General features: G+C 37.3%; 3 protein-coding genes and 1 long non-coding RNA gene across 4 annotated transcripts in view; 3 read left to right on the plus strand and 1 right to left on the minus strand.

Annotated features, from left to right (window-relative positions):
• Window positions 1-8,581: 8,581 nt before the first annotated feature.
• Window positions 8,582-25,359, plus strand: LOC115213079 (peroxisomal membrane protein PEX14). The gene is made up of 3 exons (XM_029781998.2): window positions 8,582-8,781; window positions 11,665-11,759; window positions 24,538-25,359. Exons 1-3 carry the CDS (start codon window positions 8,656-8,658, stop codon window positions 24,851-24,853), a joined length of 537 nt encoding a protein of 178 aa, XP_029637858.2. The 5' UTR covers window positions 8,582-8,655; the 3' UTR covers window positions 24,854-25,359.
• Window positions 25,360-38,318: 12,959 nt separating this feature from the next.
• LOC115213341 lies at window positions 38,319-39,155 on the plus strand. The gene has a single exon (XM_029782275.1). It carries the CDS (start codon window positions 38,319-38,321, stop codon window positions 39,153-39,155), a length of 837 nt encoding a protein of 278 aa, XP_029638135.1.
• A 7,451-nt stretch (window positions 39,156-46,606) lies between these two features.
• On the minus strand, window positions 46,607-59,002 carry LOC115213478. Its single transcript, XM_029782470.2, has 3 exons — window positions 58,283-59,002; window positions 47,423-48,013; window positions 46,607-46,831 (listed from the first exon to the last, which is right to left on the minus strand). Exons 1-3 carry the CDS (start codon window positions 58,335-58,337, stop codon window positions 46,623-46,625), a joined length of 855 nt encoding a protein of 284 aa, XP_029638330.1. The 5' UTR covers window positions 58,338-59,002; the 3' UTR covers window positions 46,607-46,622.
• Window positions 59,003-72,089, plus strand: part of LOC118764033 — a 43,706-nt gene continuing 30,619 nt past the window's right edge. Inside the window, exon 1 of the long non-coding RNA XR_004999818.1 lies at window positions 59,003-59,301. This is a non-coding gene — a long non-coding RNA (uncharacterized LOC118764033). The remainder of the gene's footprint in view (window positions 59,302-72,089) is intronic.

A 72,089-nucleotide genomic window follows, 5' to 3' on the forward strand; every position in this document is an offset into this window, starting at 1 on the left:
ATAATATATATACCATATAATTGCATATAGTATATATATATACATATATATATTTATAGAGGGTGAAAAATCGATATTAATTTAATAATACATTAATTTACACCGAGTTCTTAGCACAAAAAACTACGGAGAAAATACAAATTTATACATAAATTATTAGAGAGTTAACCACTATGTGGATAATTTATGTATATGGATATGGATAATTTATGTAATAATTTATGTGTATATAATATATATATATATATATATATGAGAGCAGCTCACAAAGGACTTGGTGAGTGATGCCAAAACACCCTCAGCCTTCTTGGCAATTTTAGCGATGTGTTTTGTCCAACGCAAATCACTGTCAACAATAACACCCAGGTCACGTTCACATGAAGACTTTTTGAGACTAGTGTTGTGGAGGGAGTAAGTAGACGCTGGGTTTCTCCTCCCAAAATGCACTTGTCCACAGCCAGCTTGAGTTGCCACTCCATGATCCACTGCTGCATTGTGTCCAGGTCTGCTTGCAATAGAGATCTATAGTGTACAGGATCTGTCCTCTTTATTTCGAGGTACAACTTGATGTCATCTGCATATCTCAGTACTGTGGCTTTCTTTAAGTTGGCATCTATGTCATTAACATATGCAACAAATAAAAGGGGGCCAAGAACAGATCCCTGTGGTACACCAGATGTCATCTCATAGGGCGAAGAGTGCTGTCCTAGAACTGTGACAACCTCTTTTCGGACGATAATGAAGGACTTCAACCAGTTATAGAGATCATCTCTTACACCCATTGCAGAGAGTTTCACCATAAGTCTTTTGTGTGGAACAGAATTAAAAGCCTTTGCAAAGTCTAGGTAAACAACATCCACCCAGGATCCGCGATCAGTGATTCGGGTAATGTCCTCAAGAAACACGATGAGTTGATTATTGCAGCTGGAGTTAGGAATAAATCCAAATTGTGATGGGTGGATGTCACTGTGAGACTTCCAGAAGTTCCAGAGGGTTTCTCTGACACAGGGTTCCATCAGTTTGGCGATGCAGCTAGTAAGACTAATGGGGCGATAGTTGACAGGCGATGTTTGTTTAGATATCTCCCTAAGAGAAGGAAACTTTGTATCCAATGATGTAGACTACTTCTTTTGGGGCAAATGCATACATTACTTAGAGAATGGGATATATACATGCACACATACACACTCTCATACGCACATTTGTATGCATGCATGTGTATATATGTATGTATATGTGTACACACACACACACACACACACACATTCACACACACACACACACGTTGTGGAACCAGGTTTCCAGGTGATTTCTGTAAGGCTTGAGTAATTGTATAGTTTCTGGAGAATGGTGAAAGAATGAATGAGATTTATGAGGCTGTCTGTATGTTTTGTGGAAGTGTGGTAAGGTCATGTAGACATAGGTTGGAAAATGTGGGTGTGGACTTTATTCTGGCAATTGCCATTTCTGAAGTGTAATTCTTATCCATTACAAAGGTCTGGGAATCTGATGGATAGTTTGATAGTCAGCATTTTGTGTTATTTTTTGTATGAGTGGATAGCAAGGAATGGAATTGAAACTATCGTTGCTGATGTCAATAATAGTTACAGTAACATATGTGGGACTTGTTGTTTTGTTACTGGAGTCATCATGTAATTTCTGTGATAGGTTTGTGGTCGTATGGTGGTCAAATGAAACCACGTTATGAAATGGAGTACAAGATATATGGGATAGAAATGTCAAGGTTTAGTCTTTGAATTTTTGAATGTGTGTGCATAGGAGGCTGATGGGTCTGCATCATGTTAATTCACTTACACTTTTGTTTACCTTTTGTATTTTTGTAGTTTTATTCAGTTTCCAGATTCTGGGAATTTGACAATTTTACTTCTAGTAGTTGTAGATGATGAATGCATTGATTTCCTTAAGCCTAAAGTGTTTAGGTATTTCTCTTTGATTTTGTTTGGTTTTAAAGCTTTTGAATTTTTAGATATCCCTTTTGCTAATTTTGGGTGGCTTATGGAAGAAAGGGGGCAAAATTATATCTCTATAGTGTTTTAATACAAGTTTTTGGTTATAATATATATATATATATTGGTGTCCTGTACACATATATGCGTGTATATGTACATGTAGAGGTAGGTACGTACATATATGTTTATATATATGCATATGTTCTATTTTATTAACATATATATATATATATATATATATATATATATATATCTCATCATCATAATGAGTAAGATGATTTGACTGGAGTTGGCCATGTAGAAGACTGCACCAGCCTTCTGTGTCTGTTTTGGCTGGTTTTTACAGCTGGATGCCCTTCCTAACACCATCCACCATACAGAATAGACTACATATATATATAGGCACAGGTATGGCTTTGTGGTTAAGAAACATCCTTTGCAACAACATGGTTTGGGGTTCAGTCCCACTGCACAGCACCTTGGGCAAGTGTCTTCTACCATAGCACTGGGTTAACTGATACTTTGTGAGTGGATCTGGCAGATGGAAATTCTGTGAAAGCCTGTCATAGATATGCATATCTTTTGTATATTTGTGTTTGTCCCCATAACTTATAAATTTGGCAAAAGGGTCTGCTAGAATAAGTATCAAAATTTAAAAAAATAAATGCTGGAGTTGGTCCGTTTGACTAAAACTCTTCAAGGCAGTGCTCCTGCATGGCCAGAGTCCAGTGATTGAAACAAGTGAAAGATGCATGTTTATATGGCATTCCGTTAGTTACGACAGGGGTTCCAGTTGATCTGATCAATAAAACAGCATGCTTGCGAAATTAATGTGCAAGTAGCTGAGCGCTCCACAGACTTGTGTACTCTGAACATAGTTTTCAGGGAGATTCAGCGTGACACAGAATGTGACAATGTTGGCCCTTTGAATGACAGGTACTACTCATTTTTCCAGCTAAGTGGACTGGCACCATATGAAATAAAGTATCTTGCTCAAGGACACAACGCATTGCTAGGAATTGAACTCATGACCTTACAATAGTAAGCCAAATACCCTAACCACTAAGCCATGCGCCTTCACAAGATACATGTATACATAAATAATTTATAAAAGGAGAGTAGATTGGTAATAATTTAGTGATAAAATTGCAGCTGTTGTTTATGGTAACCAAGTTAAACAGAAAAGGAGTTGAAAAATGTTGATAGAAAATGCTTAGATGGAAGTATGTGTGAAAGCGGGGGGGGGGGGGTAGAGTGTATGCTTGTGTGTGGGGAGAAAGAAAGAACAAATATGCATTGTGTGTGTCTGATCTTGTGTATGGCTGTGTATGTGTTTATGAAAGAATGTGTGTGTGTGTGCATGAGGAAGAAAGGATGTGTGAGGTATTTTGTGAGTATGTATGTTTGTATTTACTAATGCTCTTTAGTCTTCAGTCAGTTGCAATTCTGTTTTGGTCTTGTGATATAACATTTCTGCATTGGGGTTGAAGGAAACCAGCTTATCATGTCTCATAGAAATTGTGCAAGTCTAGGCATGTGGATGATGATTGCGTGGGAAGTTCAGGGTGGTATCATTTGTATCAATAGAAGTACATCATTGGTATAGAGAATGAAACTTGTAGCAGACATAAAACTGGACTTAGGTGAACATAACAGTTGATAGAAATGAGGTGGAGTGAACACCTTTGATATATTCTGCAATGCAATTGTTTGGCAGGGAATTTCATCTTCAAGAAAGAAGAAACAAATGTAGACCAACAGATGTAGCCCCTAACAAATGTAGACCAACTTAGATAAAATTTTTTCGTACCAGGTAGAGTTGAAGGTTTTATTCGTGTCAAAATCAGCAATATTGGAATTGCTGTAATTCTCAATAGAGAAATACCTTTGGTGAGTGAAGTAAGACAACAAATTTTTAGTTGATATGTTACTTTGGAAACTTAAAGTCACTGAAGATGATGGAGGAGGGTATATTTTGTTGCTATTTCTAGCTCAAACAAATACTGCCCTGTTAGTCTTCTGTCAGTTGTTAGCAAGCTCTTTGAATGGCTCATCAACAACAGGTTAATTAAGTTTCGTGAAAGCTCAGGACCCTTTGTTGATGTTCAGTATGGCTTTCTTTGCTCTCATTTCTACTGTTGATCTTCTGACTGTTTCTACAGACTGTATCAACTAATTCATGGATAAATTAGAAGAGGGCTCTGCTCTAGTTCTTGATATATTCAAAGGCTTTGATAGAGTTTGGCATGCTGGTTTACTCTAAATCTCTCTACTTATAGTGTATGTGGAAGAGTCTTTGACATTATTAGGTCATTCCTTTCTGGTAGTTGTGTATATGTGACTCTGAACAGTATAATTTCTTCTGAGTATTCTATCAATGTTGGTGTTCCTCAAGACTCTATTCTTGGTCCAACTCTATTTCTCCTCTACATCAATGATCTTCCTGCCAATGTTCTTCACTTCATCAATATTTATGCTGATGACATTACTCTTTATTTTGGTTTTCCCAGCAATCCCTCTCTCTTGAAATGGTTGAAACTTACCAGTAGTCCTCAGGTGTATTTACAGGTTGTTAAGAAATGAGGCAAGAAGTGATTAGTAGCTTTCAACCGTGACAAGACCAAACTCATGTTTATCAGTGGAAAGTGGGATTCTTACCTTCCTTGTATTTATATGAGTTATAGGTCTGAGGTGAGAGAGTCAAACTACTTGAGGAAAGATCTCATTTGAAATTGCTTGGTCTTACTTTTTCACCTTATCTTTCTTGGGGTCTAATGTACAATCAATTGGTAGGTCTACTTCCCATAAGACTAGGTCATTGTATAAATCAAAGGACTACCTCACATCTGAGGCCATTTTATATCTTTACAAGTCCAGAATTCATCCTAGTATGGAATACTGTTGTCGTATTTGGGTAGATGCACCATCTTGTTTCTTGGATCTCATTGACTGGGTTTAGAAGTGAGTCTCTAATTTGACTCTTTTCTCTCTTGCTTCAACTCTGTAATCCATGTCAACATAACATCACCAGTCTTAGTCTTTTCTATTGTTGATACAAAAGGTGGTGTCCTGATGAATATTCTCTTTTAATTCCAGATCACTTTATACCATCTCACCTGACTTGAAACTCACAGCATCTTTTTGTCCAAATGCTATTGTGTTTCCATGGAATCTTTCTACTCTCATAGCCTCTTTCCTTGAACAACCAGACTTTGGAACTCTCTTCCACCTCATTGTTTTCCTCTTATGATCTGAACTCTTTCGAGTCTAAACTAAATTCATTCCTTATGTCTTAACTTCTTGTTCATAGTCCTTTACACTAAATGGCTTGTTGCCTTATTTAGGACTAAGAAGTATTAAAAAAAATTTCACATCTCTTTTCACTGTCACTGATGGAAAGACAACCACTGTAGTTCCAGACACCTCCTCAATGATTCATACAGATGCACTGCTTTCCAATTTAGAATACTCCATACCTCTACCTCATGCTGAAGAACATTATCAAATCTATATTCAGCTTCTTTCTTAGTTAAATATACCCTGTTATCATTTCTTGCTATCTGTATTCTGCTACTTCCAGGTCTTTCACCATTTATAATTCTACTTTATTTATTCCACAACTATGTGTCACCTGTTGTTTATCTGAGATCCTGTTCCACCCACAGAATTGGTCAATGTCTTGAAACTGAGTGTTTACCAGGAATTTCATCTGTTCTCTGTATTATAGTTCGCTATTACCCCAACCCTCTACTGTAGTAGATGGCATCTTGTGCATTTTGCAAGTTTCTCTTAACATAGATATCTTTTAACTTCCATCCCTTCCTTCTTTCTTGCTTCCAATTCTTCTGAAGGTTACTAAGTTGACAATATAATAGATTGGTACAAACTATCAATCTATATTAATGACCCTTAAATAGCAGACATCATCAGTTGGTGCTTCAAAAGTTTTACATGTATAAGACCATCATCCATTGATGCCCATGTGTTTACTTCATCAAACACACCCAAGTGTAAGTGGCCTTTATTGCTAGAAGAAATCTCTTATTATAAAAGGCAGATTTTATCTGCCTCCCTTTGTCAGTTATAGAAATCTACAATATAGGATTTCTTCAATTACAATTTACCTAGCATTTTTAAGAGTAGAATGCATCGGATTTTGCCAGGTCCAGTTTTTAAAATTTAAACTCCAATTAAGCAAAATTTACAGAAAACTCACATTCTGGTGTGTATGTCAAATGCTTTTCTTAGTCTGGTTTACAGCACACGCAAACGCACACACACAGTGTGCAACGAATAAAGTGAAACTAGATGTAATATTTGTTTCTGTCTATCACGCTGATAGATACATGAGTAAAATGTATGGCAAGCTAACAGATAAGAGTGAGTGAAAATGTTCTTGGAAGAGAGTAAATAGCGACAGAGTGATTTGAGGAAGACTAAACTGAAAGTATGAAACAGTGTTTATGTATAAACAGACGACACTTATATAAACCCTTTCGTTACCAAACCGCCCGAATTTACCTATTCATATTTAAATGAGAATATCAGAGTAAATCTCTTTAGTACATTCGTGAAAACACGTATTATACTTCGTAAACACTTCAAATACAGTTTTGTACAAAAATCGAAGTGTAATTTTAATTCCGTGAATTATGGGAGATTTTTTTCCGAAATTTGTTCCTATTGTGTTTTCAAAATTTGTAATTCTGACAAAAAATGGATACGAATTTCATTATATCAAGCAGCGAGTCAGAATTCGAAGGATTTTCTACTGAAGACCTTCATAAATCTAACTCTATGACTGAAAAAAAAAAGCATCTTTATAAAGAGTGAAGTTGTGTGTCTGTCTCCTACGATTTAGATTCGTAACTACTCCCACATTTTGCGGTGCAGTTTAACCAAAAGCAGGTATCTTATAGTCGTGATTCATATCGAGCCCTTCTGGGTATTAGCGCGCGTCTACGATGAGTCTATGATTTAAAAAAAATTTACCATCATATTTTTCCATTTTAATGCATTTTTTTCGCTTTTATATAAGGGAAGTAACTCTCTAAAAATATCTACGATGTGTCAACGATTTTAAAAAAAAATTTACCTTAATTTTTTTTCAATTTTTAATGCATTTTTTTGCTATTTTTTGGCTATAACTCTCTAAAAATGCTTATATAGTTATTTCCCTTACAACCCGAGCAACGCCGGGCGATACTGCTAGTCTCTCTATATATAAACAGCAAAATGTCTGCGTGTGCGTGCGTGTCCTTTATACAAATCCACAATTTTTCAGTTAGAGGGCTCACACTTTCTATGGTCATTCAAAACCGTCCAAGGGTGGTTGTGCACATCTTTACATTTCCCCAGTCACCCCGTAAAGCCATTAAAAAATCAATAGAAGTGACTTTTTTGTGAATTTTCTATCCAAAACCCAATCAAAATGCCTGAAATTTGATACGCCAATTGAATGCCAGCTAGCTGTATGTGATTAGTCGAAGATTTGGACAGTACTCGCACGTATGTGCGCACGCACGCAGCTGTATATGCTTGCATTAGCACTATGACCCAGCGTTGCCGGGTCATAGTGCTAGTCAAGTCTTAAATGGAAGATTTATACAGCAATGAAGAAGTTTTTCCTTACTGTTGTTGTCGTCGTTGCCACCACCATCACTGGATGATGATGATGATGTTGTTGTTGTAGATAGCATAGAACAACATTGTGTTCCAACTAGTTCTTGATCAAAAAGGTGCACTGATTTTTCTCAAGTTACATTCATTTGACAAAAACAATGCACGAATCTCAAATGAATTTATGTTCATGCTGAATAATTTAGGGTACTTTTCGATAAGGAAATTGTAAATTACTATACTTTCTGTACTTATTTAAAGTGAATTTATAAAGATATAAAAATTACCCTTAAGATAAACAGATATTTGTTTGTTGCCTTTTTGACACCTTGATGTAATTTTTTCCTGTTGTTTAAAGGTTAAAAATGTTCAGTCTATTTCTCATCTGTTTTTCTGTCTTGCCAATTTAGTAGTTTCTTATGGATGTTGATCTGTTCTGTGTGCCGTAAATCTTCAAGTATAATCTGCACTTTTTTCCCAAAATTTAAAGGTCAAAATCCCTAGTGCGTACTATATACGAGGTTAAAAATGGAAAATATTTTCTAAGCAATGTCCGAGTCTCTATTTGCTGTCCGGCAATGTTTATTCAGACGCATTTTGTGATGTTGGGCATGAAAATACCTTAAGCTAGCCTGAAAGCAATGAAGAATCATCTATAACTTGCAGTAAGCAACATTTATTAAAATAAAAGTATTCAGAACACAGAATAACATGTAACAAAAGCAATTTGCAAACATATTTACATTCCCATATAACAGTTAAGAACATCATTATTGTATTACACATGCACGGAAGTGTTTGTTTGACTAGGTGCTGCTGGTTTAATTACGCACAATTCAAGTTAGAGAAGGGGTGCGTATTATACACAAGGTTTAGGTTTTTCAGAGGTACAACCGCCTAAAAATCCCCTGCATATTATACTCAAGGGCGGACTATACTCGAGGATTTACGGTAATCTGATGTTCTTAGTTTTGTCTTTAGAAGTAATAATTTGTATCATTTGTATTTTGTCTTCCAGGAGTATATTTCACCTTACTTTGGCATCAAATCAGCAAGTGAAAGAAGAATGGAAATAATTGAGAACAGTGTTTTAGAGATGCAGAACAATATGGTGGAGACCATGAAGAAAGTCCAAGATGTTGTTGATACTATACAACAGCAGCAGCTATTATTAAATGAAGAACTTCTCAAGGTAGCCAGTTATAAGTATTGTTGTATCAACTTAGAGAAGTTCATAAATTATTATCAAGTATACATAGTTATTTGTTACTGGACAATGTCAGATGTGTGTGTGTGGGTCTGGGTGGGTGTTTGTGTATATATACACACACAGAGAAGGCGGCGAGCTGGCAGAAACGTTAGCACGCCGGGCGAAATGCGTAGCCATATTTCGTCTGCCATTACATTCCGAGTTCAAATTCCGCCGAGGTCAACTTTGCCTTTCATCCTTCCAGGGTCGATAAATTAAGTACCAGTTACACACTGGGGTCGATGTAATCGACTTAATCCGTTTGTCTCCTCTGTGTTTAGCCCCTTGTGGGTAGTAAAGAAATATATATATACACACACACATACATACACGTGTGTATGCACACACACACACATAGATACCTGCTCTGCATGTCAAGTAAAAATATATCTGAAAAAGGCATAACCATGACTCTATGGTCAACAAGTTCACTATGCAACTACACGGTTTTAGCAAATGCCTTCTAATACAGCCCCACACCAACATTGAGAGTGAATTTGGTAGATAGGAGCTACATGGAAACCTACCATATAGGTGCAGATGTGGCTGTGTTGTAAGAAGATTGTTTCCCGGCTACGTGCTTTCCTATTCAGTCCACTGCATGGCACCTTGGGCAAGTGTCTTCTACTATAGTCTCAGGCTGACTAAATGTTTTCTCTTATTGTTCCTATCGTGGGAATATTATATATTTCCCATACTTTTGTATCTTAAATGCATTTTCAAAATGTAGTTATTTCATTGATTTTTAATAGACTTATTGCGTCATATATTAAAAAAATTTAATTTAAATTATGAGGTAAATCTACCATTTAGTAATACAATAATAAAATAAAATGAATAAAATAAGTACTTTCTGGGAATTTAATAATTCATTTAAGGACTGACTATTACTACCTAGATTAATATGTTTACAGTAGAAGTAAGCTTTTGTTAAACCAAGTCTATAAGCTAATTCTATTTCACTAAATTTGCCTTGCTAAAATTTACATGTGAATTTTACAAACATCCCTAATGATCTAATGTAGGTGTTTCTATAGAGTCATTCAAACTGCTAGAAATACCAAAGAAATCTTCAGATCGCACCCAACCATCATTAAAACAAAGGTGGCACAGTTTCTCTAAAACTACATTATCCATTGTCTGAAATTAGAACACAGAACTTTAATGAAAATATCGTTTTTTAATTGAATGTCTGTGTAAATTGATGTGAAACAGTCTTGTGGAATCAATGAGTCGGGTTTTAAATCACAAAATAATGTAAGAATCTGTCATGCATCATCTAAATCAGTGGTTCTCAACCAGATCCATATGACCCCAGGGGCTCCATATAAGATTTTGGGAATCTACACAAGTAAAATTAGGAATCCACAGTGAAATACTTCTGTCCATGGGAAAATAATTTTGCTTTAGATTTATCTATTGTAAAGAGCAGCTAGATTTCTTTCTCAAATATGTTACATAGTTCAATCTACACAAGTCAATGTGTGGAAAAAGAAATAGGAATTTTAGAAGAAGTATTTATAACACTAGTTCTTAAACATAAAAAGGCTGTGGGGCTCCATCATAGTAAAACTGTCTATAGGTAAAAAATGGTTGAGAACCATTGATCTAAGTAATTTTTTTCTTCCTAAGTTGATTTTAAAATAGAAAAAGAAAAATCATTTGATTAATTTAAACTTATCTTTTACTAAATGTGAAAGTGTGTGGCTTAGTGGCTAGGGTGTTGCACTCAGAATTGCAAGGTCATTGTTTCAATTCCTAGTCTAAGCAGTGCATTGCGTTCACTCAGCTGTAAATGAGTAAATCTGAAATGGACTTGCATCCTGTTCAACACCCTAGCCACTAAGCCACACACTTTCACATTTAGTAAAAGATAAGTTTAAATTAATCAAATGATTTTTCTTTTTCTATTTTAAAATCAACTTAGGAAGAAAAAAATTACTTAGATCAATGGTTCTCAACCATTTTTTACCTATAGACAGTTTTACTATGATGGAGCCCCACAGCCTTTTTATGTTTAAGAACTAGTGTTATAAATACTTCTTCTAAAATTCCTATTTCTTTTTCCACACATTGACTTGTGTAGATTGAACTATGTAACATATTTGAGAAAGAAATCTAGCTGCTCTTTACAATAGATAAATCTAAAGCAAAATTATTTTCCCATGGACAGAAGTATTTCACTGTGGATTCCTAATTTTACTTGTGTAGATTCCCAAAATCTTATATGGAGCCCCTGGGGTCATATGGATCTGGTTGAGAACCACTGATTTAGATGATGCATGACAGATTCTTACATTATTTTGTGATTTAAAACCCGACTCATTGATTCCACAAGACTGTTTCACATCAATTTGTTGTGATCTTGGTTACTTACATGGCATGGAAACTGGGTAACTGGGTCTATGAGCCATAGCACTTGAGACAGTTATCTGTCTCAAGTAATCTTGAGACAGTTATCTGTCTCAAGTAATCTTGAGACAGTAATAATTACATTTTGACTATTGGAATTCCCTATGATCTTGTCTTCATCCTTATACATTTACCATAGAATAATTGTTTTTAAATGTTGATTTGGTGTGTGATTATATGATAATTTGTAAACTTAAAAAAAAAACGAGATGACAAAAGAATAAACAATTTTTTTATGAACTTATTAGCTTACAGCTGTTTCTGCTATAAGATGCAGTGTGCTCAGAGCTGAGCTCCTGAGTAACACCTTACAGCTTCACCAGAGTCTCAAACATGAAGTGTTGTAAACTTATAAAGAATGTATTTGCTCATTAGTGTTTTGTTTCTACATATTGGTGTTTAATCATGTTACAGTCAAAATCAAATGGAGCATCTTACCCTCAGTCAAGTCGGCTTTCCAATGAAATAAAATCTGAGTTGACATCAATTAAAGGTATTCTTCTAAGCAGGTAAGCCATACGATTTGATGATACTTCTGTATTTTGTCTGCATTTCAGGTTTGTGATAGTTGTTTCTTAGAAATATGAATCTCTGCCATGGCTATAGATTCCTGTACTTAAAGGTTTATTATCATCATCATCATCATCATCATCATGATTTAATGTCCACTCTTCCATGCTTTCATGGGTCAGATGGAATTTGTTGAGACAGATTTCCCACAGCCAGATGCCCTCCATCTCATCAACCCTCACCTTTTACTTGCATGGTAATATTTCTCGAGATCAGACATTATTTACAAGCATCACATGATGTGAAGACAAGGGTACACACACACACACACACACATAATGGGCTTCTTTCAGTTTCCATCATCATTATCATCTCTTCATTTAATGTCTGTTTTCCATGCTGGCATGGGTTGGATGGTTTGACTGAAAACTGGTAAGCTGGGAGCTGCACCAGGTTCCAGTCTGATTCGGCATAGTTTCTATGGCTGGATGCTCTTCCTAACACCAACCACTCCAAGAGTATAGTGGGTGTTTTTACGTGGCACTGGCATGGGTGCCAGTTATGCAGCACCAGCATTGGCCATGACTACAATCTTACTTGGCTTGACAGGTCTATTGCCAAGAGTCTTGACTACTCTATGAGGCCCAAAGTTTGAACAGTGCTTTTTACATGACACTGGTATCAGCCACGACTACAATTTCACTTGGTTTGACAGGACTTCTCAAGCACAGCATATCGCTCACCATTTGAGGGTGCTTTTTACATGCCAGTTACATGACGCTGGCATCGACCACGACTATGATTTCACTTGACTTGATGAGTCTTCTCAAGCACAGCATATCACCAAAGGTCTTGGTCACTTGTCATTGCCTCCGTGAAGTCCAATGTCTGAAGATCAGGCTTCACCATCTTGTCCCATATCTGCCTGGGTCTACCTCTTCCACAGGTTCCCTCCACTGTTAGAGTTCAGCACTTCTTCATACAACTGTCCACATGACCATACCAGCACAGTCATCTCTTTTGCACACCACATCTGATGCCTCTTATTCCCAACTTTTCTCTCAAGACACTTACACTCTGTCGTACATGCACACTGATATTACCCATCAAGTGGAGCATGCTAACTTAATTTCACAGCCCATGTTTCACTGCTGTGTTGCATGGCTGTTCGTACACAAGCATCATACAATCTACCTTCTTCTCTGTGAGAGAGGCACTTTGTTACCAAAACAGGTAGGAGCTCTCTGAACTTTGCTCAGCCTATTCTTATTTTAGCAGCAATGCTCTTGGAGCATCCACCCCAACTATTGACTTGGTCACCTAGGTAACAGAAGCTATCAACTACTTCTAGTTTACCCCCTGGCATTTGATGGAGTCTACTTTCTATGTTAATTGTACCTGTTCACCTTCTATACAAAATACTATTATCCCTGTTAACCTTCCTCTGATATTGCTGCACCTCTTATATGTCCATAGTTTATATCGGGTACATCTTATGGAGTCCTACCTACACTTTTACTACAGATTGGGCAGGGTCATCAACCTGAAGGGATTTATGATTTGTTTGCTCTTTTACTTACTAAGACTTTGGCTTTTGCTAGATTAACTCTAAGGCCTTTTGATTCTAGACCTTGCTTCCACATCTAAAATTTCTTCTCTCATTCTGGTAGTGATTCGGCTATAAGAACAAGTTCATCAGCATAGAGGAGTTCCTAGGGGTAGCCCCTCTAAAATCCCTCTGCTATTGCCTGGAGGACTATGATGAGGACTGATCCATGGTGAACCCTTACTTGTACCCTAAATTCATCGCTATATTCATAGCTAATCTTCACCTTACTGACAGCATCCCTGTACACAATTTGTACAGCTATCTAGCTTCTATATTGACCACCCAATATGCCTTTAGAGGTATTAGGATATATATATATATATTACCAGTGCCGGTGGCACATAAGAGAACCATCTGAACGTGGCCGTTGCCAGTGCCGCCCCGACTGGCCTCCATGCCGGTGGCACGTAAAAAGCATCCACTACACTCACGGAGTGGTTGGCGTTAGGAAGGGCATCCAGCTGTAGAAACATTGCCCGATCAGGCTGGGCCCGGTGCAGCCTTCTGGCTTCCCAGACCCCAGTTGAACCGTCCAACCCATGCTAGCATGGAAAGCGGACGCTAAACGATGATGATGATGATATATATACACATTAGGAATGTGTCATGAATAAATATTCAGAGTAAACAATAGGCATTAATGAAGTGGAAAAGTTTAAGGATCTCAAGATGGTACTCACGAGTGATGAGAGGCAGGAAGCAGAATTGGATGCTAGAATTGCAGGTACTAGGATTGAAAGGTCACAGCTTCGATGCTATGGACGTGTGATTGGAATGTCACAGGAAAGTATTACATGACAGTTTTTAAGACAGACCAACTAGTAGGAGACCTAGGGGTAGATCAAGAATGAGCTGTTTGGATAATATCCATAGTCTCAGTTCGTTGTGCTTGGGAATCCAACTGGAAAGTCCAATGGTAGTTGCTTCTGATAAGACCCTATGGAAGAGCTGTCAGAAGACTCTACCCTTACAACCCTCCTAGGAACAGTGGGTAGAACAAAAACATTATTATAACTGAAACATCATCATCATCATCATCGTTTAGCGTCCGCTTTCCATGCTAGCATGGGTTGGACGGGTCAACTGGGGTCTGTGAAGCTGGAAGGCTTCGTCAGGCCCAGTCAGATCTGGCAGTGGTTCCACGGCTGGATGCCCTTGACAAAAAGTATTTACTTATATGTGTTTATGTCTTTACTCATCACAATCATTTATATTTGCTTTCTATACTGACACGGGCCAGATGCATTGTTATAGTATGAGTTGGTTCTTATTCAAAGTTATTGTCCTTCTGGGGGGATCAGAGAACCAGGGCTTGCTTGTACTGGATGCATTTTATTGCAGTGCTACCACTAGCCTTGTTCCTTGCAAGAATCTGTTCTACTCTACATTGTTTCTATTCTTTCAAGGAAATTCAGCTTGAAGAGAAGAGAAAGTATGAGTGTAATGAGGGAAACAGAGTTGCAGGAGCAAGCGTATGGTAGGAGAGGAAGTAACAGAAGGGAGACAGTCATAGCTACGTGTTAGTTGTTGGTATGGAGAATAAGGCACATGAATAACATGAAGGGATAGTTTTTCAGGAAACAGAGTGGCTGGAGCATGTGTATGGTAAAGGAAGAAGTAATTGAAGGGTGACAGTAATAGCTACATGTTGTTGATATAGAGAATGAATAGGATAAGGTGCATAAGTGACATGGAAGGATAGTAGTACAGATGGGTGATGCTAAATGAGAATAGAGTGACATGGAGGAGAAAAATGGTTAACAGTAAAGAAGGGTGATGGTAGGGGTTATTGAAAATGAACAGATTTTCTGTTGCTCTTTGGTTATATAGACATTGAGGGAAGAGGGATGGAGTGACAAAAGATGATGGTAGAAACATTGAAAAGTAAAAAAATAGTGTAATAAACTATGACTTATGTCTTACCATCAAAACAACCTTCTAACTTACCACCACTTTACTCCTTTAGAGTTAATTTAGTGTTTAATTCACCCCAACCCCATGAAACAACACTGGCCAAATTAAAGGATCTAAGGATAATCTTCTATCTTATATCCATGCTGGTATGCGTAGGATGGTTTGACAAAATTCAACTGGTTGGAGGATTACGTCTTCCTCTGATGTCTCATTTTTGCTATGGTTTCTAAGGTTCCAGGCCCCTTCTAACACCAGCCATTTTGCAGAGTGCACTAAGTGTATTTTTTGTGGAACCAGTGCTATAGAGTTTGCCATGCTACCATAAGGACTTAAGAACCCTCTCTTACCTTGCATTGTTGTTTGGATTGATTATAAAACAGAACGCTTTTTGTGGCACTAGCACTGTTGTGGGGTGGTCTTGTTATTTGCAAAGCCAAAGAGTGTATCCCATGATGAAAGGAATATATTTATTGTGAAAGGATGGTAATAAATAAGGTAACAGAGGGGAACAGTGTTGAGGTGGGAGCAGAGGAGACAGGGAAGTAATCTTACTTTTTAATGTGAAACAGAGGGTAGTTTTCAGCTGTTGAATTTCAGTTCTGTCCCCTGTGTCATTAGATTCTTTCATACCCATTTATTACAACAAACAGACTTTTTTTCCTAGTATTACTTTTAATTTTGTGTATCTTTATGTATTTTAAAAATATCTGTATCTTATATTTATTTACATGGTCTATACTGGTACTTTATATTCTACTCACGCTTATTTCTCACAGAACAGCGTTAGATAATGTAAATTATTTTTATTCATAACTTCACCGTTCTTACGTCATATAATTTTAATATTAAAAATTTCTCCCTTTGAATAATACTTTTTATACTATCTTTTACCTTTTATTTGTTAATTTTTCTCCATTTTCTATGTTATTTAAATCACCCTTAGTACTTGTAGTATGAGGAAGTGTTATAAGATGAACAAAATGCAATTCCCCTACTCAGTGCCAACTGGATTAAATCCAAGATGTGCCCTACCCGTTTAACCTATCGCTAGAACTTAGGGCAAATTCCCTTTCTACCTCACATGTCTACACGTATCTATCTGCTCCCACTACCTGAGGCCAAAATGGCCTACGCTGGTCCTACTTCTGCCCACTTGACCTCATTCACCCTTCCTCTTCCAGTAAGGCCCCTCAGCCATTACATCACTGACCCTTTCCTCCCAGTTCACCTCATCTCCCCGGTACACTAACTTGCTTTGTTTGTAATCAATGATTTCTGCTAGAAAATCAGCTGCAGTGTGAATTGGTGATTATGTCCTTGACTAGACTAAAGGGTCCATTTAACCACATATCTCCATTTTGGTTGTCACTCACTTCATAGAGTATCCTGGGTAAATATAGTGGTACCAACACAAGTGGAGTTGCTTTGTACACCACGTGTTGGTGCCTTGTAAGATATACTTGTATACGTACTAGTAGCTCCAGTTCTCTATAGCTACTGAATTTGTGAGTATATAAACACATTGGTTGTTTATTTCTCTGGGGTTGATCAGAATGATTTAGACACATCTGAAGAGAACTCAATAAGGTCTGAAAAGGGATTAAGACTGTTCGTCATTTTTTCAATCTATGGGGAAATAGTTAAATTTGTTCTGTTTATATGTATGTCTATTGTGTAAGTTACATATATTATATCATGTATTGATAATATATGCACTGAAATTCCCCATGTGGCATCATGTAAAAGTGCTCATGCAGTGCCACATGAAAGCACCTGTGCAGTGTGATGTAAAAGTACTCATGCAATCTCATGCAAAAGCGCCTATGTGGTGTCATGTAAACGCACCCTTGCAGCATCATGTAAGAGCACCTGTGTGGCGCCACATAAAAGCACCCAGGTGGTGCCATGTAAAAGCACTCGTGTGGTTCCACATAAAAACGTCCTTGTCGTACCATGTAAAAGCACTGATGCAGTGCCACTTAAAAGCACCCACCACACCCTGTAAAGTGGTTGAAAAGGGATTAAGACTGTTGTCATTTTTTTCAATGGTGCATCCAGTTGTAGAAACCATTCCAAATCAGACTGGAGTTTGGTGCCACTCTCTAGCTTGCCAGTTCTGGTCAAGCCATCCAACACATGCTAGCATGAACAACGGATGCTAAATGATGATGATCATCATCATCATCATGATATCCCTGTTGACAGGCTACTAATATTAAATAAACAGTTACATTTATGATATGCAAATTAGTAGCCTCAGTTCTCTGTAGTTATTTGATTTGTTGAGTATATAAACAAATTGGCTGTATATTTCTTTTGGACTGGTCAGAATGATGGAGACACCACTGAGTACCCAGTAAGTTTCATAAATCAATTAAGGCTGTTCATCATATTTCAGGCTACAGACAAATAGTTAGATATGCCCTGTTTATATATATCCACTGCATAGGTCACATATACACACATATATGTGTGTCTATGTATTTATATGTGTGTGTGTATATATATATATATATAAGATGTGTGTGTGTGTGTATGTAAGATGTATATATACATATATATCTTATATATATACATAATAAAACGGAAGATGTGTGTACAGGCCTTTTTCTTGATCTCCCTTAAAATCAATATTTTTCATCTGATTTCGTTCACACTGGGAACATACATCACTTTGTTCCAGAAATAGTCATAGACTTCAAATTTTCCACATAATGAGTAATGCTGTTCCTAGGGGACGGAAACACTTTCTCATAGGTAAATAACAAATACCAACGGTCGTTGCTTCAAGGGACATTACTCTTATGATGTAGTTATGTTACTTTCACTTTGTCTTCTACTTTTATAATACCCATTCACTGCAAACTGCCGATATTTGCACATTAGCACTTCCTTGAGGTAGCCATACAATTTAAATCAACTTTTAATCATTTTTTAAATGCTTTCAGAAATTAATCCATATTAAATATATTCCCTGCTTTTACTCATACAAAGTTGAGACAGTTATCCAGTTTTTGCAAGCTGCCAATATTTGCACGTTAGCACAGGGCTGTTTTTGCACCTACAAATGCAGCTGTCATCACTCCTAACTATGACTTACTCAGCAAGCTACCTTATCAAGAACATTGTTGCGGATCAGTTGACACCATTACCGACCTTGGTCAGGCTACACACTTTCCAACAATTTCTCAACTCCCAACATCATCCTGGACTCCCTTTCCATGAACTTCACTTAAAAGTTGGTTGCTTTGTCATCTTCCTATGCATACTAAATGCATCCACACTATGCAATGGAACTCGCCTTCTGGTCAAACAAATGATGGACCACATCATTGAAGCCCAAATTATCACAAGACACAGCAAAAACAATACTATTTTTATTCCGAAAATTCTGCTAACCCCAACAGACTGCCCCTACCGTATTTTCAAAAGGGCCACAATAGCCTAGGATAGCTTTCTACCTGGCCAACTCCTGTCAACCGTCTTACATATGCATGTATGGAAGACAGACATTAAATGATGATGCTATATTTCTGGTAAGGCAGCTGCACGAGAAATATCTAGCCAAAGATAAACCTCTGTACTTAGCTTTTGTTGACTTGGAGAAAGCCTTTGACAGGGTCCCCTGATCCCTAATCTGGTGGTCAATGTAGAAACTGGGGAGAGATGAGTGGTTGGTGAGAGCTGTACAAGCCCTGTACGGGAATGCTGTCAATAAGGTGAGGGTTGGCAACAAGTATAGTGAAGAATTCCGGGTAGAAATAGGGGTTCATTAAGGATCAGTCCTCAGCCCCCTCTTATTCATTATAGTCCTCCAGTCAATAACAGAGGAATTCAAGACAGGCTGCTTCTGGCAGTTCTTCTATGCTGATGACTTTGCTCTAATAGCTGAATCATTGCCAGAACTAGAGACAAAGTTTAGGGTGTGGAAGCAAGATCTAGAATAGGAAGGCTGTCAAATCACAAACCCCTTCAGGTAGGTGGCCCTGCTCGATCGGTAGAAACTCCATACAATGTACCCAGTGTAAGCTATGGACACATAAAAGATGCAGCAGTATCAAAAGGAAGGTCAACCAGGAAGATAGTTTTTGTGTGTGGCAGATGCACAGGGGCAATAAACACTGAAGATGTACAGAAAACAGATTTCAGAGGAAAAAACTAGAAGTTAATAGCTTCTGCTACCTAAGTGACCAAGTCTGTAGTGGGGGTGGTTGCTCTGAGAGTCTAGTGGCAAAGTTCAGGGAGCTCCTACCTTTGCTGGCAACTAAGGGCCGCTTGCTCAGGATGAAAGGAAGACTGTATGATGCATGTGAGCATACTGCCATGCTACATGGCAGTGAAACATGGGTCATGACTGCTGAGGACATGCATAGGCTTGAAAGAAATGAAACTAGTAGTGTAAGCGCACTGAGAGAAAAGCCAGGCATAAGAAGCCTCAAATGTGGTGTGCAAGAGAGGATAATCTCTTAATAAGGGATCTTAACAAGAAATTATCGGGTAGCTAGCGTGAAAACCTCATAAAAGAAAAGAATTCGAAAATAATTTTTTTTTTCTTTTGAACAAATTAATTATATCTATATTGTATAGAGGGCATTAATACACATAAATGCCTCACACTAAGAGGGACAAAGTCATTACTACCAAAATGGAAATTGCAGATGTGTTACCAGTGCCGGTGGCATGTAAGAGAACCTTCCGTTTCGCGACCGTTGCCTGTGCCGCCCCGACTGGCCTCGTGCCGGTGGCACGTAAAAAGCACCATCCGTTCGTGTCCGTTGCCAGCATCGCCTGGCCCTCGTGCCGGTGGCACATAAAGAGCACCATCCGTTCGTGGCCGTTTGCCGGCTCTGTCTGGCACCTGTGCGGGTGGCATGTAAAAAGCACCCACTACACTCACGGAGTGGTTGGCGTTAGGAAGGGCATCCAGCTGTAGAAACACTGCCAGATTTGACTGGGCCTGATGAAGCCTTCTGGCTTCACAGACCCCAGTAAAATTCTCCAACCCATGCTAGCATGGAGAACGGACGCTAAACGATGATGATGATGATGATGATATATACATATATATATATCATCATCATCATCATCATTGTTTAATGTCCGCTTTCCATGCTAGCATACAACAAATCTATGAAGAGATTTTATCTCAGATAATTCCACAGCATCATGCCTTCTAATGGTGTGTATATATTTTTGCATGATACACATCAGCGATTTTTATGTATTTATATATATATTCATGCATGTGTGTGCATTTGGTTTGAAAAGTTTGCTTCCCAACCACATTGTTTCAGGTTCAAGTCTGACTGTGTGGCACCTTAAGCAAGTGTCTTGTACTATGGCTCCAGGTTGACCAAAGCCTTGTGAGTGGATTTAGATACAAACTGAAAGAAGTTTGTCATATATACAAGGCAAGGTGAATAAGCTGTCGTCAAAATTACCCAAAAATGAAAATGACACTAACATCTCATTTCAACAGCTATATTTACCAAAATATGGACATAAAAACATTGATGATGATGATGATGATGATGATAATGATCTAGCTATCAAACTTAGATACATATCTATGCGCGCACACACACACACACACACATAATGATAAATAATATACATAATGTGTGTGTGTGTGTGTGAGAGACCATTCTGTAAAGTGGGTGGCATTAGGAAGGGCATTCAACTGTAAAATCCATGCTGAAACAGACCTTGCTGGTTTCACATAAAAAGCACTCAATCCACTTTGTAAGGTGACTGGCATTAGGAAGGACATCTAGCCATTAAAACCATGCCAAAACAAACAGTGAAGCCTGGTGCAGTTTTTTGGTTTGCCAGCTCCTGTCAAACAGTCCAACTCTTGCCTGCATGGAAAACAGTCATTAAATGATGATGATGGTGATATATATATATATATTGGATAGGAGCACTCTGTCGGTTACGACGACGAGGGACCCAGCTGATACGATCAACAGAACAGCCTGCTCGTGAAATTAACGTGCAAGTGGCTGAGCAATCCACAGATGTGTGTACCCTTAATGTAGTTCTTGGAGTAAATTCTGCGTGACACAGAGTGTGACAAGGCTGGCCCTTTTGAGATACAGTTGCTACTCATTTTCACCAGCTGAGTGGACTGGAGCAACATGAAATAAAGTGTCTTGCTCAAGGACTCAACACGTCGCTGGGAATTGAACTCACGACCTTACGATCATGAGCCGAATGCCCTAACCACTAAGCCACGTGCCTACATATATATATATAGGCAATAAAACATATCAAAAAAGAAGCACACTCTAAAGAATAGAGCAGTAATTATTATTCAGTTTCTGTTGACCTAATCCACTTACTTTAATCAGGCACTGTTCTCGCATTGTGATGGAATTGATGCTTTTCGTTTATGTCCTGTAACTTAACAGTTTGACAAATACAAATCAATATAAGTATCAGGCTTAACAATAAAAACCAGGCATGACACAAGTAACTAAACTCGTCAAGGTTGCATATGTTGCCTAACTAGCAGAATCATAGAAGTAAATGAGGGGGTACTCTGCTAGCTACTCATCAGGCCAAAGATACCTGAGTTAAATGAAGATTACATTGTTGTCAAGGAATCCTATAAATAATAATTTTAAGCTTTGAAGCTTTTACTGTGTATTGGCTAAAGAAAATAGTCTAATATTAGGGCATATAAGCCCTTGATGGAAAAAAACAAACTAATAACCACTTTTTTCCACCAAGGGCTTATATACTCCTATATTAGACTTATTTTTTTTTTTAGCCAATACATGGTAAATGCTTATAAACTTAAAGCTTATTATTATTTACAGAATTTTCACTTGTCACCATTTTTTCATTTAACACAGAGTATGTATGTATGTATGTATGTATGTATGTATGTATGTATGCATGGTGTGGTGAATAAACTGTTGTTTAAATTACGTATAATGAAAATAACATTCAGTTCTATATTTAAGAGATGAGGAATTATTTACATTATTTAAATTTACGGATATTTGTCCTTATTTTGTTTGTTGTTAACACAACGTTTCGGCTGATATACTCTCCAGCCTTCATCAGGTGTCTTGGGGAAATTTCAAACCTGGATTCACATTCTTAAGGTATTTTTTGGCGGCGGTGGTGGTGGTGGTGGTGCTGTTGTTGTTGTTCAGGTCACTGGCTGGAATTGAACTTGGAATCTTGGAGTTAGTAGCCCATGCTCTTAACCACTATGCCCATGGGCATATGGTGTAGTGGTTAAGAGCGCAGACTACTAACTCCTAGATTCTGAGTTTGATTCTGGGCAGTGACCCGAATAATAATAACTTCGAAAAATATCTTAGGAATGAGAACCCATGTTCAAAATTTCTCCTAAACACCTGATGAAGGCTGGAGGGTATATCAGCTGAAACGTTGTATTAACAACAAACAAGATGAGGACAAATATCTGTCAAATGTAAATAATGTACATAATGAAAATAAGACAACATCTGATTTTAACAGATATATTTATCAAAATTGCATAAAAATATCTTGAAATACTAAAGAGTAAATTTATTCAATAAAATTGCCATTGGCTCCAACCATGGCCTCCAGATGACTTTGGAAGCTGCATCTCTTCTGGGCAGTCTCCTTGTTTAAGTTGGTGAATGCTGCTATAATCCTTGCCTTCATTTCATCTTTGGTGTTACAAGAAGTTCTGTTGGCCTCTTGTTCAACTGTGCCCCACACATAATAATCAAGGGGGTTGCAGTCTAGGGAGTTAGGTAGCCAGATGTTAGGGGTGATGTCGCAGAAATTGTCTGACAGCCATGACTGAGTTCTCCTGCTTGTATTGCATAGTGCAGAGTCCTGTTGCCAGACATGGCATCTTGCAGCAGCCACCCTCTTGACCCAGGGTAGCACTACCTCCTCCAGGCACTTGATGGCGGCCTTTGTGTTGAGTCTGAGGCTGAATGGGAAGATGATTTGAGGCATAATGTTGCCATCTCTAGCGTTGCACTAGTGTCCTTGTGTACTTTTGTAAGATGTGTGAGATAGTCAAGAAGATAGAGATAAGTGGAGAGACAAAGAGAGGATAGGTTACTAGAAGGATAAGGCAAGAATATGAGAGAGAAGAGAAAAGAGTTATAAGATATTAATGCCACCTGAGAATGAGAGCTTTGCTGTGGTGTCCCTGCATAGTTTAGTTGTCAAGTGAGCCAAGAGGAAATTTATAGTGGACGAAGGAGAGTAAGCACTGCTACTAAGTGTTTGTGATCCTCTTTGTCTGTCTAAATTGTTTTAAAGAGTAATTTGTAAATATGTTGAAAGTAAGTATACATGAAAGCGGGAACAGCAAGTTTATTGTCTGTTGATCATGTCCCATAAAATTAAAGATAATTTCTATAAATAAAATTGCTTGGAAATACAATCACATATCAACATAAATGAATTAATGAAGTCATAATATCCTACCTTAAAATGGTGAAATAACTACTTCTAGCCTTCTATATTGTTTATTGCTCTTGTTTCTCTCTCTATCTCTATCTCTCTCTCTCTCTAATGCCACTCAGCTTTTGTAACCTTCTCAGTCAGTATCATTATAAATATTAATATATAAATAATAAATTCCAAATGCAAATTCAGGAATGCTAGAGCTCCCATGTATACCTTAGTTTTTAGAATATGTACACTGTATCCCTGCATATCCTAAGTTGTAACTAAAAGCAGTGGCACCAAAAGAGGCATTTAATTGTAAAATATTACCTGAGAACATCTTGTCCAATCCATTCCAGCACAGAAAAGCAGGTGATGATATATCTCTTCAACAATTGACAAAACATAATGTTGGTGAAGATTTGCTCACCTATGTAAGCATAGTAAAGCAAACATTAAAATGGTGATAGTGATGAAGATGGTCTTGTCCATAATATTCTTAAGTCTCCATCTATAGTCTCCCTCTTTGAAACCTCATCAGATACTAAGTGGCTCTTGTAACAGAAGATTGCTTCTGATCTGGTTATACTTGATACACCTACGATTATCCTTTTGTCCTGCTAGCTGTCACTTAATATCACTCCTCATTGACATCACATATACAATTTTGATGACAAAAACTATCAAATACATCAACATTATACTTCATAGCTTCACAAAATTATGTAACCTTTAATTTTCAGCTAATTACTTATTTAAAAGTTTCTTAGAATTACTTAACAAGTGCTTACATTTCTTTTGGTTTAAATGAATTTTTTGGTGACTGCTTTTTTTTCCTATTTCAGGAAGCAATTTACGCCAATACCAAACATTACAGCAACTCTCCCACCTTGGCAGTTATCAGAAGAAAGTAGCAATTCAAATAATAATAGCCATGTAGAGCTGTCGGTTGGAAAATCCTCTCAGTCTTGTATAAATACTGCAGCAGACAAAATTAAAAGTGATATAAAAGAACGGATGAATCCAGTTGCAGCATCTGGGCAATCAAGTGCAGATTCTTCAGATATTAGTCCAGTGAATAGTGAAGACCTAGCACCAGATATTGAAGACATAAGTAATGTGAATGAAAGCAATAACCAAGATTCTGCTCAGTCTACATAAACGATACAAAAAGGAAAAGGAAGGTGTTTGGTAGGTTTTGAATAAAAAACAAAAAAAGAAAAGAATGGAGAGCAGGGAATCATTGAAAATATTTTCTTAAATCTGTTTGTTTGAGATTTTTGTATAACGTTTACTGGTAACCAGAGATGTGAGATCACTATGAACAAGGATAAGGTTTAACCACTTTCAGTGCCGTACGGGTCTGATGAATAGTCAGTGGAGCAGCTGTGTAATTAACAATAACTATTCAGCAGTTTCTTGATAAACATAATAGTAAATAATATTTTATTTGACTGTAATTGAATATGGAAACCTGCTGGTCATTTGCTTGCAGAACTGAAAGGATAAAATTATGATTTAATTTACTACCTTTTGCTTTGAAGCTTAAACACGTTGGTTCATTTGATGAACAGAAACAACGTTAACACATCTAAATTGCAAGAACACTGCTTGAAGCATGAAAAAGTTTTCATAATATATTATGAATAAATTTTGATGATCACATACAAGCACCTGTTTTTATTTTATGCTGTTATGGGCAAATTTTGTTAATGATAAATGAGGAAATGGTTGCATTCAACCATAAAATACTTCCTCAGTTCTAATTTAAAAGCATATCAACCAAACATTTGCTATACTCTAATGCAAATACTTAATTCGTCAGACTTCACTGGTTCACTGGTTCTTTCTTTCAGGTTCCATACCACTTCTTCTGGAAGCCTTTCACTGCCTACTGCTGGAAGAATTGAACTCAGCACTGTAAACCAACTAATCCATCATCAGTGTTGCAGTTGTAGAGTTAATGTTTACAGTAGTATATTATCCCACTTGTAGTACTTACTTAAGTGAAAGTGGACACAATTCTCTACAGATGATAGATAAAAGTCAAATTTCAAAACTGCTTTATTCACTACCATATTGATGGGACCTGTCTTTACTCTCCGAATGGAAAATGCATTGTGTGAAAGCATTAAAGTATTAAGCATGTATATACTCAGAAGAAATGAAATATTGGGTCATCCCATAAATAATGTGGCTTTTTCAATTGCATGAACTAAAAGTCGACAGAGGGAAGGGATAAACTATCTCCATCAACTTGCTATAAAAGCAGGTAGTAATTTTACCTTGTGCTTATTCTTAGTGTAAGTTTTGAAGAGTGCCGTTCGATTTTAACAATTTTTTTTTTCAAAGTTATAATGGCAGTAACAAAGGAGCATAGCTGGCATATTTTGCTTTATGAGTTCAATAAACGAAACAACACAATGGAAAGTGCGAGGAATATTTATGCAGTATATGGGGATCCGACAACAAGCATAAGCCAGTGTGAATGGTGGTTCCAGAAATTACAGCCTAGAAGATGAGCCTTGTCGTGGAAGATCTGTAGAACTTGACAAGGATGTCCTGCAAACTCTGGTGGAACAAAATCCCATTGCAACTGTTTGAGGAACTAGCAGAGAAGCTTGGATTTGGTCATTCAACCATTCGACACCTGTGTGCCATCGGAAAAGTCAGCAAATTGGGTCAGTGGGTTCCTCATAAACTTTCCAAGTCTAATCATGCACAGAGAGGGAATGTGTGCTCTTCTTTGCTGTCACATATCATGAATGAACTGTTTTTGAACCGAATAGTGCCTGGTAGCAAGAAATGGGTTCTCTATAAAAATGTGAGGTGCCAAAGACAGTGGGTAGGGAAAGGAGAAACAACGGCTCCCCAGCCTAAAGAAGGTCTTCACCCATGAAAGGTTTCGTCTACTTTGAACTTTTAAACCCAAACCAAAGGAGATTTATTGTGAGCAACTTGATTGGCTTATGTTAACGCTAGGAGAAAAATGATCATCTTTGGTTTCAAGATGAAAGCTGTTCCTCCATCAGGATAATGCTCGGCCACATACAGGGAGGATGACATTCCAAAAGCTGGAGCAGTTTGAATGGGAAACGATGCCCCACTTACCATATTCACTGGACATTGCCTCATTATTTGTTCTGCAGTCTTCAAAATCATTTGGCCGGAAAAAATATGAATACTGTAGACAAGGTCAGAACAGTACTGGCGGTGTATTTTACGTCACGGACAAGTTAATTTTGGAAGAGGGGCCTTGCAAGTCTAGCAGATAGATGGAAGAAGATTGTAGAAAATGAAGGAGAGTCTATTTTATATTACAAAAGAACTTTATCTTAATTTTGAAAAATAAAAAAATATAAAAAGAACTGCATTGTTTATAGGATGACCCAATATATTTAATAAGGGTTCCAAATGTTAGTAAATGTAGATGTTACCAATTGTTTTATGAGGCAGATGTAATGTCTGTACAAATCTGAAATACATCTTATCTTTTGCCAGAATGGAAAGATTAGAAGTTATGTAAATCTCTGTTTTATATTGTCATGGGAACATCTGCTTATAGTCTTCCATATATATATATATAAATCTCCATATATATATCTATATATATATATATATATATATATATATATATATATATATCATCATCATCATATATATATAATGTATTTCAATTAATAAGTCAAAATACTCAATAGCTTTCTAAACTGTTTAATCTAGATAAAATAATATTTATTAATTGTTACACCATTGTAATTACCTCTGCTTTCGTTTGTAATTACTCCTGTGTGGAGTCAATAATGTAACATAGTAACAGCTTTGGCACAGTAGAGGTGATGTTTTCAACTGAAGAACTGACCAAAGAAAATGCCCCTGGAGGGCAGTTCTTTTCAAATTTATGGATTTTCAGGTTCAACATGTTTCAAATAAGTCATGTTTGTTTGTTTGTCCGTAGACAAAATATTTCAAAAACTGCTGCATGGATTCGGATGAAACTTGCAGGGATGTTTGGCCTCATGACTGGCACAAACTGATTAGATTTTTTGGGATCGATCCGGTACCAGACAAGGATTCTGGATTATTTTTCCTGTTTTTTCCTAATTTTTAGCAGTCAAGATTATTTCAGATATTCTCATTTTAAAAATCATCTCTGTTTAATCGTTGAGAGGACGTTGGTGTTGCCTTGGCAGAGGTTTGCACTCTTTGAGTGCTCTTATTATTATTATGGATGGTGGTGGTCTGCCAGACAAAATGCTTAGCAGTATTTCATCTGTTGTTCCATCCTGGGTTCAATAAAATAAGCACTAGTTGAACACTGGGATCAGTGTAATCAACTCATCCCCTCTCCCAAAATTGCTGCCCTTGTGGCAAAATTTGAAACTATTATTATTAAGGCAGCAAGCTGGCAGAATCATTAGCATGCTGGACAAAATGCTTAGTGACATTTTGTCTGTCTTTATGTTCTGAGTTCTGCTGAGGTCAATTTTGCATTTCATCCTTTCAGGGTCACTAAATTATGTACCAGTTGCATACTGGGGTTGATCTAATCGACTGGCCCCCTCCCCACAAAATTTCAGGCCTTGTGCCTATAGTAGAAAGACTTATTATTATTATTGTCATTATTATTAAGGTGGCAAGCTGACAGAATCGTTAGCATGCTGGGCAAAATACTTAGCAATGTTTCATCCGTCTTTAAGTTCTGAGTTCAAATTCTGCCGAGTTTAACTTTGCCTTTCATCCTTTTGGGGTTGATAAATTAAGTACCAGTGAAATACTGGAGCTGATGTAATTGACTAGTCTCCTCCCCAAAATTTTCAGGCCTTGTCTTTAGTAGAAAGAATTATTAGTGTTATTATTATTTTAGTCTGGAGCCGGCGGCTGCATGTTTGGAGGCCTGTAAATTTTTCCTAAAATTTGTGGTTCCATTGTTTGCTTTTACAGATTTTATTGAACTGTTGTCTTGATAACTCAACTTACCACAAGCAGGGCTAGCTCTGTTGGGGAAAAAATTCACCCTTTAGGGGTAAATTTCAAGATTTTGTAACTCAAAATTCGATATTTTGAAAACAAATATTTACAATGTGTTTCTTCAAAATGAGAGGTGCAGTGTTTGTTGTAACAGCCTTTTTGACATTTCATTCCCTCCACAACCTAATGTGGTTGAGAGGGAGAGGAAAAACAACATCACAACCATCAACATCGACGGAAGCATGAAAGAGGGAGCTACTACCACTGTCGTCATGTGGACCAACCAGAACAACAACAACAATGAGCAAGAAAATGAAGAGAAAGAAAAAAGAATTTTGCGTACCAAACACCTGCAGATTTCACCACCACTTCAAACAGAAAAAAATGAGCATAGTGGCTGTGTGGTTAGTAGCTTGCTTACAAACCACATGGTTCCGAGTTCAGTCCCACTGCATGGCTCCATGGGCAAGTATCTGACCAAAGCCTTGTGAGTGGCTTTGGTAAACAGAAACTGAAAGAAGCCCATCGTATATATGTATATATATATATATATATATATATATGTATCTGTGTCCGTGTTTGTCCACCCCCAACATCGCTTGACAACTGATACTGGTGTGTTTACGTCCCCGTAACTTAGCAGTTCAGCAAAAGAGACCGATAGAATAAGTACTAGACTTACAAAGAATAAGTCCTGGATTCGATTTGCTCGACTAAAGGCAGTGCTCCAGCATGGCCACAGTCAAATGACTGAAACAAGTAAAGGAGTAAAAGAGTAAAGCAATGATGACAGTTGCTTTTTCTGAGCAAGCAACGCAGATGTGTCGAAGGTGGAGTTGTCAGAAGAGGTGTTGGCTAGAGTAAAAATGCATCTAACCAGCACTGGCAGGACAGTCTACCTCAACACACCAGATGAAATGCAAAAGGAAACAAGGCAAAAAACAATTATATACAGACATATATCTGTGAAGGCAAGGAAACTGGAAAGAGCTATACAATCCTAGGCCGAAAAATGTCTGAGACATGTGTGGAGTCAATAATGTAACATAGTAACAGCTTTGGCACAGTAGAGGTGAGGTTTTCAACTGAAGAACTGACCAAAGAAAATGCACCTGGAGGGCAGTTCTTTTCAAATTTATGGATTTTCAGGTTCAACATGTTTCAAATAAGTCCTGACAACTGAGGGTGATTGCAAAGACAAAGAAATAACAGTTTTTCTAACAATTTCAACAGGGAGAACATGGGACAAAACATGTTATTTTCAATAACCTGGGAAATGCCAAGTTATTAATGTATAACGTTGGTATCTCAGTTCCTAGGAGGTGAGACCTGTGTAGTCTATGTTTCATGTTAGTTAGAAATCTAAAAGGCATTTTTAAATTTCGTTATTTTCTTTAACCAGGTCAACTATTTCTGCTAGGGTAAGACACAGGACTACTGTTTATAGTTCTCTGATTTACCTCCCTTAAATCCTTACAACGTTTATATCCTGTTTGTCATCATCATTTTAATGTCCACTCTTCCATGCTTGCATGGGTAAGAAATAGTGTATTGAGGCAGATTTTCTATGGCCAGGTGCCATTCCTGTTATCAACTATCACCTGTTTCCAAGCAAAATAGTATTTCCTCATGGCCAGGCATGTTCTCATAGAATATTAGAACTGAATGACATTGCTTGTATGATGGTAACAACAATCATGTTTTACAACAATCATGTGTTTATCAAGGAAAGGAGACTCAAACATATATATTTGTATGCAACATGCTTTTTTTTTTGGTTTCAGTCTACCAAATTCATACACAAGGCATTAATTGGCCTGGGGCTATAGTAGAAAACACTTGCCCAAGGTGTCATGCAGTGGGACTGAACCTGGAACCACATGTTTGGAAAGCAAACTTCTTACCATAGAGTCACATCTGTGCTTATTATTATTCTGCATCCAGCTGTTATAGTCTAAGTTGAAGCTCAAACAGTTTCTTACGACAAACACATTTTCTATGTGTTTTGATATGGCATTATAAAATTAAAAGATCTTTTTCCTTTTTTTAAAAAAAATACAATTAACTAACCTAGAAAGGTAGAATCAAATCAATTATAATTTCGTTGATTGATTAAAACTGGAACGAAATAATTATAATTTTTTAATCATTAAGGATATTTTCAGGTAGGAAGCATTATTTAAAACTAATTGATAAAATGTAATTTTTGATAAAATTTGCTGTTTCATTACGCAAATGTAATTATTTAATCATTGTTGCATAATTGATAACAGGCACTCAATAATAGATGACATGGTACATAGATATAGAGTATTTTTCTAGAGATAAAAAATAGGATATTGCATGTTGATTAGGTTAAAGTATTCAGATCTTTAGTGGAATTTCATTATGATTTACATTAATGCGTCTGGAGAATCAGTATTTTTTAAAAACAAAGGTTAAAATCTATGATAAGTTATTGAAATTTTAAAAAATTGTATTAGCCTAACTGCAGATAAACAGACATAGAGAGAAAAAAATGCATTAACATAGCTGCAGATAAACAGACATAGAGAGGCAGTATCTCTCTCTCTCCCCCCCCCTCTTTTTTTTTTTTTAGATAAAATCCATGGCATACTTCATATCCAGAGAGAGGTTTCTTTCTTATCAGATTAGAATGTTTGAGATTTAGACTGGGGATTTTACAAATTCTTCAAACCTCTTTCATATTTGTATTGTGGTTTAAAATAGATTCTAATATAAATTTATTAACAAAGTTGTTCTTGAAATGTAAGATACAGCTCTCCAATTGATGATTAAGCAAAAATGGTCTAATCTTTAAAGAAGACAAATGGAACTGATATATTTAATATGTGGTTTTGTTTTTAGTTTTGAATTTATAAGCTAAAATATAGAAGTATGTAAAAGCTATATTTACTTTTTACTATAACTCAAGGTCAGATGTTAGTGGAAGAATATAATGACATAAGGTCACAAAGAGTAAAATAATAGATAGATGACAGGCACAATTGAATCCAGTGGAATTTGAGTTTACACTGTAAAAAGATTTAACATAAGGGGAGCACTAATAGTTGATTATATTCAATGATGTTCTGTTTTATCATACCTTGAAGGACAAGAGGCTGAGTTGATTTTGGCATGATTTGAACTCAGAATGTAAAAGAGCTGTAGCTAAAATTTGCAAGAGATTTTCCCCAATGCTCTGGTGTACCTTACAAAATCTTACATTAAGAACTGTTGAATTCATTGAAACATAGAAAATGTAATATTAAAATATATATTTGTTGATGCTTAATACGTGACACCCATTGCATCATTCGTCTGTTGAGCTTCCTGTTAGTCATAAGGCCTTTAAATCTTTAAAGCTTCTTTCCTTGAACTGCTGTGCTCTGGAACTTACTGTTATTAAATATATATGCAGGAGTGGCTGTTTGGTAAGTAGCTTGCTTACCAACCACATGGTTCCAGGTTCAGTCCCACTGCGTGGCACCTTGGACAAGTGTCTTCTACAATGGCCTCGGGCCGACCAAAGCCTTGTGAGTGGATTTGGTAGACGGAAACTGAAAGAAGCCTGTCGTATATATGTATGTGTTTGTGTGTCTGTGTTTGTCCCCCACAACATCACTTGACAACTGATGGTGGTGTGTTTATGTCCCCATAACTTAGTGGTTCGACAAAAGAAACCGATAGAATAAGTACTAGGCTTACAATGAATAAGTCCTGGAGTCACTTTGCTCGACTAAAGGCAGTGCTCCAGCATGGCCACAGTCAAATGACTGAAACAAGTAAAAGAGTAACAGAGGTAGTGTTAATACTGAGAGGTGATATTTATCCCCACTTAAACATGGATGTTCTGTCAGAACAACTTTACTAGCTTTTGGTGCAAAATACACTCTGCTAGCGATATAAACAAGAGTGCTTTTGCACCAAAAGCCAATATGGGAGGTCCTCTTATGGTATCTACTGCAGTATAGTTTGTTCTAACATTCACATTTAAGAGGAGATAAATATTACTTTATTGTTTTTGTCGTGTTTCCTTCTGGACTATGATATTCAGCCCTTTAAACTTTCTGTCAATCAACATCTTTTGAATTTGTAGGCCCTCTTCTTTTCCTTACACTATGGTGACTTCAATTATTGTTTTGTACAAAAAAGATAAAAGAAAACCAAGAAGATGGTATTGATTATTATGTTATTGTTATCATTAATTAGTGTGTATTATATTTTAACGAGCAGTCATTTTGCCTTCCTTGAATAAGTTGATTTGATGGTAAACATTTAGAGACCCAGATCTAGTATTCTACAAATAAACATAAATTATTTATGATATTTGCAAATCTCCATCACTTTCTTTTGCTTCCCTTTTCTCATATATCTATAATATCAGAATTTTGTGTTAAATCTTACTAAACTATTTACTATATTTCTTCAATTTCAAAAGTTCCTATTAAGAAAAATAACATTTTGTTTCTGTGAACTTTTTTTTTTTTAGGTGACAATTATTAATTATTAAAACAGTTTGAATAAGAACATGCGGTGCCCCAGCATGGCCACAGCTCATGAGCTGAAACTAGAATCAATCAATCAATCAATGCGATCATTCTTGTTTGTTTCGGTTGGTTCTGTGCTGTGCAACTATTGAAGGCATTTGGTGCTGCATTGATGTTTTTTTTCTTTCTCCCATTGTTTGTATTTTTTTTTGTTTTTATTTGTAAAATACATTCCCACATTAGTTAATTATGATCTTCTTCATCTAAAGTTCCTTAATTAGCTCTTATTTTTGTGTAAAATTTAATAAACTATTTTCAGATTTCATGATTTTAGCTTTTTTTTATTTTCATTGTATTATTTACTGTTAAAATGTTGGCTAACATGTTGGGCTGTCTTGTACGGATGAATATATATTTAAAAAGGATTTGATTTTCTGTGACACTAAAAATTGCTTATCATCATTTGGGAATTGACCTGTGGGTATCTTTCCAAACCATGAATCAAAATCCTGATGTGGGACAGGGATTCCACGACTGTTAATGAATGTGGGACACATGATGGTAAGAGATGCTTCTGTTCATGCCTGACACAACTCCAAGTTATGATTGATAGACGGTTATTGTATTTGTACAGTCACCGGAAGTAACTTGCACGGACACCGGAAATACATCTGCCATCACCAGAGAAAACAAAGCAACTACCCCCAGCGACTTGCCTGACCTTTCATTGGACAAAAGCTACCTACCTGCCATTCTATTGGACACTGGCTAAACATCACTGCTGATATTTTTGTATAAATAGACATCATAAATCGCTGTAAAGGCAGTTGGCTTTTTGGCACTCGACCGATGTAAATCATGTCCCTCTCGCCTGCCACGCTCGCCACTCACGCCGCCTCGAACCTTTGTACTGCTATTTCCCGCCTGAAATAAATCGCTGTATAAACTTACACCTCTTGTCTGCTCGTCCTTTCAACTACTGCTTTCGTCTGTCCAGTTTTGCTGATTACGACCACAGTCCTTTTCAGGGCTAATTCAAGTCTGATCTGAATGCGATAACAGTCCTTTTTAAGACTACTCTCAGATCCGATCTAATTACAATAACAGTCCTTTTTAGGACTATTCTTGGATCAGATCTAATTGCGATAACCGTCCTTTTAAGGGCTACCCTCAGATCAGACCAGAAGTAGTGGCCAAGAATCATACCCGCTACATATTTTTATCGTTTTTGTGTCTTTTTCTACATTATCATGAAAACTATTCAGATAGTTTACATTATTGGTGGTTTATTTCACAATATCATAACATCTGATCTAAACTGAAATAGATTTGGGATTTATATTTGCTAAAAGGCACTTTGAGTTAATTCATAGTATGTGTGCAGAATATGTAGTCCCTGCAGCAGAATGTAAACCTTTATCATATGGAACCATGAGTTCAGGGTCTTCTTTAATGTAAGACATAAAAAAAACATGATTTTGAAGATGATAGATATTAATCACCTTCTAAATTATTTAGAGAAGGTAAGGTAGTACTAATGACCATTTTTTTTTCAAGATCTTTGTGACAGGTGGAAGAAGGAGAAAATTACCCTCACACTGAGGCATTAATTAAGTGACGGCAGAATGTAAACTCTACTTCAGCTACTCTAAGGATCAGGTGGTGCTGCTAAACTTGTGACAACAGAGTGGACTCCACTAGAGGTATCTTGAGGGACAGGTGTTAAACTAGGTAACTGAGTGAATTCTACTGAAGGTACCCTGAGGATTAGTTTAAAACTGGGTGGCAACACAGTGGACTCTACTAGAGGTACCTTGAAGGCCAGGTGGTGCTAATAAATTGGTTGATGGATCAAGTCATCTGAAAACAAATACTCTCTATCCAGTGAGTTTCCACACAATTTCTGTTTGATCAATTTCACTAATAAAGCTTTAATCAATGCAAGACTTTCATAGAAATAATCTTGCTGGTTGTATTATGATATATTCTCAAACATTTCACATTTTATTTCTTAGCCTGTGGATGTTTCTGTATTTGGTTTATCTTTCACAGCATTAGGGTGAATAAGCTACAATAACCAGTTTAATCAATGATCCAATCTTATTAAGATAAATGATGTAAGGATGATAATAGGTGCTTATGTCAAAAGAAAAAGAAGAAAATAACTTCTATAAACTCCTGATCTTTTCTGACATATCTACAATCTTTTTAAAATTGGAATATTGCAATAATTAGCTGTCAGTGACTCACACACAACTTATTTTTACCCAAGGTATATTGAATTAGTAGTCCCAATTAGTAGATCCACAATATTGTCAACACAAACTATATCATGCCATTTCCTATACATGCAATACAGAAACACCAACCTTCAACTAGATGTGTATAATTATACACAACAAAACTCTAAGATAGTATGGTTTCCTTGTTGAGATTTTAAAAAAACTGTGATGTTTGGATTTACAAACAGATCGTGTGTGAATGTGTCAGCGAGAAGACCAAACAAAGGCAGCTGCAACTATCTGGCCACTGCATGAACCACCCTGAACTGGAAGCATCCAAATTAGTCACATGGAACCCACTTCATGGTGATGTAAGATGAGGAAAACATTGTCACACTTACTTTGAAAACTTAATTGCAAACACTGGCCTGGAATGAATCCAGGACCTTAAGTCAGTGACGTTGGACTGGGAGGTGTGGTGAGTGGACCATGTTGCTGTGGCTCAGGTTAGAACCCAGCCATAATAAAAAAATGTGTGCATGTGTATGTATACACACATATGCATACAAGGTGCAAGGAATATTGTCTGTCTAGTTAAATTTAGTACACTTCTCATTTTCTAAGCATATAAACCAATCAATAATCTCTGTGGTGTCATAATTTTGGCTTTGAGTGTTGGTATTATCTTGACTATAATTTTTTTACTTGGGAAGGATCTTTATCCTTTATCCAAATCCTATGAGATTAAGACTGTGAGGTAGATTACATCAAGATTTAAATACCCATTTCAGGATGATGTTAACATTCACCATGCCATCGTTTTGGTTGGCATAGTTAAAATGGAAAGCTATCCACCACTCTGTCATATGAAAGAGTTAGTCTTCCCTATGAGCAACTTCGTTTGGAATATCCTTCATGAAAAACAGCCAAGCGGAATTTCTCTATCCAGAAGGTAATCATCCAAGAGATGAACAATAATAGAGGGGTGATACAGTATATGAAAGAGGATTTGGTTACCTCATTCAGTATTGATGCCTGACCATCTCCATATTTTTACTTGTTATTACTCTGTAATTGCCAAAAATATTTCCTGGATTTTCAATAATTTGTGTGAATCATTTTCTCCTACTGAAGCATCGTTCCCTTCCACACTCATGTACATCCTATTAGCAGTATATACATGAGATTGACTGAGGTAACTATCTGCATTTCACATATACCTTTTCATACACCCTTCCCCCCACACACACACACACATGTATTTAAGGGTATCCTGAAAGGCCTCGTTGGAGGCCCAACCTTCCAGCTTCTTTTACAGGGCTTAGAAAAACTGAAGGACCACTTTCATAGTTTCTGTTTCTGTTTCATAGAAATAATCTTGCTGGTCGTATTATGATATATTCTCAAACATTTCACATTTTATTTCTTAGCCTGCAGTTTGTGGATGTTTCTGTATTTGGTACATGAGTGTGGAAGGGAACAATGCTTCAGTAGGAGAAAATGATTCACACAAATTATTGAAACTCCAGGAAATATTTTTGGCAATTACAGAGTAATAACAAGTAAAAATATGGAGATGGTCAGGCATCAATACTGAATGAGGTAACCAACTGACTTTCACAAATCCTCTTTCATATACTGTATCACCCCTCTATTATTGTTCATAATTTTGTGTGAATTTGAGAAGAGGAATATATTGAATAAAATTATAATTAACTAATCCTCCTGTGTTTTCAGGATGGCCTGCTGTGTTAACCTTGGATCGTAGGGTGACCCGCTGTGAGACCTATTGAGGAGACCTATTGAGTCAAGTACATCAACATTAACATCAAAATGAAAATCAAATGGAAACTGTAGTTGTGATACCTGTGCTGGTGGCACGTAAAAATCACCCACTACACTCACGGAGTGGTTGGTGTTAGGAAGGGCATCCAGCTGTAGAAACTCTGCCAGATCAGACTGGAGCCTGGTGCAGCCTCTTGGCTTCCCAGACCCAGGTTGAACCGTCCAACCCATGCTAGCATGGAAAACAGATGTTAAACAATGATGATGATAATATATATATATATCTACATACATATATATTTTGGCCTGCCCGCCCAGCCAGTGGGATGGCGTCATCTTATGGCTAAAACAGCACGAAGAACGAAGAGAAAAGGAAAAGGGCCTCAGTACCCTGCACGTCAATCGGGCCACTCCATGACGGCGGAGTGCAACTCAAGCAACGAGAGGCTGCTAAGAATCACAGGTTCCCAAAAGCCGTCATGGAACAGGACTAAACTTGCCATATGCACCTACAACTGCAGGTCTATGGCAGGGTGGCAAGAACTGAACCACCTAATGGAGGAGAGGAAGAAGATCAGGTGCGATGTGTTAGGGCTGTGCGAGACACGCTGGAAGAAGGAAGCGAGTATACGATGGCAAGATGGATGCATTGTGAAATTAGGAAGAGCAGAAGGTGGTAGATCGGTCAGAGGTGGAAGAATTCTATCGACAACTAGACAAAGGGCTGGCTATGAAGTCCACTTACACTGTCGTGATGGGAGACTTCAACACAAAGGTTGGACATGGACAACAAGGAGAGGAGTACGTCGGGAGATTTGGCATGGGAGAGAGAAATGAGAGAGGGGTACGTTTGGCTACCATGGCAGAGGCGAGGCAGCTCTACATCGGAAACAGCCTATTCAGGAAGAGGGAGAGGAAGAGATGGACTTGGATATCGCCGAACTCTAAGCACCGAAGCGAGATCGACTACATCCTGGTTGATAAGCGACGCATATTGCATGACGTCTCCATCGTGATGCCATTCAACACTGGCAGCGATCATCGTCTGGTAAGGGCGAGGGTTGTCATCAACGAGAAGAGGGAGAAGATGGCATTATATTTGGCGTCGAAGGGAAAACGTGTCCCATCTACAACGAGGCAAAGCTGCAGGAAGCCATCATGCAGGAAGACTGGTGCCAAGGAGACGACATAGACGATGACTACAACTCACTGATAGAGAAACTGAAGGAGTGTTTAAGGAAGGCTAAGGGAGTATGTCTAAGAGAAAAGAAGGGAAGAATCTCGGAAGAAACTACGAAGTTACTCAAGAAGAGGAAAAATATGAAGAGGACTATTGAAGATCACCTTGAATATTCCATTCTCAGCAGAGTGATTCGTGAGCAACTAAAGAAAGACTTTGAGGCATACTGGATGGAGAAGCTCTTGAAGGCCGCAGAGGAAAAGAAGAGCCTCAAGAAATGCAAGAGGGACATGGTACTATATAGATCGGAGGTGACGGCCCTGAAAAATACAGATGGAATACCGGTCAACGAGAAGAGCGAGATGGAAAAAGTTTGTGAAGACTTCTACACCAAGCTCTTTAAGTCTACCAGAAATGTCCAGCCGTTACCACCACTCCAACAGGAAGAAAACGTGCCACCTATCCTTGTCAGTGAGGTTGAAAGAGCCATCGGCTCGATGAAAAACGGTATAACATCAGAGGTGCTAAAGTCAGGCAGAGAGCAGCTCTGGAAAATCCTCGCTGAGCGATTTACGCACTATCTAGACGAGGGAAGAATTCCCTCGCAGTGGAAAGAGTCAAATACCATCCTGCTGTATAAGAAGGGCGACAGAGAAGATCTAAAGAACTACCGACCCATATGCCTGCTGTCTCATGAAGATAATTCTGAACAGGTTGTCACGTCATCTCGACGAACAACAACCGAGGGAGCAAGCAGGCTTCCGGAAGAACTACAGCACAATGGACCATATATTTGCTCTAACGCAACTGCTTGAGCAAGCAAATGAGTACAAGCTGCCTCTTTGCGTTGCGTTTGTAGACTATGAGAAAGCCTTCGATAGCGTCGAAATCAACGCAGTGCTGAACTCGCTGCAGAGACAAGGAATCGAAGCGCAATATGTGCAGCTGCTCAGAGAGGCAAATTCCGGATGCACCACCGACATAGCTCTACTGTCATCACCCATATGAGTGCCGGTCGAGAAGGGAGTGAAGCAAGGAGATACAATCACCCCAAAATTTTTCACTGCATGTCTCGAACAGATCATCAGAGGCATCAAATGGCAAGGTGGTATCAACATCAATGGCGAGCTCCTCACTCACCTGTTTCGCTGACGACATCGTACTCATCGCTGAAAACACGGATCAGCTTCAGACCATGCTGATGGAGCTCGACATCAAAAGTTCTGCAGTCGGTCTCAAGATGAACCGCATGAAAACAAAGTTCATGCGGTCAGACAATGTACCAACAGGTCAAATGGTGATCGGCAATGATGAAATAGAGGAGGTGAGAGAATATGTCTACCTGGGACAGGAAATAAATATGTGCCGGGATATCAAAAAGGAGATCTCACAGAGAGTAAGGGCCGGATGGAAGGCGTTCAATGGCATAAGGGATGTGCTCAAGGGAAGGTTGGACAGGACCACCCACGCCAGCCTCATTAACAGTGCAGTTCTGCCTGCAATGTTATATGGTAGTGAAACATGGGCTACCACAAAGAGAGAAGAGCAAAGACCGGTAACGGCTCAAAGAGCCATGGAAAGGTCAACGAGATCGTTGAGAGAGTACATCTGTAGCGAGATCATCAAAAAGAAGTCCGGCGTGAGAGATGTATACTCGCAGCAAGTATAGATGGGCTGGACACGTCGCCCGGCTCACCGATAATCGGTGGAGGCACGCAGTTGTCGAGTGGTACCCGCGTGAGCGGAAAAGACCACCCGGAAGACCTCCACGACGGTGGAGTTACGATTTCAGGAGGACGATTGGGATCACGTGGATGAGAAAGGCGCGAACCAGAGAGGAGTGGACAGCCTGCTGTGACCAGCGGTGTCAAATGGACGCCTGACGGACTGGTCAGTCAAAGTGAAGTGACATATATACTTATATGAGGGAGTGCTGAAAAGTTCCTGTATTTAAGGGTATCCTGAAAGACCTGGTTTGAGGCCCAACCTTCCAGCTACCTTTACAAGGCTTAGAAAAACTGAAGGACCACTGCAATAAGTGTGTGAATTTGAGAAGAGGAATATATTGAATAAAATTATAATTAACTAATCCTCCTGTGTTTTCTTTTACTCAAAGCCAGGAACATTTCAGCATCCCCTCATATGTATATATCAGAGAAAATGAGAGATAGAAAAAGTGTGAGAAGCAGTTTGGTGCACCCTAACCCTAACCCTAACCCTAACTTTAAATCTTGTAAGTTTCTGAAAAATATATATTCATTTATGAAATTTTGCAGAGATAGATTTTCAACAGAAAAGATTGGGCTTATGTTGACCAAATTTATAAAAATGTACATATTTTTTGCAAATATACAAATGAGAAATTTATTTTATTTAATTTTATTTCAAAGTAATGAATATATTTCATTTGAAGATTAGTACTCGTTTCATCATTTCATATAAGCACCAGAAATTTGACACAAGTCACAACATAATTTTTGTATGTGTCTTATATTTCTTTATGTTATACCTGGTGGTTATAATATATTTCAAAGGTTACCTGTCACATGATGGGTAATACTCTATACTTGTATTTACATGTATATACATACACACACATATTTGTATATATATATATATATATATATATATATATGCACATACATATATATACATACATATACATATATGGATGAGGTTGTAGGCGTGGGCATGGCTGTGTGGTTAGGGAGCTTGCTTCCTAGCTATATGGTTTCAGGTTCAGTCCCACTGCGTGGCACTTTGGTTAGGTGTCTTCTGCTGTAGCCCCGAACCAACCGGAGCTTTGTGATTGAATTCGGTAGGCGGGAGTTACTGCCGTGTGTGTATGTGTGCGTATAGCTGCTCAGTGCCTCTCCGAAAAGAGAGAGAGAGGGTATGTATCTAGTATTATTTATTTATTTATGCACCCTTTTCAAGCCTAGCCAGGCTCATGGGCCCTGTTTCCCGGTTTCTATGGCGTATGTATTCCCCCCAGCTGGACGCGACGCCAGTCCATCGCAGCGTTACTCAAGAAACAGGAATAAAAAGTGAGAGAAAGTTGGGGCAAAAGAGTACAACAGGGGTGGCTCCCCATCCCTTGCTGGAGCCTCATGGAGCTTTAGGTGTTTTCACTCAATAAACACACACAACACCCAGTTTGGGAATCGAAACCGCGATCCTCTGACCGCGAGTCTGCTGCCCTAACCACTGGGCCAGTGCACCTCCATATCTAGTATACATATACATATATATATATACATACACATGTACATATATATATTTATATAAACATTTATATATATATACATATAAAATTATATATATAACTATATACATACACACATATATATATATATATATATATATATATATATATATATATATATATGTATATATATATATGTATATATATATATATATATATATATATATATATATATATATATACACACATACACATGTATGTATATACATATGGACACAGGTGCACTATATTGGAAAATTATTATTTCAACTGAAATAGCAAAAGGTTTAACCGATGCATAGCCTATGTGTGTATATGTATACATATTTATATCTATATGTGTGTGTGTTGGTGTGTGTCTGTGTGTATGTGTATATATATATTTATGTATTATTCTCATACAAGAATGTTGATCACAATGTCTTTGAAGTTTCAGTCAAAAATTCAAAGTCACCGTCACCAGCATTCTTGTATAAGAATAATAAATTTGTTCTCGACAAAAGTATAAAGTAACCAATTAGATTAATGTCAAATTGTTTTTAATATAACTGAACACTGATATATATACATATATATTTGAAGAAATATTTTCTTAAAATTTATCAACTCTTTAAAATATATTAGAAAAACACGTGTGTTTGAGAAATTCAAAAATAAAAGTGCTTACACACAATATGAAAACTTCCTTCAAAAGGGTTTGTGTCATGTTTTTAAACATTTTCTTAATAATTAATAATCATTAGTTAAAATATTTCTTCAAATATTGTGACTGTATAAAGTAATTTTTGCAAAACCTTTTAAATATATATACATATACATAAACATTTAAAACAGCTTTCAGCTCTGTGCATTTTAAAATTTTATGCGCTTCTAACAGAAGCCCATCTCTTTCAGGCTTTAGATTACTAAATGAAAAGATACATAAAGTCCAAGATGGCTACTGGAAATAGGCTGCTATTGGCCAAGGCAGGCTACATGGTGCTTTCAGGGTAATACCTGTTGTTCAGCAATGGAAGTTCCTTTAGAAAGGGGGATTTCTTTGACTGCATGGCTGGGCAGGAAGCTGGTGGTGTCTAGATGTCTGGGTGCAGATTGTGTGTGTGTGTGTGTGTATTAAAAATGGGGAAGGTTGGTTTATGGGGTTACCATAGGTTTCCCGCCTGTAAAGGGTTTAGCTTTATGGCGTATCATCAGATCCCAAAAACCTATTGGCCCAAGACACAGGATAGTTATATTCTTAGTGGAGTAGCTGAAAAGAGATTTTTAAGAGGTCTTGGGCCAACAGGTTTTTGGGATATGCCATAAAGCTAAACCGTTTATGGTCAGGAAACCTAAGGTAATCCCATAAACCGGCCTACCCCATTTTTAATATATACTGCTCTATATCTTAGAGTGTGCTTCTTCATTCGGATTTATGTTTTCTACAAATGATATATATATATATATATATATACACCCAGTGCAATCAATATGATTGGTGTTAAGAAGAGCATATATATATATATATACACACACATATATATGATAGATCGTTAACTCCTACACGCATTTTTTTCTCTCCTTGTTTTTTTTCTGTGTATCTTTCTGTCGAAGAGCGTAGGCTCAAAACGTAAAAGACTTGTTCTATTTCTATTCCTGAGTGCCATACTAATACATTTGTTTGTTTGTACTCCACCTGCCTTTGTCTGTTGTTTATTTTCATAAACCTTCCCGTTATATATATATATATATATGTACATATACATCCTTCCCACTGCTGTCATTCGTGAAACAACCTACGACACTCAAGCGCTTTCAAAGTACATTGTTGAAAATGAGCCTAAATTACTTCTGGACCAGCTGCAGGCTTACAGAACTATTCTTAACAGTGTACGCCAACGCGAGGGACGAATCTTCTTCCTCGATGCTCCTGGAGGGACAGGAAAAACATTTATTACAAAGCTTCTCTTGCAGAAGTTAGGTAGCATCAGGACATTGCAGTAGCTGTAGCCTCCTCTGGCATTGCAGCTACTTTGTTACCCGGTGGAAGGACAGCACACTCAACTTTTAAACTCCCTCTCAATTTAGCAGCATCCGAAATGCCTTCATGCAACATCAACAAGTACTTAAAATGTGTTATGTAATTGTCTGGGATGAGTGCACTATGGCTCACAAGGGAGCTTTGGAAGCATTAGATAAGAGCCCTGAAAGACATCCGAGACTGTCAGGCTCCAATAGGAGGTGTAACGCTTCTGTTGTCAGGTGATTTCAGGCAAACTCTTCCTGTCATTCAGAAAGGCACTAGAGCTGATGAAGTTCAAGCATGCCTAAAGTCCTCTACCTTGTGGCATCATGTTACAATTTTTAGTCTCATCACTAACATGAGAGCTCAGCTACACGGCGACAAAATGTCCACAAAGTTTGCACAGGACATTTTGACACTTGGTGAAGGCGAGATGCTTCTCGATGCTGCAGGACAAATGGAAGTGTGGTCATTTTCCTCTGTTGTTAATTCTGTAGATTACCTCAAAAACAAAGTCTTTTCCAACTTCACACAAAACTACCAAAATCACAATTGGCTGTGTGAAAGAGCAATATTAGCTCCAAAAAACGTTGCTGTTAACAAAATTAATCAACAGCTAATGCATTCTCTTCCCGGCACTATACACACTTACAAGTCTGTTCATACAATTCCAGATATAAATGAAGTTGTGAACTATCCTCCTGAATTTCTCAATTCACTGGAGCCTCCTCGACTACCTCCACACATATTACCACTTAAAGTTGAAACTCCTGTAATGCTACTCCGCAATCTGGAACCACCAAGACTTTGCAATGGAACACGACTGGTGATAAAGAAAATGATGTCACACGTTATCGAGGCGATCATTCTTTCTGGATGTGGAAAAGGTGATGACGTCTTTATTCCAAGATTTCCTCTTACTCCATCAGGAGCAGAAATTCTATTTACATTCAGAAGACTGGATTTCCCCCTTCATGTCAGCTTTGCCATGTCCATTAACAAATCTCTGGGTCAAACCCTCTCTGTAGCTGGTCTTCTTTTGGAAGAGCCCTGCTTCTTGCATAGGCAACTGTATGTTGGCTGCTCAAGAGTAGGAACCAAAAGAAACCTTTTTGTATATGCTCCACAAGGAAAAACAAGGAACATTGTTTACAACGAGGTGTTATAATCTCAACAGCCAGGAGGTATATACATGATCCCCTTTTTTTTTAACAAACTTCATGTACTTTCATGTATTTATATTAATATACATATATTTGTGTGTGTGTGTGTGTGTATGTGTGTGTGTGTATCCATATATATATATAACAGAAAAGTCTAATTCTTCTATTGAATGTAACCGGGCAACGCCGGGTATCTCTGCTAGTATATATATATATATATATAAATATATATATAAACATACGCACATATATATGAGATGTGTGGATACAGATGTGTTATTGACTGTATGGGCATGCACGCGTGTGCGTGTGTGTGCATATATGTATGCATGTCAGTATATGTATGCACATATATACGTGTGTATATATGTAAACATACATATATATGTGTGTGTATGTGTGGGTGTATCATCATCTTCATCTTTTATGCCTGCTTTCTATATTGTAATGAGTTGGATGTTTGAGCAGGATCAGAGGATCAACCATATCTTGCTCTAATGTCTCAGTTTTGGATTGGTTTCTAAAGCTCTTCTGAACACCGATCATATTGACTGCACTGGGTGTATTAGTCATGGCAAGGACACTAGTAATGTTGGCCTGCAACTTGCAAGACCAAAGTGCTTCTTTGATATAAATAGAGAATAGGACACAGAGTGGTCATTTTATGAGACGTGTTGAAAAGTATGATGGGAGGAGCAGTAATAGGTTTGTTATTGTTGGGGAGATTCCTGGCTACCTTGCACTTTACATGGATGGATGAGGTTGGATGGAGCTGTACCTGAAAAAAGGGAAGTATGTATGTGACAAGGTGCCAGAATGTATCCTCGTTAAGTTAACATGTCCGAAGAGGTGAATAGAAAAGAGCATGAGTATAGAAAAATCAGGGAGGATGGGTAAGGTTGCAAGAGTGTGAAAGGAGAGTGGGCGAAGGATATAAACGTTGGGTGGGTGTGATTAGCTGTACATAACAGATGAATGTAGAGAATATTGAACAGGGGTTGGTTGGCTTTAATTATAAGCTGGGGTGATGATGATAAGAATGAAGAACAGAGGGAGTAGTGACTGGCAGTATAAAAATGGCAGTAATTTTGGTATGTAATAAGTTTCTGCTGACATTACTCACAACAGCAGAATAATGAAGTAATATTGTGTGCATATAAATACATATTACTGTTATACTCGGGGGTGGTCATATTTTGCCAATAAAATACACACAGTATATATTTGGTTTTCACTTCAGCTGTATTATTATTATTATTATTATTATTATTACTATTATTATTATTATTATTATTATTACTATTATTATTATTATTATTATTATTATAGTTTAATTTCTTTATTAAAGCTCTTTCATTACACAAACTGTGACCTCTTCAGTGACTCTCTATCCCACATCTCCTCTTGTCTAAGAGGAGACATGTGGAATAGAGAGTTTGCTGAAGAGGTCACAAGATGAGTGATGAAAGAACTTTGACAAAGAAACTAAAATAAAAATAATAATAATAAAGCTGAAATGAAGACCAAATATACAGTGCATGTATTTAATTGCCAAAATATGACCATCTCCAAGTATAACAATACCTGATTTCAACATGCAATTTCATATCAAGAATCTTGCATAATAAATACATAAACGTGTGTGTATATATATATATGTGTGTGTGTGTGTGTGTGTGTGTGTGTGTGTGTGTGTGTGTGTGTGTGTGTGTGTGTGTGTGTGTGTGTGTGTGTGTGTGTGTTTATATACATGTATACATTATAATTATATACACATATAGTCATATATATGCATGTGTGTGTATGCACATGTACACATATAAATATAAATTTCCAACTATTAAATGTTTTTTTTTCAAAAGGTACCAATTTTTCAAAGTTTTTTGTTGACTTCTAATTGAAACAGTTTTGATAATTTGTTGTATTCATCTGTATGATGGGTGAAAATACTTCGTATGAGGCCAAATTGCATACGAGGGAGCTGCACAACCACAGCAGATGATCCTACACATGTAAACCAGAGACATAGTTGACTTAAATCTGTGTTGCCTTTCTTTATTACCAGAGAATGAATTATTTGACCTGAAAATAAAAAAAAATTTTTAAAGAAAAAAAAAACCATTTAGTAGATTATTTACAGCAATTAATAATTTGCTTTAAAAAATGAAATATTAACTACATTTTCCAATATACAAGTCAAATTTTTCAGGCCAAAATTTACAGTTCCCAAAAAGGTAAGGTTGATTTACACACTAAGATGACTTTGGAGGACCAAAACTTCCTTGTGAAATGCAGCAGGATTTGGAAAGATAGGGACAATGTCTGAATGTTTGCATTATATGCTACATTGACTTGTATGCAAGAAGATAAAGTAACAAACTGTTTGGCAGTTAGTTTTATCCTACATACTGACATGAATTCTTCAGAACATCTATTACTCCAGTCAACTTAATCCTATGTCGTATTTTCAATTATTTTAATGTCTGGTCATAAGTGTCTAACAAAAGACACCGTAAGGAATTATTTAACTTGTTAAAAGTGGCAACCAAATCTCCCTCAAACCTTACTCTGCCGTTTTTGAAAAAGGAAAGACACATTGGTTAATGTAATCCAGTATGACAAATGAGATGGTCAAATTAAAAAAATAACCAAAAGTGAAATTAATTTACTTACCTACACAGAGAATAGAAACAGAGAGTGACATCCAGTCAAAATACCGTAAATTACTTTCAACTTTCTTTGTTAAAATATCAGCTAATTGAATAGATGATTTCGACAAATATTTGAAAATTGATTTAATGTTTTTGATTTGCTCCATGATTTTGGATAACGACTGAATATTTGATGCTGTGTTTGTTTTGCAACAAACTTTTTCAACAGACTCCTCCAAGTGAAAGACACGCTTCTCTAAATCTTTGGCCATTGAAAGTAAATTTTTCATTTGATTGTGTGTTCTGCAACTGGCTGGAATAATTCCAGAGTTTAAAGCTTTTTTGCATATATTTAGGCAAACTATAATGTGTATAGTTTCAATTATAACTGAGATTGTATAATGAATGAATGAAGCTGAGAGAGTTAGATATTTTAAATTTCCAGGATTTGATAAATAAGTGTGAACATGGCCGAGAAAGTCAATCCTTCTTTGAAGCTCATTTTGGTTCTCCAAGTAAAATTTATCCCTTAATAACTGGAGGAGGTATTCATAGAGACATGCAATAGAATCTTTATAGTTGTCCCAAAGAATAGTGTCTTTGTGGTCCAATGCTACAAATAAATAAAACAAAATTATCATATTCATATAGCAGTGATTATTTTCAATAATATTTATCATTTTTTTTGTTCTTTTGTTTTCATCAGATTTCCAAGTACAGACAATTTTTGTATAAAAACTTGAAAGGTATCAGCTAAATAATTAATGTTGGCTTCTCTCCAAATGTGTAAACAAGTAGCATTTTAGCTGCTTAATGTTTGGTTAGGTCATTATCCAGACATGTTGCTGGTGATAATCTATAGAACCACCATCTAGTCTATAATGTTATGAATATGCAGAAACATACTCAAATAGTTTGTATATTTAATATGTCTGACTTTCAATGCTTATACAAATACGGCATAAGTAAAGTTGTTATGTTTTTGGGAGGATCATTTTGTCAATAAGAAGCACATGTACTGATTCTGTTTCACTTCTTTTTATTATTATTAGTCAACTAACATGGCGAGTTGGCAGAATTAGTTACAAAGTTAAAAAACAAAAATACTTGGCAGCATTTCTTCTGACTCATTATGTTCTGAGTTCAAATCTTGCCAAAGTCAATTTTACATTTTATTGTTTTGTGTTGATCAATGTAATCAGCTAATACCTCTCGATAAATTGCAAGGCTTGTGCCAAAATTTGAAATCATCATTAGTAAAGACGGACACAATGCCAGTAAACATTTTGCTTGGCATGCTACCTTAATAATAATAAAACAGTTTGCTACCTTAATAATAATAATAATAATAATAATAATAATAATAATCCTTTCTACTGGAAGCAAAAGGCCTCAAATTTGTGGGGTGGGGAGTAGTTGGTTATATTGACCCTAGTGTTTCACTGGTACTTAATTTATCGACCCTGAAAGGATGAAAGGCAAAGTGAACCTTGGCAGAATTTGAACTCAGAACTTAGCGATGATCAAAATACCGCTAAGCATTTCATCTAGCACACTAACGATTCTGCCAGCTCACCATCTTAATAATAATGACAATAATAATAATAATAATAATAATAATAATAATAATAATAATAATAAATGCTCTGATACAGTACCAGGCAGTGACTTTCATGGCTTCTCATCTGGAAGTGTTATCATGTACATTGTTTTGTCTTGGTATAAAAGATGGGCTACAGCAAATATTCTGCTCAATACCACAGATTTGCTTGTCAGTTGTTTGACCTTAACCAGTTGAGCATGTCCCTTAGTGGCTGACGATATGTGCATCTCTGATCACAAGCAGAATTAGTGGGGGAGCATCATAGCCATGTGTTGAGAGGGATTCTTTGAGGTTTGGATAATTCACCTTTGGAAACATGGGTGGTTCTTTCAACATCCTTAAACAACCCTTATTCAGGGACCGTTTGAGCGGGATGGGCTACTCAACCTGAAGAAAATTCTAACTGGGCCCCACCTGCAAGGTCATGTGCTGTTTATCTTGATATGAGATCACCATGTTGCACACATATGGTTGTAGTGCATGTGCCTGGCATCAGACAGGTAGACATGATGGGTATACTGGGCTTCATATATTTTACCCCAGTGTCACTTTGATGGCATGCTCTGCTCTCTCACTCAATGATGATAGTAATTGGTGCACTTGAAAGTATCAGCACTCAACTACCAACATGGCTCAAAAAGATTGGTACAAATGTAAATGTAGAACACTGACAAAAATCATCATTGCTTGGAACTAAATGTCACCTTAGTCTGCTGGCTGTGGACAGCTGACACTTTCCATCATACCTAGCAAAATAGGCTGAGAGCTGTCATCAAAATAATAATAGTAATAATAATAATAATTAATAATAATGATTTCAAATTTTGGTACAAAGGCCAGCAATTTCATGAAGGGGTCTAAGTTGATTACATTGACCCCCAGTGCTCAATTGGTACTTATTTTATCGACCCTGAAAGGATGAAAGGCAAATTCAACTTTGATGGAATTTGAACTCAAAACGTAGCAACAGGCAAAATGCTTAGCTGTGTTTTAATGTAATTGGCTACGACCCTCCCCACTAATCTCAGGTTTTGTGCCTTTAGTAGAAAGGATTATTATTATTATTATTATTATTATTATTACTGTTGTTATTATTATTAAAAGAAGTGAAATACAACCACTGTGTGTTTCTTTGGGCAAAATAACTCTCCCAAGATACAACAAAATATCTGTTAATGATTTAACAATTTATTTAATCACAAGGTCGCTTTTCAAATGACATCAGGAATAATTGAATGAAATCTATACTTGTACTATTTAAATGACTTTGAAAAGAAGAAAGACGGGATGACCCCATCCCACTGAAGGATTTTAATTTAGATAAATAAGGTTTATAGTCAGATAATATACAGTCTGGCTTTCTACCATCTGTATTAACTTATTTAAACATCTGTGAATATTAAACGACATTGTATAATCTAATATACTAATTGGTTTACTTTCTTTACTTTCTTAAACACCCTGAACACCCTGAATACATCTCACCTCTATACATACACAATTAGGTCAGCTTATCACATATTTAGATGAATTAAAAAAAAAACTCAGAAAAACCAGCAAATTGGAACAAAATCTTATTGTTCCAGTGGTCAGTCAAGTTAAATAGTTTGTGAACACTGTAATTGTAAATCTAAAAGAATGTATCTGTATGTTTGTACAGCCATACATGTTACAGTGTGTGTGTGTGTGTGTGTGTGTGTGTGTGTGTGTGTGTGTGTGTGGTGTGTTGTGTGTGTGTGTGTGTGTGTGTGTGTGTGTGTGTGTGGTGTGTGGTGTGTGTGTGTGTGTGTGTGTGTGTGTGTGTGTGTATTTCAAGTTGCCTTTTATTAAGTTGACATTGGTAGGATATTTTTAGTAATCTAAATAATTTGTGGTATGATTCAGGGATAGTTTTGTAAATTCCGATATTTTGAATGAAGTCTGAAAATTGAAAACTGGTTAGAAAATGTTGTTTGTAATTCTAATCAGTCTATGAAAGAGGAACAGCACCTACTTGTCATCAAAGTAGACCCAGATAAATATAAAAAGGAATATTCTGTGCTCAAGATATTGGGCAGTGTGAAAGTATAAACTATTAATCCTTCAGCATTCAGATTTCTCTGTCAAATGTAATGCTTATTTATTCATATTGCTTTGAATTTGTCATCTATTATCTTGTAGCTTTGATATTTCGATGATGTGATTGATTATTTTAAGAATGACATTGTAGGGTAAGTATGAGAGACTGGATCTGGCTAGTTTGAACATACAGCTAGTAGAATATTTTGGCCTAATCTGGCTAGTTTAAATGCTAAAGGGTTAACTCATGGCTAAATGCTTAAATTATTCAGCCACTATACACTTAACCTTTGAACATTTAAACTGGCAATATCTGACCAAAATAGTCTATTTGATTTTTACATTCAAGCTGGCCAAGTCCAGTCTCTCTCACCTACCCTACATTATCATAGTAAAAGTAAACAATCACTCAGAAATCTTGAAGCCATAAGATAATGCATGATGAATTCAAAACAAAGTAAATAAATAAACATTACATTTGACAGAGCAATCTGAATGCAAAAGGGTTTATCATTTATCTTTAATTGTTTCAGTCATTAGACTGCGGCCATGCTGGGGCACCACCTTGAAGAATTTTTTTTTTAGTCAAATGTATCAGCCCCAGTACTTACTTTTTAAAAAAAGTCTGGTACTTATTCTATCAGTCTCTTTTACCAAACTGCTAAGTTACAGGGTTGTAAATACACCAGCACCAGCTGTCAATCAGTGGTGGGGGAACAAACTCATACACACACACACACATATATACGATGAGCTTCTTTCAGTTTCCCTCTAAAAAATCCACTCACAAGTCTTTGGTCGGCCTGAGGCTATAGTAGAAGACACTTGCCCAAGGTGACACATAGTAGAACTGAACCTGGAACCATGTAAACTTCTTACCACACAGCTGCACCTGCGCCTAAAAGGTTAAAGATCAATTCTTGCAGTTTTTTCCCTAGTGCTATACACCTCAAAATAAAGCATCTTGTGTGTGTGAGTTTTTATTACATGCATACACACATATATAAAACTGTGATGAATGGTGATATGCAATGCCAGAGAAGACCAGCTCACAGATGCAAGCATGGCAAACATAAAACTGGTGGTGTCAATGGAAATTGGGGTGTATAAGATATTATTGTTATATCCTCGTTAAATCTCCATCTACTGCATTCTTCATTACCCAATTGCTTATTCACTATACACTGTCTATGTATTTAGGAACAGCATTTGATTTAATCCCTCTATATTCAAACTATCTTCACCCCTTTTACATCTTTATTACTCTAGCACTCTAAGCTATTTTTTCCTTGTATGTAATTTTCCATCGATATCTTACAATACTCCATCACTCTCTCTTATCATAAGCCATATCTACTGTTATACCATCATGCCATTCATGCTGTTTTTCAATCATAATTTTCTTGCATTACTCACTCCTCTGTCTTCCTTTCACTACCGTCACTATTTCACACCGACACTCTTCTTTCATCTTCTTAGTTATCACTTCCTCCTCTATCCATCCTTTCAGTCATATTCACCTTTTAAACTGTAATATAGAGTAGAGAAAACTCTTTAGTCTTGTAGGAGACAAGGCCATCTCTCTAGTGCTGGTGCCATGATAAAATGTACTTAGTAATAGGAAGTAATAGAAATCATGCCATAAGAGAGCATATTGAATGGCATAATCCTCTGACATATCTGAGTGCAGTAACACTGAATATGAACTAACTCAGACTATTGCAACTCAAGCAACCCATGCCAGTACAGGTTCTATGGGTTGCCAAGTTGTAATGGTAATATCATCATCATTATTGTTACTATTTATATCTGTTTTTCTTCACCCACCCTTATGAGGACAAATTGCAAAATAAATCCTTGATTGATTTTTCTCTGGAGTGAATATCTTAAACAAATAATCCACAACCTTTTTTTATCAACCTCTTCATGTCAGATTATCTTCTTTATAACACACATCCTTGTCAATACCTTCAACTCAATTCAAGTCAGACTTCCTTTCTTCAATGCAAGTCAATGTGAGTCATACAGAGTTCATTCAAAGGTTTGTTCAAACAAATGTATCTCTTAAGCTATTGAGAAATTCCATCCCATTTACAGGTGTACAACACTGATTTTACAAACACTGATGGTCTGCAATGCCTTTTAATCCACACTAATATACAAGCAGGAACTTCAAATTCATACAGCTACCAGACTAGTTTACTGGTTCCTACTAGTAGCTTTTATCTTAAATTCAATATCTGTTTAATTCAGTGTGTTGACCAAGGTGAGCATTTCTGGTTCAGAAAAATTAGAATCTGAAAAGGCTTTGGAACCAAAGATTTTGGAATATTGATGTTGTACGTGTACTTATATTTCAACTATCAGAGCAGTTAATACTATGCTTTGCAGTTGTTTCTCATTTGGCATTACTTCCTACAACTGGATCCTTGATTAGTTCCATGGAGAGAGATTCCTCTTGACCTTTGTTTGTTATAGGTTTAGACTTGTATTCATCTTAGAGTAAGCACTTCAATGCAATTTCAAACAGACTTTCTTTTCAATGATGTCTTGGTTTATTTCCCATGTCTTACTGACTCTAGATAGAAATTTCACATGTTTTATCCACTCTGGATAAAAATAATTTCCTACTTATTGTTTCTCTTCTAGATTGGTAAACCCTAGGCTCTAAGTAAGGACAGATGGAACTGTAGATATATAATGCACACACACACACACACACATACACACACACACACACACACACACACACAACAGGCTTCTTTCAGTTTCACAAGGCTTTAGTTGACTTGGAGCTATAGTAGAAGACGTTTGCCCAAGGTGCCATGTAGTGACGCTGAACCTGAGATGATGTAGTGAGGATATAAACTTCTTAGCCACACAGCCATGCCTCTGCCTCTTATATACATAGATTATATATTGTGTGTATGTGTGGGTGTGTGTATAGATTATATAAATGATATATAAATGATATATATAATATCTATCTTTGGTAAAGATTTCTTCTTGGATGAAGAAAAGAAATATGCCACGATTGTTTCCACAAGTGCTATGATCTCTTTACTTGAAAATTGTTACAATGAAAACATCCTTTAGATCTGCAGGTACTGTTTGAGTTTCCTACATTTTCAAAATGAGGTGGAATAATCTTTGGTCACCATTTTGGATGAGTTCCAGGAAATTTCAATGTTTTCATCTTTTCGGCAGCCAGAAAACTGTTATACTGTCTCTTAGTTATCTCACAGAAAGTGTTGGTGGAACCTCAGTGAACCACTAAGTCAGTGGTTCCCAATTAGGGTCTATGGACCTCTGAGGGTCCAAAATTGAGGATCCACAGTAGTATTTTATGAATTTAATGAAAGAAATTTTGCTTTTGGATGTATTTATTACAAGAAGTAGCTAGGCTGTTTCTCTAACGTTTTACATAGTTTAACATGTTTCCAACCAGTGAAACATGTTCTTGCAGAGAGCGTTATTGCAAACTACACAAGTGAACGTGTGAAAAAGAAAGTAGGAATTTTGAAAGAAGTATCTATTAAACTAATTTTTAAACATTGAATGGCTATGGGGGTTCCTCTGAGTCAAATAGTTATCAAAGGGGTCCATAGGCAAAAAAAGAAATGTTTGAGAACTGCTGCATTATTAGACAAACAATCAACATGATAACTTGTACAAGAAAGCTACAGGAAAATGTAAAGGACAACAGAAATAGAGAGGTAGAAAGATAGATAGAGAGAGGGTGTGTAGAAAACAAAAATACATGTGTATGTATATGTTTTTACATATGCATGCGAATGTGTGTATATGTGTGTGAGAATTTTTATTCAGCCTGCTGGCTAACTGCAACATTTGTGATTTTTCAGTCACTGTTTTACTATATCAATAATGGCAGTTTTCGTCTTAGCATGCATTTACCCATGGATATTTGTTAATCACAAAGTGCAAAGAAGCAGAAATGCACATTTAGCCACGTCACCACTGCTGCTGGGCTTCTAAGAAAGCTAAATAGCATGACTATAATATGTCTATAATGACTGTATGCCCCGGAGATGTTTGATTGGAGGTTAAGGATGGATGAGAATTAATTCTGCAATGCAATCATTCTATTGTTCCAGTCCCAAGTTGAATTCCAAGTGTAGGCCAATTCATCCCAAAGTTCTTATCTTAACATAAAATTAATGAAGTGAATGTCATTTATCTCCCCCCTTGACCTCTGACATCATCTGGCAAATGCCAACCAAGATGGCGTGAATCAGCCAAGCTTTACCTGTTAGAAATAGCAACCCAAATGCTTTTAAATTAGATCCCAATGCTGGATGTTCAAGAATCAAATGAAGGGCAGATTTTCAACCCTGGGATCATCTTGGTTCCAAAAAGGTATAACATGTCTGTGTAGAGCAAATGTTGTCTGAGATACAGAGGTCCCAGATGGACAGACAGAATTTCGCTTTTATTATTATAGATACTATCTGAGGATAAATACCACAGTTAATTAGGTTGTCACTGATGTATCTGATTTAAATATGATATACAGATAACTATTTTACACAAACCTAGGTATGGATTGTGTGTAAGCACAACTGGTTCAGAGCATTCATCTGTGATATATTTAGTTGAGTGCATTTATAGGTTGGGTGGGTGACTGAATAACGAACAGTCAGTTCAGTGTGTATGCAATTGGTGCCTGACCCTTTTCATGTGTGAATGTTTTAGTTCTCATAGCTTTTTTTGTCTGTCAGCAGTAGGTATACTCCTTCCCCAACTGTTGACACCTACACACCCCACACCATTGAGGAATGTCATTTTGTTCCCTTTCAAATTCATTTGATTTTGTTTATAATCACCAATTAATGTGTAGCTGGTTGAGCATTCCATAAACATAGGTATCCTTAATGTAATTCACAGGCAGAATCAGGGTGACACAGTAAATGTGATAAGATTAGGTGTGACATTATGACCTACAGGCACAATCCACCTAATGGCCTTCTGTACAGGTTCTGTCACCCAATTTCACCTGAAAGGTACAAGTTGACCCAAGGTTATAGAAAATGGCACTTATCTGAGACACCATGCAGTGGGATCAAACTTGTGCTCTTGTGGTTACAATGCAAACTTCTTAGATGGTTGCCCAAACTGTGCTTTATACACACACACACACACACACACACACACATATATATATATATATATATATATATAGCTGTGTGGTTAAGACACTTGCTTCAGAACCACGTAATCTCAGGCTCACTCTCACAACACAGAACCTTGTGCAAGTGTCTTCTACTGTAACCCCTGACTGAACAAAGCCTTGTGTGTGTATTTGGCAAATGGAAACTGAAAGAAACCTGTGATATATGTATGTGTGTATATATTAATACACACACACATATATATCATTATCATCATTTAACATCCACTGTCCATGATGGCATGGGTTGGATGGTTTGACCAGGGCTGGTAAGCTGAGGGACTGCACCTCCAGCCTGATTTGGCATGGTTTCTATGGCTGGATGCCCTTCCTAACAGCAACCACTCTGAGAGTGTGATGAGTGTTTTTATGTGCCACTTGCATGGGTGCCAATTGTGTGACACCAGTATCTGCCATGGCTACAAGTTGACTTGGCCTGATGGGTTTTCTTCTCAAGCATGGCATATTGCCAAAGGTCTCGGTCATTTGTCGTTGCCTCCGTGAGGCCAAATGCTTTTATGTGCCAGTGACATGGGTGCTAGTTATGTAACATCGGCATCAGTCACTTTGCCTCCCTGAGACCCAATGCTTGAAAGATGCTTTCTACATGCCACCAGTACAGGTGCCAGTTACATGGCACTGACATCGGCCACGATTATAATTATATATATATAAGGCGCATGGCTTAGTGGTTAGGGCATTTGGCTCACAACTGTAAGGTCGTCAGTTCAATTCCCGGCGACATGTTGTGTCCTTGAGCAAGACACTTTATTTCACGTTGCTCTAGTCCACTCAGCTGGCAAAAATGAGTTGTACCTGTATTTCAAAGGGCCGGCCTTGTCACACTCTGTGTCATGCTGAATCTCCCTGAGAGCTACGTTAGGGGTACGCATGTCTGTGGATTGCTCAGTCACTTGCACGTTAATTTCACGAGCAGGCTGTTCCGTTGATCGGATCAGCTGGGTCCCTCGTCATCAAAACAGACGGAGTCCTCCTATCCAATATATATATAGACACACACACATACATCCTTCACTGGATTAATCATTAAGCAAAAAAAAGCATGTGCTTAGGACATCAAGAGAAGCTGGGGTACTAAAGAAATGGTAAATGGTTTATGGTATAAAAGAAATAACTTAAAACTTGCTAAAATAATATTCAAAGTGGCTTATATTATCAGAAATATAATTTTGAAGTGTTCATGGTGTCATAGTGCGGATCTGATCAAAAACTTTGCAATTAAAAAAAAGTAGGAGCAAACTTCAAATAAAGTGAAAGTGTAGGAAAATAAAGCATTATTTTCTATCTTAATGTTAGTTTTGTTTCCCTTTGAAAAGGAAATGTTTATTTACGGTTTACTATTGATTATATTTTAAATTACATATGCATGGAGTCACCAAAATTTTTTAAGTGCTTAGGGCCCCTATGGGTCACAGACATCACCAATACATAAGCTTGTAGTGACAAGGAAATATATCCACACATCATACCTACACTTGCATGTTGCTAAGGCAGCAAGCATGTTATGTATGCCTTTGAGAGGTGGTGGGCATGGATAGGCGTTAAAAAGAGAGTAGAAAGATACAGATTTCACGCTCTTGTTCCTTAGTAAGATTATTGCTTAAAATTATTTATTCATTTAAGGTACACTAACACTTGAAAGAATGAAAATTATGTATATATTTGTACAACATACATACATATGTGTGTATATATGAATGTATATATATATATATACATGGGGGGTGTGTGTGTATATATATATATATATATATATATATATATATATATATACACACACACATATATAGATAGATAGAGAGAGAGAGAGAGAGAGAGAGAGAGAGAGAGAGAGAGAGCACATCGATGTGTATACGTGTTTGTATCTGTTGGGTAACGTGTAGCAGTTTTTTCTCTCTGTTTCCTATCGAGTATGATAAGCAGCCAGAACGACAATAACACCTATTTTGACAACAACAGCAACGATTGATTTGCAAGCAATTTTAGCATAAGAAGTTCGGTTGATTACTTACCTGAGGCTAGCTGAGATTGTCCTTGCGGTGTCTGCGAAAAATAATCCAAGTCCATATTTCTATTTCGGTAAATTGTATAAAGTGGACAAATCGAAAATCATGAAAAGACCGTTTGTTAATAAGTGCTTTTCTTGTAAAATCCACATTGCGTTGGCACATGGCCTTTTTATATACAAGTGATTACGATGAAAGATATCACCTGCAGCGCTGATATTTGCTAAGCGCGTGTGACTAAAAATATCGCTCGGGTTATTAATGTTTACATAATCACTATTTTAGATTGATTGATGAGCGGATGATCACACTCATAATTTCTTACTCGGATGTTCATTTGGCATAATTCCACGGACTTAACGATTTAATTTGCACCTGTTGAGAGCTTAGTTGACATAAAGAAGAAAGTGCGTGTATATGATGGGCGGATTTGCTGCGACTGCTCAGTGAAGGATGGTGGAGCGGGTGAAGCTGATGAAGAAATCACTTTTTTGTTCGCAGAAAATTACTGGATTAGGAAAGAAAAAGATTTTTTTTTTTTTAATGGATGTTCATTTAGTTTTGCTTTCGTCTTTTTCGGCATCAATTAAATAAATAACAGGTATTGTACCTTGTGGAAGACAATCACTGTATTACAATTTTATTTTACTTAAAGCTGTTACATGTTTTGAAGACGTATAAATAAATAAATAAAGAAAGAAAGAAATATGAATTGTACGAGTATTGCCCTGTGGTTAATACGTTTGCATTATGCTCGCATGCTCCCGGGTTCAGTCCTACTGCATGGAAACATAGGCAAGTGTCTTCTATAACTGTGTTAGTTACAATGCCTTGCAATTGGATCTGGTAGACGGAAACTGAAAGAAGCCCGCCGTATATGTATGTATGTATACGTATGTGTATTTGCATGTATGTAGGCGTATGTGTGTATGTATATATGCATACGTATGTGTGTGTTGGAAGACAAACTGGTGTTGATTTGTTTGAACCCGCAACGAAGCGGTTCGGCAACAAAGATTGAAAAAGTAAGTACCGGTTTAAAAATAATGTGTGTGTGTGTGTGTGTGTGTGAAAAATCAATATAAATATAGAAAATTGGGTCAATATACAGTTTAAGACCCGGTCACGAAAACAAAAAAAAAGTCGGCACTTTGTAACATAATTTCTAGTTAACTAAAAAGTTTTAAACTTCATATACTGGTAGAATGTGTTTATAAAACATCATTTTCTCTTGGCTTTATTGAGAAAATTCTATAGGTTGTAAGATATTTCGTCTTTAATTTTGAGCATTTCGGCAATTTTAACCAATCGCTGACGTCCATTTAGGTAAATAACATTCTGTGCATAATGAATATGTCCCTCCTTTAAGAAACAGATTGGGTTTATTTACATTTGGGAAGAAAAAAAGATACCGTTCCCCCACCCCTAACCCTAACCCTAACTCTAACCCTAAATCTAAAGTAGATTGAAATGCAATAGATCGATACTAGGGCCATAATTATGGGTGACATTTTCATTTGACACCGCTAGAAAAAAATCCCATTTTCCGTAGCGGTGTCGTATGAAATTGTCACCCATAATTATAACCCTAGTATCGATCTATTGCCTTTCAATCTACTTTAGATTTAGGGTTAGAGGTGGGGGAACAGTATCTTTTTTTCTTCACAAATGTAAATAAACCCAATCTGTTTCTTAAAGGAGGGACATATTCATTATGCACAGAATGTTATTTACCTAAATGGACGTCAGCAATTGGTTAAAATTGCCGAAATGCTCAAAATTAAAGACGATATATAGAATTTTCTCAATAAAGCCAAGAAAAAATGATGTTTTATAAACACATTCTACCGGTATATGAAGTTTTAAAAGTGTTTAGTTAACTAGAAATTGTGTTGAAAAGTGCCGTTCAAAAGGAAAAGATCCAAAAAGTCAGTCTACTAAGTGTAGAAAAAATGTGTAGAAAATGAATTTGAGAACAAAAATTTGCACAAACGACCAGAGTGGGGAGAGGACTTTCGGAAAATTCACAAGAACCGATTTTTCCCTCATAATTTTCAGGAAAATGGATATATATTGATGAAATTTTATAGAAATACCGTCCAAATGGCACAGATTACGGTTATAAAGAAATTTGTGTTGAAAGTGTTTCCCGAAGGGGTGGAGAGAGGATTTCGGAAAATTTACACGATTCTCTTTACTCTCTTTACTCTTTTACTTGTTTCAGTCAACTGACTGCAGCCATGCTGGAGCACCACCTTTTAGTCGAGCAAATCGACCCCGGGACTTATTCTTTGTAAGCCCAGTACTTATTCTATCGGTCTCTTTTGCCGGACCGCTAAGTGACGGGGACGTAAACACACCAGCATCGGTTGTCAAGCAATGCTAGGGGAACAAACACAGACGCACAAACACATACACACACATATATATATATACATATATACGACAGGCTTCTTTCAGTTTCCGTCTACCAAATCCACTCACAAGGCATTGGTCGGCCCGGGGCTATAGCAGAAGACACTTGCCCAAGGTGCCACGCAGTGGGACTGAACCCGGATCCATGTGGTTGGTTAGCAAGCTACTTACCACACAGCCACTCCTGCGCCTATTCGTATTTTTTTTTCTAATAACTTTCAGGATCTAGTTTAGCACCCGGTCACCAAAACAAAAAGAAAACCAATTTACTAGGTGTAAAAAATCGCATAGAGAACGAATATGAAAACAAAAAATTACACAACGGAACCAGGGGTGGCTAGGAAGAGGACTTTTGGGAAAATTCACATGATCCAATTTTTTCCTAAAAGTTATGCTTTTAGGAAAATGGATATCTTGTGATGAAATTTTACAGAACCACCTTTCAAATGGCATAGATTACGATTATAAAGAAATTTGTGGTGAAAATGTTTTCCAGAAAGTTATGATATCAGATCGGGCGAATTTTCCAAAAGTCCTCTCCCCACTCATCCCTGTTCGTTTGCACAAATTTTTGTTTTCATATTTGTTTTCTACACGTTCTTTTACACCTATTACATTGTTTTTTGGGGGGTTTTCTTTCTTGGTGACTGGGCGCTAAACTAGATCCTGAAAGTTACAAGTGGTAAAAACGGATCCTGTGAATTTTCTGACACACATTGCAATTCTCCACCATTTCAGAAAACATTTTCCCCTCAAATTTCTTTATAATTGTAATCTATGCCGTTTGAAAGGTGTTTCTGTAAAATTTTAATAAAAGATATCCATCTTCCTGAAATTTATGAGGGAAAGAAACGAATCGTGTGAATTTTCTGAAATCCTCTTTCCACCCCTTCGAAAAACATTTTCCTCACAAATTTCTTTATAATCGTAATTTGTGCCATTTGAACTATATTTCTATAAAATTTCATTAATATATATCCATTTTCCTGAAAGTTATGAGGGAAAAATTGGCTCTTGTGAATTTTCCAAAAATCCTCTCCCCACCCGTTCATTTGTACAAATTCTTCTTTTCATATTCGTTTTCTACACATTTTTTTTACACCTGGTAGGGTGGGCTTTTTTTTTGCTTTTTTCGTGACCGCGTCTTAAACTGTATATTGACTGAGAAGGTCATAAGCTTTACAATTTAAAAAAGAGGCTACTCTGATAATTAAAGAAAGTTAATTGAAGGCAATAATTTCTTTATAAATTAAAATTTCTTGGTATTAAAATTTTGTTGCTGAATAAAAGCATTATTTGTTCAGCTGGACTTTATTGATTTGTCCTGATACAAACACATCAGATTGCTAGGACTTAATTAATTGATTTGTCCTGATACAAACACATCAGATTGCTAGGACTTAATTAATTGATTTGTCCTGATACAAACACATCAGATTGCTAGGACTTAATTAATTGATTTGTCAGTATACAAACACATCAGATTGTTAGGACTTAATTAATTGATTTGTCCTGATACAAACACATCAGATTGCTAGGACTTAATTAATTGATTTGTCAGTATACAAACACATCAGATTGCTAGGACTTAATTAATTGATTTGTCCTGATACAAACACATCAGATTGCTAGGACTTAATTAATTGATTTGTCCTGATACAAACACATCAGATTGCTAGGACTTAATTAATTGATTTGTCCTGATACAAACACATCAGATTGCTAGGACTTAATTAATTGATTTGTCCTGATACAAACACATCAGATTGCTAGGACTTAATTAATTGATTTGTCAGTATACAAACACATCAGATTGCTAGGACTTAATTAATTGATTTGTCCTGATACAAACACATCAGATTGCTAGGACTTAATTAATTGATTTGTCCTGATACAAACACATCAGATTGCTAGGACTTAACTAATTGATTTGTCAGGATACAAACACATCAGATTGCTAGGACTTAATTAATTGATTTGTCCTGATACAAACACATCAGATTGCTAGGACTTAATTAATTGATTTGTCCTGATACAAACACATCAGATTGCTAGGACTTAACTAATTGATTTGTCAGGATACAAACACATCAGATTGCTAGGACTTAACTAATTGATTTGTCAGGATACAAACACATCAGATTGCTAGGACTTAATTAATTGATTTGTCAGGATACAAACACATCAGATTGCTAGGACTTAATTAATTGATTTGTCCTGATACAAACACATCAGATTGCTAGGACTTAATTAATTGATTTGTCAGGATACAAACACATCAGATTGCTAGGACTTAACTAATTGATTTGTCAGGATACAAACACATCAGATTGCTAGGACTTAACTAATTGATTTGTCAGGATACAAACACATCAGATTGCTAGGACTTAATTAATTGATTTGTCAGGATACAAACACATCAGATTGCTAGGACTTAATTAATTGATTTGTCCTGATACAAACACATCAGATTGCTAGGACTTAATTAATTGATTTGTCCTGATACAAACACATCAGATTGCTAGGACTTAACTAATTGATTTGTCAGGATACAAACACATCAGATTGCTAGGACTTAATTAATTGATTTGTCAGGATACAAACACATCAGATTGCTAGGACTTAATTAATTGATTTGTCCTGATACAAACACATCAGATTGCTAGGACTTAACTAATTGATTTGTCAGGATACAAACACATCAGATTGCTAGGACTTAACTAATTGATTTGTCAGGATACAAACACATCAGATTGCTAGGACTTAATTAATTGATTTGTCAGGATACAAACACATCAGATTGCTAGGACTTAACTAATTGATTTGTCAGGATACAAACACATCAGATTGCTAGGACTTAACTAATTGATTTGTCAGGATACAAACACATCAGATTGCTAGGACTTAATTAATTGATTTGTCCTGATACAAACACATCAGATTGCTAGGACTTAATTAATTGATTTGTCCTGATACAAACACATCAGATTGCTAGGACTTAACTAATTGATTTGTCAGGATACAAACACATCAGATTGCTAGGACTTAATTAATTGATTTGTCCTGATACAAACACATCAGATTGCTAGGACTTAATTAATTGATTTGTCCTGATACAAACACATCAGATTGCTAGGACTTAACTAATTGATTTGTCAGGATACAAACACATCAGATTGCTAGGACTTAACTAATTGATTTGTCAGGATACAAACACATCAGATTGCTAGGACTTAATTAATTGATTTGTCAGGATACAAACACATCAGATTGCTAGGACTTAATTAATTGATTTGTCCTGATACAAACACATCAGATTGCTAGGACTTAATTAATTGATTTGTCCTGATACAAACACATCAGATTGCTAGGACTTAACTAATTGATTTGTCAGGATACAAACACATCAGATTGCTAGGACTTAATTAATTGATTTGTCAGGATACAAACACATCAGATTGCTAGGACTTAATTAATTGATTTGTCCTGATACAAACACATCAGATTGCTAGGACTTAACTAATTGATTTGTCAGGATACAAACACATCAGATTGCTAGGACTTAATTAATTGATTTGTCAGGATACAAACACATCAGATTGCTAGGACTTAACTAATTGATTTGTCAGGATACAAACACATCAGATTGCTAAGTGCAAGATTATAAATAAAATCAACCTTTATTACTTCTCAAGAGAAAATTAAAAGATTACAAATATAGACTCCTTGGGCTGCGACAGAAAATGAATTCATCATCATCATTTCGTGTCTATTTTCCATGCTGGCATGCATTAGACAGTTTGACTGGAACTGGTGGACCAGAGAGCTTACACCAGGTTCCAGTTTGTTTTTTAGCTTGGTTTCTACAGTTGGATGCCCTTCCTAATGCCAACTACCTTACAGAGAGTAGAGGGTGTCTTTTATGTGTTACTGACAGAGGCACATTTCACATGTCACCCGTGTGGGTACCTTTTACACATCACCAGCATGGGTGCCCTTTAACAGATCACCTGCATGGATGCCTTTTATGTGTCACCAGCACTGGTGCCTTTTACGTGTCACCAGCACTGGTGCCTTTTACATGTCACCAGCATGGGTGCCCTTTAACAGATCACCTGCATGGATGCCTTTTATGTGTCACCAGCATGGGTGCCTTTTACGTGTCACCAGCATGGGTGCCTTTTATGTGTCACCAGCATGGGTGCCCTTTAACAGATCACCTGCATGGATGCCTTTTATGTGTCACCAGCATGGGTGCCTTTTACGTGTCACCAGCACTGGTGCCTTTTACATGTCACCAGCATGGGTGCCCTTTAACAGATCACCTGCATGGATGCCTTTTATGTGTCACCAGCATGGGTGCCTTTTATGTGTCACCAGCATGGGTGCCTTTTACGTGTCACCAGCATGGGTGCCCTTTAACAGATCACCTGCATGGATGCCTTTTATGTGTCACCAGCATGGGTGCCTTTTACGTGTCACCAGCACTGGTGCCTTTTACATGTCACCAGCATGGGTGCCCTTTAACAGATCACCTGCATGGATGCCTTTTATGTGTCACCAGCATGGGTGCCTTTTATGTGTCACCAGCACTGGTGCCTTTTACATGTCACCAGCATGGGTGCCCTTTAACAGATCACCTGCATGGATGCCTTTTATGTGTCACCTGCATGGATGCCTTTTATGTGTCACCAGCATGGGTGCCTTTTACGTGTCACCAGCACTGGTGCCTTTTACATGTCACCAGCATGGGTGCCCTTTAACAGATCACCTGCATGGATGCCTTTTATGTGTCACCAGCATGGGTGCCTTTTATGTGTCACCAGCACTGGTGCCTTTTACATGTCACCAGCATGGGTGCCCTTTAACAGATCACCTGCATGGATGCCTTTTATGTGTCACCTGCATGGATGCCTTTTATGTGTCACCTGCATGGATGCCTTTTATGTGTCACCAGCATGGGTGCCTTTTACGTGTCACCAGCACTGGTGCCTTTTACATGTCACCAGCATGGGTGCCCTTTAACAGATCACCTGCATGGATGCCTTTTATGTGTCACCTGCATGGATGCCTTTTATGTGTCACCAGCATGGGTGCCTTTTACGTGTCACCAGCACTGGTGCCTTTTACATGTCACCAGCATGGGTGCCCTTTAACAGATCACCTGCATGGATGCCTTTTATGTGTCACCTGCATGGATGCCTTTTATGTGTCACCTGCATGGATGCCTTTTATGTGTCACCAGCATGGGTGCCTTTTACGTGTCACCAGCACTGGTGCCTTTTACATGTCACCAGCATGGGTGCCCTTTAACAGATCACCTGCATGGATGCCTTTTATGTGTCACCTGCATGGATGCCTTTTATGTGTCACCTGCATGGATGCCTTTTATGTGTCACCAGCATGGGTGCCTTTTACGTGTCACCAGCACTGGTGCCTTTTACATGTCACCAGCATGGGTGCCCTTTAACAGATCACCTGCATGGATGCCTTTTATGTGTCACCTGCATGGATGCCTTTTATGTGTCACCTGCATGGATGCCTTTTATGTGTCACCAGCATGGGTGCCTTTTACGTGTCACCAGCACTGGTGCCTTTTACATGTCACCAGCATGGGTGCCCTTTAACAGATCACCAGCATGGGTGCCTTTTATGTGTCACCAGCATGGGTGCCTTTTACGTGTCACCACATAAATGAATAAGATATTTCATACCAGCCTTTTAAAATGACCCATAACTGGATCTATCTAAAGACAAGGGGTCTAGGCTCACATTGATTTAACCCTTTAGGATTTCATCTGGCCATACCCGGCCCATTCATTCTACCTATTTTATGTTCAAACTGGCCAGATCTGGCCTTTCACACCTACCCTACAATATCATTCTAAAAATAAACATTTACATCATTGAAATCTTAAGGTTATAAGATGATTAATTCAAAACAATCATCATCATCATCATCGTTGTCATTTAATGTCAGCTTTCCATGCTGGATGGTTTGATTGAGGACTGGCAAGCTAGGAAGCTGCACCAGGCACCAATCTAATTTGGCAAGGTTTCTACAGCTGGATGCCAACCACTCCGAGAGTGTAGTGGGTGTTTTTTACATGCCACTAGCACAGGAGTTAGTCAGGCAGCACTTGCATTGACCATGCTTGAATGGTGCAGTTTACATGTTCACTAGCATGAGAGCTAGTCAGGCAGCACTGGTATCACCCATGCTTGAATGGTGCTTTTTATGTGCCACCAGCACAGTATGCCAGTCAGGTGGCACTGGCATTAGTCACGACTATGATTTCACTTGGTTCAACAGGTCTTCACAAGCATGGCATATTGCCTGATGATTGAAGGGTGTTAGTTAGTTAGTTAGTTAATTTTTTGGCTCAAAAAGCAAGGCCATGTAGGGGGACATGGAGTTATGTACAGGGTGGTGTTCATGTAAAGAGTTCAGGCCACTTGAGGTCAAGGGAGATTTTGAACTGAGCGGTCGTCGACATCTTCACCATCTCGCCTGGCAGCTTATTCCACGGATCTGCAATCTGGACAGAGAAAGCCCCTTTCCTTCGATCGAGATGAAATTGTCGCAGATAGAGCTTTTTGGAATGACCCCACAGCCGACGCTCTGGAGCAGGAGTGAAGAACAGCTCTTTTGAGAGGTTACACTTTCCGCTTATGATGTTGTGAGCAAGAATGAGATCACCATGGCAGCGTCGTTTTTCTAGAGAATAAAGGTCAAGCGTCTTCAGCCTTTCTTCATAAGACAAATGCTTGAGACCAAGAACCATGCGGGTAGCCAGCTTCTGAACTCTTTCGAGATGCTGTATGTCTTTGAGGAGATAAGGAGAAGAGGCTTGAATCCCATACTCCAATATGGGTCTCACCAGCGTAACATAGAGCGGTAGGAATATGGCTGCTGTGAGCATTCCGAATGACCGTCGGATCAAGAACAGAATTCCGTTGGCAGCATGGACGCACTGGGCCGAAGGCGAAAAGAAGGAATCCACCAAGATACCCAGGTCCTTTAACTGATTGGTCCTCTCCAGCAGCAGACGACCTAGCTCGAACTTGGGCCAGTTATGTGACACTGGCATCAGCCATGGCTACAATTTCACCTGGCTTGCTGGGTCTTCTTAAGCACAGCATAGCTCCAAAGGTCTTGGTCTCCTTTCATTACGTCTGTGAGGCCCAATGTTCAAAGGTTGTGCTCCACCACCACATCCCATGTCTTCCTGTAGAAGGGTAATGGTGTGTAGCTTGCCACTATAACTGCTGATAACAGTGTCTATAGTCAAACTCCATCCATCTAGTAGTAAATGCCAGAACTAGAGTAGGGTGCTGTATAATTATTAAGTATTTTACTTGTTTGCAGCATTGAATTTGAATTCCTTCTATGAAGGTAAAAAAGGCAATGGGAAATGATTCCAATGAATTCATTTGAAATTTTCCCAGAATTCAATTTCTCGGAAACAGTTTCATTGAAAAAAAAAAAAAATTATAACAATTACAGTTACTTTTTCTGTTTCAAAATGTCTTACTTATTTTTTTAAAGTACAAGGTTTACATTGTGGCTCCTCATCTAGTGTATTCACTCAGGTTAATAATCTCTGCTTAATGGTTAATATCTAATCAAAACATGTCTTATCATTCTCTAGTAATCTTTTGTTGCATGTATAATTGTTAGTACAATCAAAAATATATTTGACATCATTATCAACAGGACAATTATTATTACATAATTACCAGTTTGAAATGAAATAGCATCAAGCTTACTGAGAGATAGCAGTCATTTGTTTAATTAATTTTTCAGAGAAGAACTATCTGGCACACAGACACACATTGCAATTTTACTCACCAAGAGAAATGAATACTCTTCCACATCTCCCTTATATCAATATGTATAGACATACTTCTCTCCTCAATTTCTTTCTCTGGGCAAAATGCTTAGTGGTATTTTGTCTATCTTTACATTTTGAGTTCAAATTCCACCTAGGTCAACTTCGCCTTTCATCCTTTTGGGGTTGATAAAATAAGTACCAGTTCAGCACTGGGGTTGACATAATTGACTTACCCCCCCCCCCAAAAAAAATTTCAGTCCTTATACCTCTAGTACAGGAGTCAGCGAATCAGGATAAATGACCCCAAGTGGGGTAAAAATGAAATTCTTGTGGGTGAAAGGGGTTTCATTAGACATAATCAAAATTCTATAAAAACCATGTTCCTTGTTATGACAGAAATTTTTCTTCTAGTATGAGGAGACAATTAAAAAGTTGTTGTCTTTTGCAACAACCTACCTTTACAAACAAGGATTTCCCACCTTAATAAACATAAAAACAAAGCAGAGAAATGAATCTGACCCTAATGGCTAATGGCATGATAAACATGCACACAGGTCATGCTGTAAAGTGGTTAGTGATAGGAAAGTCCTCCTGCAACTAGGAGTATGCCAAAATCATGACAGTCACAAATATAATGAAAAACCCTAACTGTATATACAGAACTGACACTTACCTCCAAGCAGATGCCACATTTGAGAAACCCTTGATCACTGGCAAATGACTGCACAAACTGGTTTTCTTTCAGCAGCAAAAACAAACTTTAAACAACCCACTTGCTGCTTTCTTCTAATTTTCAGTACAACGAAGCCCCTGTCCCAGCTACCCCTCTCCTAGCTACCTGATATTGGATATTGTTCTATTATTTGTCTCATCAGTTTTACCAATTTTTCCAGGCCTTTTTTTTTTTTGCCATTCCACCACATATTACCTGTTTTGCTGGAACCTTGCTCCATATACAGATATGATCTGTAACTGAGAGATGATTGTCACACAGAAACTCCCAGGATAGCCATCATCAATACAGGTATAATGAAAGTTAGGTTTGGAAAAATTATGGAAATGCTGGAATAGATGTGTGAATTATACAAAAGTTAAGATGGTGGAGATCCTCATTCAGATTCCCCATAGACAAGGAGCAAAAGTACAAATCCTATTGGGCAATGCTTTGGTGGATACTCTAGTGAGCATGGAATCTATGTATATGGTATGTGGAACAAGAAAGGATAAAACTTCTTGGGCTTCTGTGATAGAAATGATATGATTTGCTGACCTCAGAAAACTAGACAGTTATTTGATCAACAACCAAACAAGTAAACATTCAAACTAGACAAGCTTCATTCTTAGCAGGAAAAAGGACTGTTTGTGAAAGTTAGGTTTTTTCCTCAGTGAAGAATGTAGCACTTAACATAGGGAGGCACAATGGCCCAGTGGTTAGGGCAGTGGACTCACAATTGTAGGATTGCGGTTTCAATTCCTAGACTCCTAAAGCTCCACAAGACTCTGGCAAGAGGTGGTGGTGATCCCTGCTGTACTCTTTCATCACAACTTTCTCTCACTCTTTCTTCCTGTTTCTGTTGTACCTGTATTTCAAAGGGCCAACCATGTCACACTGAATCTCCCTGAGAACTACGTTAAGGGTACACGTGTCTGTGGAGTGCTCAGCTACTTGCACGTTAATTACATGAGTAGGCTGTTCCATTGATAGGATCAACTGGAACATAGCAAGAGCACACAGAGAGCACAAACCTCTGTGAAGGCAACACCACCATCCTCTCAACGATTAACCAGAGAGGATTTTTAAAACAAGAATATCTGAAATAAACTTGACTGCTCTCACAAACGAGAATACTAAAAATGAACCTGACTCCTCTCAAAAATTAAGTAAAAAAACAGGAAAAATAATCCAGAATCCTTTTCCGGTACTGGATCAATCCCAAAATCTAATCAGTTTGTGCCAGTCATGAGGCCAAACATCCCTTAAAGTTTCATCTGAATCTATCCAGCAGTTCTTGAGACATCTTGTCCACGGATTAACAAACACAACTGAAAACAATACCTCTGCCTTCGGTAAAGCAGAGGTAATAATGGTGATGATGATAATGGCATCATCAGTTTCCTCATTGTAATCATTATCATTAGTAATACTAGTTCTAAACATATCTTAATTGTTTCACTTAGATTGTTCTGTAGTTGTCTCTGTGGCAATTTTATTCACTCATGCTACCTAATTACACACACACGTGCACACATACACACATTCAGAGATTAAAGATTTTAGGATTTAGCATTCTGAGACATTTCTGATAGTTTAATTATGAATAAAAGTAAAAATACCCCACACATGTTGTAGTTCTTGTTTAGTCTAAGTCAGCCTTGTCTAGCAGTTCCAGCTCAAACCTCTTTTGAACTTAAGCCTCTTTTCCATGAAAGCACTTTGCAATTGAAGTGAGATTCAGCTGCAATTCCTTGTTGGTTGAATGACACTACCTGCATGCAACAATCATCTCTGGTTCAGTTATATCTTCCACACTCTTTTTTTTTTTTGGATATTAACAACCTGCTTGCTGCCACCTCTTATAACATTCATTTCTATGTTAATGCTATTACACTTCACTCTGCTTTTAACCATGAGCTGCCAACACCTCACACCAAACTTCCCCTATCTCTGGGTAAAGCAATCCCTAAAACATTTTCCACTATCAACAGTCTAGTCTGTTTCAAAATAATCTTGTACTTTACTCTTCCTGGTATTGGACAACATGCAATTCACGCCCTCCAGATTACTAGGTTGATGTCTGATAATTTTTCCTAGTAATTTACATTAGATTGCTGAAATTGCACCTCAAAGGCTGGCCTTCCTTTTCAGGGCTTGGAATACTTTAGTTCCCAACAATTGCTAAATTCCTGAAAAAACAAGTAAAATTGATGAGAAAATATTGATTTCAAATTTTGGCACAAGACCAGCAATTTTGGGGTAGGGGGCAACTCGTATTTATTTTATTGACCCTGAAAGGATGAAGGGCAAAGTCGACTTTGGTGGAATTTGAACTCAGAACATACAGACAGATGAAATGTTGCGAAGCATTTTGCCTGGCATGCTAACGATTCTTCTAGCTTGCCACCCTATATTAGCAAAAAAGTATTGCTCCTGCATCAGGGATACTACAGGTACAAGCATACACACACACAAAATCAAGGCATCATTTAAATAAAGGAAATTTAAATGATTTGCGAAAGTACACTCACCAAACTAACCTGAAGATACACCATCTCCTCACCCAGCCAAATTCACTACTACTTCAGTGGCCTTTATCATTCTGAATATCACCAACACCATGGCCCACACAATTGACTTATTTCTCCTATTATTACCCATGTTCTTCTTCCACACTGATACTTTTTCCTCCAGATCATTAATTCTCCAGAATTTTCTTCCTATCTCCTTTTTTCCCCCTAGATGTCAACTTAACAGAGGTTCAAACAGAATATATCACCCACATTACTCTTAGTATCATTAGTCTGAGGTGGTCTGTAAAATGAGAGAGGATCTCAGTGTGGGCATA

This window comes from Octopus sinensis, linkage group LG6 (genome assembly GCF_006345805.1).
Source record: "Octopus sinensis linkage group LG6, ASM634580v1, whole genome shotgun sequence".
Lineage (NCBI taxonomy): Eukaryota > Metazoa > Mollusca > Cephalopoda > Octopoda > Octopodidae > Octopus > Octopus sinensis.

Bases quoted from the DNA above. Each gene is read 5' to 3' on its own strand.
- LOC115213341 (XM_029782275.1), top strand. From the start codon at position 38,319: ATGCAGGAAGACTGGTGCCAAGGAGACGACATAGACGATGACTACAAC.
- LOC115213478 (XM_029782470.2), bottom strand. From the start codon at position 58,337: ATGGACTTGGATTATTTTTCGCAGACACCGCAAGGACAATCTCAGCTA. The intron at 48,014-58,282 runs GTAAGTAATCAA...ATTTATTTGTAG, and splicing joins ACAATCTCAGCTAGCCTCAG to CATTGGACCACAAAGACACT. The intron at 46,832-47,422 runs GTAAGTAAATTA...TTTTATTTTCAG, and splicing joins TGTTTCTATTCTCTGTGTAG to GTCAAATAATTCATTCTCTG.
- LOC115213079 (XM_029781998.2), top strand. From the start codon at position 8,656: ATGGAAATAATTGAGAACAGTGTTTTAGAGATGCAGAACAATATGGTG. The intron at 8,782-11,664 runs GTAGCCAGTTAT...ATCATGTTACAG, and splicing joins TAAATGAAGAACTTCTCAAG to TCAAAATCAAATGGAGCATC. The intron at 11,760-24,537 runs GTAAGCCATACG...TTCCTATTTCAG, and splicing joins AAAGGTATTCTTCTAAGCAG to GAAGCAATTTACGCCAATAC.